We start from the raw sequence: 52,872 nt of genomic DNA, 5'->3' as shown, positions 1-52,872 counted from the left end.
ACCCCCTGACACACCACATACAAATTAAACATTCTGGTTATTTAAAAAACAAAGGATACAATACACATAAACTATTCATTAAATAATACACATAGTATAAGAGTACTCAAAATTAAAGACATTATTTGTCAACAATAAAAACTCTTAAAGCAATAACATTTCTTAAACTAATAGTAGTAAATTAAAAAGAAAAATTAAATTTTCAGTAGATTAATGTCAGTTGATAAAAAATATACAAACTTAAAAACCTATAAAATTAAAAAATGATGTACTAGCTAAATGCTATAATAAACACAAAAGAAAGAAAAAATGTATACTTGTACTGAGCTGCTTAATACACATAAATCATTCTTACAAAATAATTTTTTTTTTTTCAATATGAAAAGAATAACCTTCATAAATAGCAACCCTTTTTTAATTATATAGAAGGTGTTTGATACCTGATGAATGATAAATCTTTTCTTAACAATTCGCATTCAAAAATCATGTTAGATACTGGAATTTTTTTTAAATCCAAAATATTTTATATAAATCAGTTTTTTTTTTTTTTTTTTAAGATACAACTTTTCTTTAATAGACGAACAAGAACAATATAACAAGAATTTTCTCTTAATAAGTTAACTTTTGTAAAGATAAATGATACTGGAAACACTGTTAAAAATCAATTTTAAGCTATGTTACAGCACTAAAAATGTTTAATTATTGACCACTGAAAAACAAGTCTTTATCCCTGCAAAAATAGCAAAAAATTAACTGTCTCTTTTCAAATGTTAATAAAAAAAAATCAATACTCAATCACGCATTAGGCTGCACTTTGTGTATAGTCCACACCAATTAATATAATTTTTCTAAAAGAAATTGATTACCACAGATGTCTATTTACAATACATTTAAAACTATGAAAATTATTATGAAATTTTAAAAAATTGAAATAAAAAAAAAGTAAACTTTTTTAAATCAATTATTTTTTTTAAAGAAATCAGCTAATTTAAATCAGCGAATTCGTGACACTAAAGCTTTAATAGTTAAAAGCCAAAAGTACTTTTTAAAGAATAAAACCTTATGTATAAAACAGAAAAATTAAATATTAGTCATAATAAAAGAGAAATGAAAAAAAAACTTGAATTTTTACTTTTCAGGGGTAATGGTCAATAAACATTTTAATGTTGCTTTGCTACTTACTTTCTTTTTCTTTATTATTACAAATTTAATACAATCAACCCTTGATAATAAGTAGCAACACACAAATTTAATATAATCTAGATTTTTTTCATTTTTGGAAAAAAATAACAAATATTACACTTTGATATTAAAATTGTATCAGTACATATAAAACTTATTATCTGTAATTTAATTAAATATAATACATTATTGATAACAACAATTGAACTTAATGTTACATTGCGAGAAGTACAATACCAATATTTAAAAGAATAAATTATGCCCACCAAAAAAAAAAACAAGTTTCAGGACAAGCCTAAACAGTCCAAGGCGATTTGTATAACACATATCAACAGAAATATTTACATTTATGCAGAAAAATTATTACTTATTATCAAAAATATTTACATTTATGCAGAAAAAAACTTCAAAAGAAGGGAGATATTTTACAATCCATATTTCACTGGCTATGAACAGATAACTGAGAAAAAAAAATAACTTAGGCAGTTCTTTAAAACACAGACAAAAAAAAAATTTAAGTTTATTAAAAGAAGGCAAAATAAGTTCATTAGCAGGGACTATGTCGGAAACTCCTCATTAATGGCACCAAGAGGCTAGGCGCGCCTGCTTGCATCAAGAAAGGGTGTTGCAACAATTCGCAGGCTGTTGCTCTCTGGGATGGATCACGAACCAGCATTTTCTCCAGAAAACCTTGCAGTCGAGGAGAAACCTGAAATAGCCCACAACAAAATTGATACAGGGTGCGCAGCCAAATCTTTCAACAAAAAATAAGTACCTTTTAAGTACTCAAAAAATATTTTGAAGCACTATATACTTTAACAAAATGCAAAATAATTTTCAATGATTTTATATGATCATAATAAAATAACTAGTTTCTGACAAAGAACTCTTTTCATATTCTACTTGATCATATTAGCCATTATAAAATGATCGAGAGATTTTTCGATTCGATATAAGAGGGTGGAAAATGAAGTCTGAAATAGAGAATATCTTGCAAATTGCGGTAGAGTTGCACAAGAGAGTGCAATAATCTCATCGAACACTGCTCAGTAGATGCACACGCGGACTACCAAGTATTTCATCAAACATGTAAAATGATTGACGCTTTCATACACTATGGACCGACGGTAAGCCAAAATAGATTATGGTTGAATGAATTGTGAAAACATTGAACAATGTGAAAAGCACGCTTTTGCGTAATACGCGGCGGAAATCGACATGGTAAAACAAAAAAATCTCGTTTTGGAAAAGGGAAAATTAAGTGCTTTTTTAAAAATGCTACGCACCGTGTGATATATTGGACATTTGATAAGGTGACTTCCACCGATCAGGCAAAAATGGACATTATATTGTGAATGCAAAAATAAATAAAAAATACTGTAGATATTTATCCCAGGCTTAGGAATTCCAAAAGCCTGAGACTTTTTAAAACTACCACACAATGTAATAAGTAAAACAATAAATATTTAAAAAAAATAATTATCTAATTCACTCATTAAATTAAATATATAAAATTATCTTTTCTACAATGAAAAACTACAAAATCACTCAATCTAATTTTTCAAAACAGATTGAATGACTGATTTAGCATTTTTTTTAAACACATTATATATGTATTTTCTGTCTCCTGATTTGCTTTCTCAATCAATCGATTCACCAATTTCGACAAAGAAAGAAACAAAATCCAGATTTTTGTTACGTGACTTAATATTTTCAAACAAATCACATTTTTGCGAAAAATGGTTAATACCACCTGGTATTAATTTTCATACTATGACTTTGCATCAATATCCTATCAAAAGAACGAAGAACTTTTGCTCTGAAATGTCTTCACAGTATGAAAGAACAAAATTTAGTTCCTGGAATATCAAGAATCCAAGCAATGTCAAAATTTTCTTAAACCTTTTGCAAACACAAAAAAAAAAAAAAATTTTTTTTTTTTAACTAGGTGCTCAAAGTAATAACTGAAATATTACTCAAAGTAGCTATTTCAGCATACTATCATATGTAAATGCAATGCTTTGTAAATGCTTACTTAAAAACAGTGTTAAACCTATTTAAGACCTTTATCAGACATTTTAAAAAAGGTTCTGAAAATGATGAATGATTCACTATATACACTTGAAGTATAAAAACACTAATTAGAGGAATGTTTTTTTAAGGGCTATGAGCAAATTATGTGCATGTCCTCCGATTCTTGAGATAGAACACGAAAATCCGAGACTCCTGCCAAAAGCCATAGAGTTAGGTGGTTCGCAATATATAAACAAAATAGTTAACAGTTTTTATTAAATTAGTGGAAAAAATTAAATACAATCAAAATTTATTAAAAAATTACATAATTATTAATAATTCATTGCATATAACATGCAATAACTTGTACAAAAATTTTATATTAAAGCTAATGTCTTTTCGTCCTTTCTTTCTATAAAAAAATTTAAAGAAAGAATTGACTGCGATTTTTGTTTTACTTCAATCAATTCCAATCAGTTAAATCAAAGTATTTTTAGGAGAAAAATAATAATTTTTATAATAACATAATGTCATTGGTTAAAATTCAGTAATTGAAAATAACAGTCATAATGTCAGCAACATGCCAGGCAAATATTCAGGGTTGCAGGTCCGAATAAGAAATGAAATTTTTTTTAGCTACATTTGAGTCCTGTGCAGCACATTATTTGAATTTAGTTGTTTTAGTGGCAGTAGAGTTTTGTGCAAAAGTTATTTTATTTTTTAGTTTGATTCAACAGTTGTTTAATTTTTTTTTCCATTATCAATTCATAGATGGGGTGTGTTAACTTGTAAACTAAAAAGTGTCCCTGGTGAGACTTTTACTCTAGAATCTTTGTCTGGGACAAGATGGTGTGCTTGTGCTGATGCTACAAAAATGTTAAGAAAAGGCTTGAAACAAGTAAAAGAAGCTTCGAAAAGCTGACAACGAATAGAAAACTACTGCTTGTCATGAAGCAAGTTCCTTACTTTTAAAATTGGAAAAACTGGAGACTGCAATTTTAATAGTTGTGTGGGATATCGATTTGCAAAGAACTAACAAAGCAAATAAAACTTTGCATGCACCAAATTGTTCACCTGCTGTGATTGTACCTTTGTACGATTCATTGCAGCCATGCAAAATAATTTCAGAAAGTAGGAATCTGAAGGAAAGCAACTTGTTGGAGCATGTCGAGGGAGAGAAAAACAACAAGAAGCAAAATGCTCGATGAATCGGCAAGTGAAGAAGTCATGTTTAACAGCTGCAACACTTTTGTTTATAATTGCTTCAATGTATTTTGTGACTCTTTGTTAACAAAGTTAACTAAACAAAAGGATGCCTACATCATTTTAGATTTAAAAAGAAAATTTTTTTATACAAAATTTATTAGGAAAGTGCCAGACAAGAATTAGTGCAAGCTGCTTAATAGTTACAAGAGGAGTGAATCTCGACAGCGTTTTTCTAGTAGAATTCATTCAATTCAAGAGCATGCTACCTGAAGTCAGTGAACCTAAAGATCAATTACAAACTTTGAACATACTTTTCCCAATGTGGACACATTTCTCAGAATTTTTTTTAAGTACTCCTATTTCAAATTAATTCGGTATTTTTCTGCTTTAGAAAGGATCAAAACTTATTTAAGGTCAAATTTAAAGAAAGAAAATCGTAATAGCCTACTATTATTATCAGTTGAATCAGATATTGCCACATATTTTGAAAACATCATAAGATTATTTGCTGAAAAAAAAGTGGAGAGAAAAAAAACCTTTTTAAAAAATCCATTAAATTGAGTACCTTTAAATGTAGAATTACGTTTTAAGGAGTATAACTTTTTCATTGAATTTGAATTTTTAAAATGAAATGTTCATATCTAAAAAAATTTCAAATGTGTTTTTCATAAAGTAAACATAAAATAAGTACACATAATAAAGTAGATATATAAGCAGACATAAATTTTGCACTTTTGAGTGTTTTGCATTTGTTGAAATGTGTTTTCCAATAAATAATTATAATCAATAACCTTAATTTTATAGATTTTGAACTTATCTTTAAATCTAAGGAAAGGTTGTGTTAGTTTAACTAATGAATAATTACTGCTTAATGATAAAGCAAAAGTCCATGATAATTCTTGTTTTCGATCACCAAATGTCTAGGACTATTTTTATTTGAACATAACTTTGCTTTGTTTTTTCATATTCTGCTTTTATATTGATTTAGTAATACTTAAGATCAAATTTTAAAGCAGTAAGAAACTATTATGTTATAAGTTGAATCCAATATTACTACAGAATAGGATTTTTAAATTCTCATAAAATTATTTGCTAAAAAAAGTGTAAAAAAATAAAAAACCTTTTTAAAAAGTCTTTTCTATTGAATATTTTTAAATGTATTAATATTTTGAGTGTAACTATTTCATTGAATATGAATTTTAACTTTTTTTAAAGTGTTGTATCTCAATAAATTATTTAAATGTGTCCTTAATTTTCTAAGAGTAGCTGTAATGTTGGCTCTTTTGGATATTCTTGGGTATTTCAATGTATTTTTTAATAAAAATTATAATTAATAACCTTACTATCCTAATATATATGCTGAACTTATAGTTACATCTAATGAAAAGTCAGCTAGCTTTGTGTTGGTTTAAATACTAAATAAAAGAAATAATAATTACAGCTTACAATAAAAAAAAAATTCAGCTAATCAGTAACTTTTAGCAAAAATCACTGATTTCAATTGTTTGCGGTCACCAAACTATTTTTATTTTCACACAATATTGTTTTGTTGTTTTATATTTTGTTTTAAAAGATAGATGTGCAAACTTTATCTTAGAATAATAATTTTTAATGGTCTGCTTTCAAGATTTCTTAGAATGTTTCTCTTGAATCATGCGGTTTAATAGATTCTTTTTTACTACTACGACTACTCTTCAGAAGAAAAAAAAAGTTTTAAAAAATTTATTGTTTTTCCATGGAATACCGAAAGTTAATGTTCATTCATGGTGATATTTTTGCATGGATTTTTCGGTTGTCATTACTTCTGCAGCATTCAAAATTACTAGAAGAAATGATCCATCCTGGTTCTACTGTACAAACAAATGAAAATATGAATAAAGGAACTGAATTAACCTTGTGAGTATTTTTAAGTTTCGGAGGAGGCATGTCCCTGATCCTACGCATAGCTTGAAGAGGGGGCTCATTGAAGAAGGGTGGTTCACCATCTACCATCTCTATTACCATGATACCCAGAGACCATATGTCAACCTGAAACACACAAGAACAGAAATTAATCAAATGATATATTTATTTGAATACAATTGCAACACTTGTGAAGTTGGTGCAAGAATGGTGGCAATTTTTCTAGAATTTGAGAACTTCTGAACAATCGGTAAAAATATACAGGGTGTGTCAAAATTTCTTGCTGGGTAAACAACTTAACTCTCTGTGATTTTTTTTCACTGTGTCAATAAAATAATGAGCTTACATCAATGATTAGAGGTTCAACGAAGGAACTTAATTATATTTGTTACCATTCATCATTACATGTCGAAGCAAGAGGCAAGAATTCGTTTTAAAGTGTGATGGAAGGTGAATGAAAAGGTGAATCACCATTTATGAAACTATGTACCTCTACCAGGTTAAGTGAAATTTGTCAAAATATTAGTAATATTTTGACTGTCACGAGTCTTCTAACTTCAGAGGTAATTGTGTCCATTATTGAATAAGCTAACATAATATTTCACTTTCTTTAATCACTAAAAAGTTATTAAAGTAAATAATGGAAACTATTATTATTCTGCAAATGTAGCATTTTTCAGAGTACTAATTTAGAATGCATAGGAAATAAATAGTAAGATTCATTAAAAACATATTTTTTTTCTTAAAACATAAATAATGCATGCATTATAAAAACATGTATTCCTGAAATAAATTTTGAGTTAGCTTAATTATTAAAGTACAGTTTCTAAAAGGCATAATAATGCACATTTTTTTTGTCTAATAAGGAGGCTGCTTACAAAAACACTTAAATTGCAAATTTTTATTTTTTCCTTTTTTAAATTTTTTATCCTCTTCTTTCCAAGGGTTTTCATTAAAAAGATTCAAAAAATATTCATACGATTATTTATTCAAAATATTCAAATATTTCAATAAATTTGAGAAAAATATGCTTACTTTACCAAAAGATTAGAGGCAAATTACATACTTATAAGAACTATACATATTAAACATTTGGGGGAAAAAATTATATTTAAATATCGTTAAAAAGAAAATAACTAACATTAAAGTTAAATGTTAAAAAGAAAATAACGCAGATCAATATTTTAGATGCTATAGGGATTTATATGACTATGCATGTCTACAATAAGTTTTTTTTTTTCAAAATTGTAAGATATTATAGTATTTTTCCAACCAAAGAAGTTGTGCTTAGTTTATTATGTTTTGCGTAAGCAAGAAATCAAATAATCAGTTCCATTAAGAATTATCAATCATATTGATCTTATCATTTAGTTATAAAAGTTATTATAAATTTCAACTACAAACTGATAAAAATGAGTTTTGTAAGAAATAATTTACAATGGTTGGTTTAAAAATTGTGACTTTTTTTAAAATTTAATCCAAAATTATTCTGGTAAAGGGAAAAAAATAGTACTTTCTTTAAAGCTCTCAGATATCAGTGGCAATTACCTACACTTTATAATAACTGTGAACATAGTTCTTGCGTGTTTAAAAGGAGACTATTTTTTTCAGCAATTCGAAAAAGAAAAAACTTTTACGTTTGCACAAGTTGCAAGTTTTTTCTCTCTCTGTTTGAGTATCATCATCCTTTTTCTTCAAAACATACTTTGTTTTACTATAATAAATTATTTGCTTTTACTTTTATATCCATACCTGCCAACAATGGAGAAATAAAATAACAGAGATTTTAGTAACTGCCTCAATTTTGGTTTTACGACTACTGATGTTCAACTCCATAGCCTTGTAATTTTGTACCCAATCCAGAAGACAGGAGAACTCCTGGATCTAGTATTGGGACAAATTTGCCTATGTAGAGGACTTTTTTCAATAGAATTAACCAGCATATGTGTTACATGGAGAGGAAAACCACGAAAACCTCCTACAGCAAAGGGAGTCTAACCCATTATCCGTCTACCACTGAGGATATTTCACTTCAGCACTATGGTGCACGGTGCAAACCGGATGTGGAATGCATATCGACCAGTCATCACTGGGATTCGAACCTGAGTTTACCTAATTTGAAGGCGAACGCGCTATCCCCTGAGCCATCACAGCTCGACGTAAGCGCTTAACAATCCACATACTGCAGTACTGGCAATCGCGCCATCTGTTGAGGAATAAAAGAAGTATTTTTGATATCAGTGGATATTTTATCACCATTTTTTCCTTTTTTTTAAAATTTCTTTAACAACTTCAAATGTGAGAAAATACAGGTAAACGGGAGAAATTATTAAAATACGGGAGTCTTCGTTAAGAAACAGGAGACTTGGTAAATACGTATATCACTGTGCCTTTTAGATCAGGCAAATGAAAAGTTTAAATTTTAATTTAAAATGCTAGTTGATGCTTGTTTAAATATTTGATGATGATAATTGATAATGAACTATCTTACTTCAGGTCCATAAGGTAGACGAGAAATGACTTCAGGCGCCATCCAGTAGGGGGTTCCAACCAGTGACTTTCGATTCGGCAACTCGTTTGAGACCTGAGCGCAAAATCCAAAATCAGACAGCTTCACCTGAAAGAATAAGTAGAAAAAATTTAAAAAAAAAAAAAGATTTATTTAATTTGCATTGATTTTGGAACAAAGTTCTCAGACTTCTAAAGCAATTTAAAGAAGAGAGCTTTAATCTTTTGGAGCTATTCAGAGTCAGCAGGAATTGTAGTGAGAAATTTAATTATTTTTAATGTACTTTAAATGCTGCAGAACATTAATTAACGAAAGTAATTTCGTCCAAAACCTCGCAAGAGTATCAAAATATTTAGACTACAGAAGCAAACTTTTTAATCTGCTTTCAGCTATAAACTACTTTGTATAAGACCCTTTATAAAAAAAAATTGTTAAGTTTAACCGCTTCCATTACCAATTTTTTGGGAGAAAAAAAAATCAAAAAATTAGCATTTTTTATTTTATTTTATTAATAAGTACAAGGTACTAAAAAAAAATAAACTCAGTGGCGTGACAGCCCATAGAGGGCCAGGGCCTGCCTACTGTGTCTATCTCAGTATTCTTGACCTTAAGCTCTGGGGTGCAGGAGCAGCTGTTCCGGTCGGGAGGTCAGTCGAACGCTGCACCTCATCTACAGACAGTTGTGTTTCTTACAGTGATGTTTGAAAACAATGAATATCCTCTGTTCTAAGTACCCCCCCCCCCTCAAAATCCTTCACAAGTGTTCACTTACATATTGCATAGCTGCCAACCTTAGGAATCAAAAATTAGGAACACTATATGCAACAAAATTTTATGCACCAATTACAAGAGAAAGACAAAAATTTAACTATTAAATAATAACATTAATAGACATATATTTAAATAGACATATATTTAAATAGACATATATTTAAATAGACATATATTTAAATAGACATATTTTTAATTATAGACACTATCCTTGTGGGAAATTCATAATATTAATATAGTATAATTAGGAATATCTATATAATAGTTTGAAAACAACCATTACCGATTAATATCTAATTATTCTTCTCGAAATTATAAAACACAGGAAAATAATCAGCATCATAAACAAATATTTCTGATGCAAGAGTTTAAATACTACAATAATTTTTTAAAAAAAATAATAGCAGTAATAGTTTAAGATTCAATTTAGTGAAATGAACAAATAAAAAGATACTAAAAATTACTTCTGCACAATGATCACAAGCTGCGATCAGAACTAGGGATTGTTTTAAAGTAAAAATACAGCAATTTTACGAAAATTCGGATTTTTTTAAACAAAAATACAGGATTTTCAGATTTTATTTAAAAATTAGGAACCAGTTCGAAAAACTCTTAACAGTTGGCAGATATGCATATTGCAACTATACGCAACTGTGTTATTATATGTGGATGGCACGGATTCAATTTCACTGCAGTTCTTGCTTAAATGTAATGCCACCTATTGGCGAGAAGTTTATTAAATGTGCAATTTTGTGGGATAAAATGCCTGGTTTCCCAAGCCTCAAACCATACAATTTTATCACATTCCCTTTTCTTTCCCTATTAAATTTTAAAATCCATCAATCATTTTTTGAACACCTGGTAGAAAAAATTAGAGAAGAGTAAGTACAGGATTTTGTTTGCCCATCGACAAAAACAGCAATTACAAGACTGCAAATAACTGCTTTTTGCACTGTTGTAATATAATACAGTAAAACTTCAACAATATTTTAGGGATCAAATAAATATATTGCTGTAGAGGGATAGATTAGTATATCGAGGGCCTGCCTACTTTGGAGACATAAGATTTTTTTCAAAATTTTAATGCTATATATGTGATGTATTAACTATAAATCTATTTATATATCATATAAAAATATAATTTGCTGAGTGTTAATTATGGTTAAATATGAAATCAGTGACTTCTTAAGAGATAAGGGAGGCAATTCTAAAGAATAGAAGGTCTTGGGGTGGTCTATGTACGTCAAGGATGGTGTATTGAAATTTGAATACAAAAGCCATTCACTGTGGTGAAAAGAAATAAGATAAGAACATAATCAGCAGTGAGTCTTCTCGTGTCAGAAAAGACCGGAGAAAAAAGGCAAAATATGATGAAATAAAATTTTTTACATTTGAAAACCAATAATAAATAAGGAAAATAAGGTTTAGATTTGAAAAAAAAATCGTTTTACAGGGGTTTATTGCTTTAGAGAATATCGCAATATTGAGGGGAGGATAACATTAATTCATATGCAAGTTCGTCGGGATCACAAAACATTATCTTAATAGAGGGAATTATTGTTGCATCGGATATCGTAGTAGCGAGAGTTCTCTGCATCAAAGTTATTAATATTGTAATATAATATAAAATTGAAAAGAATAATTGAAAAATGTTGATATTTGTGCAATAAATTCATTTACCCGTCCATCACTAGCCAGTAAAATGGAGTCACTCTTAATATCCCTGTGAATAACACCTTGAGAATGAAGAAAAGCAAGAGCCTTGAGACACTGCTTGCAAACAGTTGCAATCTGCTCCTCGTCCATTCTGGAGTGGGTCACTATGTCGGTCAGAGCTCCACCCTCCAGAAATTCCATGACTACCCATAATTCATCTCCCACTAAGAAGCTGTCAAACATTTCAACAATATTTGGATGGTGATAATCACGCATGATGACAACCTGCAAAAATGAAAGACATCATACTATAAGACAGGGTTTCAACAAAAAAATAAGCACCTTTTAAGCACTCAAAAATTATTATTAATTACTTTCCAAAACAAAATCATAATTAGAATCTTTGTAGTAATAAAAAAAATAAAAAAAATTTTATCGTTTAAGGTTCTTAATTTATAAACATAAAATCACTAAAATTCAAAAACATTTTCAAAAACTCTACATAATCATGATAAAATAACTAGTTTCTGATAAATATTTTTAAAAGAAATAAAATTAAGCACTTTTTACAAACACCGAATAAAAAAAAGCACCTTTAAGAGCTTTTAAAGAATTTAAAATCAAAAATAAGCACATTTAAGCACTTAAAACTCAAAGCATCTCAAAAGTAACAAATCTAAAAAAGTTTTTGTTGGTCTAATCTCGCAAATGCGAATGATTTTACGTCTCGTTACTAATAATCGTATATATACTTACAACCTGAAATTGAAGTGGTTCTTGTTTGTTCTTTCTTTTTTTATTTGTTTATTGAATGATGCTGTGATTATGTGAGATATTTGTAAGCAAGCAATATTTTTTTTTTCGTGCTTTTTACTTATAATACTTGATTTGTTCATACCAAGTTCTGTTTTAAATTAAATCTTCACTTACAGTTTTAATAAGCCCACATTTGACTCTAGAATTATCTTCACAATTATGTCACTTTGAACTAAAAGCACTGTGCAATGGTATAAGAGACACATGCGGCTATAGATATCACAAAAGGCACTAATAATAATCAAATAAACGATTCAGAATTGATTTGCAACGAAATGCCGAGTTGAAAATAAACATTTTATTTTTAAAATGAGTTATTTTGAGACCAAAATTTTGAAGGATATTTTTGACATTCCAATAACTCAAACTAATGAAATAATATATATTTTTTTTTTTACTCTTTGGGTATTTATATTAAGTTTTTATGTCATTTTTTAGATTGATAAGTTCATGTTCTATGGCCACAATGTTATTGGAAATAACAAACATAGCAGTATTTCACAAATTATAGCATTAAATACTCCAGAGAGCCTGTTGCAGTTCAGGTCTTATAAGAGATAAATGGTTTTCTAATGGTTAAATTGATATTTGAGTAATACATATAACTGTCAACATTAGAGAAATAAAATAATGGAGATTTTGCTATCAACATTTTTTGGGCCACAAGTAAAGTCTTGATACATTATGAATAATCATGTAAGTCAAAAAGAGGAATTCAAAATTGGAAAAAATATGAAATAGAAGTAAAAAATATGTATATAAATCTTAATCTAATGAAGACTTTTATAATTGTGATTGTTTATTATAATGATTATTTATAATTACTCAAACTATAAACAAAAAACAGGAGACTTGGCAGGAATGAATGCATTATAACAGAAAAAGTTAATTAAAATTATCTAATATTCTATAATGATTTTTAAAAAAAATATACACAATTACTTCAAGTTGCAGTTTAAATAAAATTAGATTATATAAACACAATGTAAGGTATGAAAACACAAGCCTCATTAAATAGTAATTCTCTTCTTTGCTGCTTGTGGAGATCCATCTTTTTCACGGCAACCTGACGCCCTGTAGATATTTCAGATGCAATGCATACAATGCCAGTGGAGCCTTCACCAATTTTGATGAAGTTTTCCAAGTTGTCTCTAGGATCTCCAGGACTAACAACCATTTGCAATGCAGCTCTGAACTATAACGAAAGAAGAAAAAAAATTGTCATCCTTTGTCAATTACTTTTAAACATTATTGTGGTTTAGAAATTGATGTTATGTTTCTATTTTCTTCCTACTTTATTACCCTTTTAAAAATGTCTACAGGTTTCCTGACTAATTTCATTCATTAAATCAGAATTTTAAAATGTCTCAACATTCCAAAAAAAAAAGTTCAGTATTCTACAATTTTTCATCAAAGGAAATCCCATATGTAATTCTTGTACACAAAGTGAAGTATTTAAAATGATGTATGTATACAAACTAAACATCTGTTTGGATACCACACTGAATAATTTAAACCACATTGCAACGAAATATTTATACGGTGAAAGACCCTCTCAGGGTTCCTACTCAATTTCAGAAAAAAAATTCTGTCTTTTCCAGGTATATCATGTAAAATTCAATTAAAATCCATACCACATTTTATCAATACCGTGCAGTTTTTTTAACAGAAAAACGTTATTTATTTTTTTATTTGTTTTATCAAATAATAGATTTTGTGAGCAAAAACATGTACTAGAATGAGAATGGAAACATGGAAAAGTTTCACTAAAAAGTGAAATTTCATAAAATAATTGTAATAGATGCTAGAATTATTTAATCTCAAATCTTTAGAAAGATTTGAGTTAAATAATTCTAACATCTATTTCAACTCAAAATACGACCAATTTTTGGGAAGCACATAATTATTTCCATAGACTTTGTGTTGAAGAAAACCTTTCGGAGAGACCATTAAAACCTCTCCCAGCAACTGGAAGACTTCTGTACCAAATGCGGTAAAGGTCAATTAAGGACACACCAAAAAATGTCAAAATAAATAATATTAACAAAACAAATAAGTAGATTAAAATGTATACAAAATATTTGTGTGAAACTCTTATTTAAGAGAGCTCTTTTTGACCATCTCTGAAAGAGATCTACAACCTCGTGTTGCAGTCAGAGTGAACTAAAGACGACGCTATCAATGATTTATTTTTAGAGTTGAAAATTACATTAGAAGAAAATGAGCATCTTAAACAAACAAAACTCTTCTAATTTTTTAAAACTAATTTTTATGATATAAAATCAAATGCAAACCTAATCCATAATTGGTCAATTTGTTTTTACACATTATATCAATAGGGATCATTTTTATCGATGCTAAATTTTATTCGTCGATCTGGCTTTCACAACGCCAAGTAGCATTTCCACACCAAAAAAAAAAAAAAAAAAAAATGACACTGCCTAAAATTAAAATAGTTTAGAAAAATTAATTAACTTCAATAACATTTTGAATTCAGGGGAAGTAACCCCTACAAACGACCCACCTCCATTAACGACCATTTTATTGTAGAACAAAGAGTGGTCGCCCCCGAGAGGTTTCACTGTAACACTTGCTGCAGATAATAGATTTATTTACTTTAACTATCATTGACTACTCATTATTAAGGTTACTTCATAGATCAGTCGTTTACAAGCTTTGTTGTAATATTCAGGGGTGGATATTGTAAAAAATAAGTCACTAGTCCAAAGGACCAGTCACTAGAAGATATTACTATAGTCTGTTCAACGAGAACTGATAGTGGAAGTAAACATTAGGGTTGCTGTTTGATCGCCAACGTTTGCCACTTAAACGGTTTCTTCCCCGAATGGGCGATTTCGTTTGAATCGACAGAGCTTTTGCTTTTACGGAAAAACGAAAACGATATTCAGTTTTTGATACCTTAAAATTAGGTAGGAAAGTGCAAAATAAAAATATTTACATGAAAATACATTTCTAATTGTTTCAGTAAGTACATAATTTTATTTTGAGAAAACTTTTAATGCATTTTTTTTAAAGTTAAAATTAAATTAGTTTTAATATATTTTGCATAAATATCTATGCAAAACATAACTTTTATAATGCCATCGTAAAAGTCGTATAGAATTCAAAGAATATGTTAAAAAAATACTCTTTATTTTCATAATAAATTTTTTTTTTAAAATTTATTAAAAGTTAACTAATATTTAAAATAGTTTTATGTTTCATCGATTGATTTAAAAATATATTTGAAGGAACTTCATTTATTTCTATTTTTAAACTGTTATCTTTATTTTTCTAAGGGAAGTATAACTAAAATAATTACACTAAAAGAAACTTAGAACTTTTTTATGTCTCACAAAATCTTTAGTTAAGAAAAATAATCACTTAACCTATAAAAAAAAAAGCAGTTTGTAAACCTCGAATTCAATAGGTTTTTGAAAATGGAATGAAGTAATCAAAATTATTTAATTTTAAGTAGCAATTGAATTTTTGTAATTAATTAGCAACTGTACCGAAAGCAAAAATAGTTATATTAAACTATGCAGAAAGAACAAAATTTTAAGAATTACTGTATTAACGATGGATTAATCATAATTAATCATGGATAATAACGAATAATTATATCATTAAAAAGTAAAACTGAAACTAGGTAGTTTTTTGATGTTTGAAGCCTAATTTTTTTAACAGGAAATAAAATGTCCTTCTTTTAAAGTTTGGTAAATCAGAATCATCGTTCACAGCTTTGAGAACTTTGCTTATTGCCGGAATTCCGTTACGGCGGAAAAAATCATGAACTTTTCTTCTTACAGCATTTTTGTTGAAATCGTCAATGTCATCCAAAAAAAGTTTTAAGTGATTTAGTCCTCTTCAGTGAATGTAATATACCATCCCTTTATATTCTTTAATAATTCTGAAAACAGAAGCTGTGCTAACTCCCGATACAGAAGCCGCATGGTCAGCCACATCAATGATTGGAACATCTGGTTTTGAATGCATTTCTGTTTTATAAATGTTCAATATTATTTCCTTATCAGCTTCACTTATGCAAGATTTCTTCCGCCGTTTTTTTAGGAGGACTTAAAACCATCACTTTATTTTCCATATTGCTCATGAAACACCTGCAAAAAGACACCACGGCGAAGCAAACAACCCTTTAAGACAGTGTTTCCCAAAGTGTGGTACGCGTACCCCCATGGGTAAGGTAGCAGTTTAGCGGGGATACGCGTTCTTATGCAAAATATCTTGCAACAAACAAAAATTTCAAAAAAGTTTATTTAAAAACAAAGCTAGCCATGAAATTGTAAGATTACGTATTTTTCTATTGGATATTTTTTGCAGAGTTAACAGTTAAAAATTAGTAGTGTCAACAGCCAGTTGTATTTTTAACTTTTGTGCAATTTGTTTATAGTAAAAAATAAATTCATTTTTTTATTAATGGTACACAGCGTTACGAAATATTTAGAAAGGGTACACAAAAGACATAAGTTTGGGAAGAAATTTGTAAGAATAACATAAATAAGAAAGAAAATAAATAGAATAAAAGTTTTTAAGAAATAAAAGTATTTGCTCTAAGAAATAAAAATTTTTGCTTGACTGGTAGGCACTATTTGGCATAATTCCGGCGCCAAGCAGACAACGGTATTGCGTCAAATAGCATTCCGCTTTGTTTACTTTCACTATCAGTTCTCGTTGAACAAACTATAGTTAACTCATTTTCGGCCAAAGGTGCGCAAATGCACCGTTTCAATAAATATATTTTTATTAACACTGTGATGAATATTTTTCACTAATTTTATTTTTCTGCTATTGTCAAGAGTTCTGAAGAGATCCATAAATTATTAGTAATTTAATTGGAATAAGCACTTTCTGTTGAGAAATTTGTAAGCTATTCAAGTTTTGTTTTAAAACTTAAAGCCGTTATTGACAAATAAAATTTTTGGAAAATGTATAATTATTCATTTTGAGATTTGTCATACATTTTTAAGATGGATTAAAGTTGCATATCAGTAAATAAAAAAAAATTTTAAATCATAAAAAAACAAGCGTTCAACTAAATAGTTTGTCCATTAATTTAGTGAAGGATGCCTATATGTACCACTTTATTTCTTAAATAAAAAATAATATTTCCTACATGAAGTTTTTTGAGTCTTAATAAATTGTAATGCAAGCATATTTAAATTAAAATAACACCACATTTTATTACATTTCCATGCTTGGCCTAAAATGGGTTAACACAAATTTTTACTGGTTTGTTTACAGGTCTCTTATTTTTTCTCTAAAAAAAAAGTCCCCTGATGAAGGAATGTTCTGCAAACACACAATGATATTTTATTTTTATTTATTTTTATTATTAAGTAATTTTATGTTGTTACTAATTTACTAAAATACAAATTTGGTTATAGCTGCACTGTGCGCTTTTCCAATTTGAATTTATGAAGTAAAATGTTCAATGCTGTTCTGCTATGTAATAAAGTAGTAAAATGTAAGTAAAATGTTCACTGTTGTTCTAAAATGTTCTGCATGTACTGTCCATTTTTCAATATTTATTAGAAATTAGAATTTGTGTTTGAATAAAGAGAGTTTGTAATGTTCACAAATATGGTGAAATATGTTTTGTGACAAAAATGCAGAAAAAAATATGTAAGAGTAAAATCAAACATCCAACACTGCACACCATCTCTCACATAAATTGCTGGTCTGGGGGACCACCGATAGTTACTTTATGGCAAAACTGATTAAAATTTTAGATCAGCATAAATTTCAAGCCGTGATATTTCCTATATTTTCCTTTTTTCTATTATTCTTTTCAAAATCTATTTTCTGTTTACCCACTTTTAACTAATTTCTTTTGAATAAATTAATGAATTAAAGTTACCTGCTCATGTGAGAGTCTCTGCTGTTCTAGATGATTTTGATTTTGGTTTGACTTAGCTGGAGGACGTGTTTCAGATTTAACCGGCTCTTGAGGAGTCTGAAAGAAGAGAATTACAAATTAGCAAATCATACAAGTTCACTGCATGTAAAGGAAAACACATAATTGAATCAGAATAACATAAAAAACTAGGAAATAAAGGTAAATAAAGCTAAAAATTCCTATTTGGAAAATCAAAGTAAAAAAAAATAAACCCTTCTATTTGTGGAAAGCAAAACATCGAATTTCAGAACTCAAGATATTCTATCAAAAAGCTTGAAATGGATTTATAACCAGAATTAGATTAGCAAAAATATCAAGGAATCATTAACTATTTCTAACACCACAGAATTTTTTTTCAAATAATTGAAAACAACATTTATATTTGAGGTATTTTTAGAATCAATTACTCTGAAAAATGACCCCCAGGGCATATTAAAATAATATGAATAAAGAAAAATATTTAAACCAAAAATAGATTTGACAATTGAGTACACTTAAAAATGTACTTATTAGTACACTGCTTTTAGACCACTAAGCACTTTTTTTTTTATCTTCATTTAATTTCTTTTCTCACCTATAATAAAAGTTATAATAAAAATGTTTTCAATTATAGTTAAATAGAGAACAATGCTGACTAAACCAGAACTAAATCAGGGTTCCCACTCTTTTAACAAAGCAAATATTAAGGACTATTAACAATTCCTTTTTAAAAAAAATAAGGAATTTTTTGAAAAATTAAGGACATTAAATATAGTATGAATGTTTATGAATGAATATAAGTGCCAATTAGTTACATTTCTTTTTAAAAAAATCAATACATTTAAAACAAAATTTATTTGTATTAATTAACAGGGCTCACCAAAGTAGGACCAGGCAATCTTTGCAAACCTGGGCCAGGTTTGCTTCAATATTTTTAGATTGTTAAGGTTTAACGACATTTTTGAAACTAATCCAAATTCCATTTTTAATGATTTCATTGAAATTGAATTGTAAAATGAAGTGCAAAAATTGAGATTTGCAATTTTTTTTTCAACAGAATATTTAGTTGAAATGTTAACTGAATGTAATGATTATTAAAATCCAAGTTTGAATTTAATTCTATTAACAAAAAGTTGACGATTTTTAATTAAGAAAATTTAAATTTTTATATAACAATCTGCTTATCCTTATGTAATAAAAATAAAAGGTTAACAATCTAAAACATTTATAAAAAAAATTTACCTTGCAACAAAACAAGCTATAAATAGTTACCAAATATTTTACTTTCTTGTCAGAAGCAAATCATGCATTCTTATTTAGTACCCAGGAATAAAAACTTAAAAACCTAAATTTAACTTAAAAACCTAAGTACTAAAAACCTACATTTACTAAGTAAGGACCTAACTTTTAAAATGAAATACACAATTTTAAGGCACATATTCTACTTAATTGTATATAGGTACATAATAATAATTAATTTATGCATACATTTGCAGTGAAATAAAGAAAAATAACACTAAGATAAGAGTACTAAATTGAAAAAAGACTGAAATTTTAAATTAAAATGATAAAATTAAATTGAATCAATGTACAAGTTTTTGTTTAAATTAGAACTAACCCTTATTGTCTTTTTATTATCCTGTATTTGAAGAACTAAAATTTTTTGCTCGCAGTACTTCAAATTTGAGTTTATGTTCTTTTGTTTTTCTATTAAAAGAGAGAAAATTAAGTTTCAGAATAGTGTATTGGAAATGGGAAAGATGAAATCTCTTTTTGTGTGTGTGTCTTGTTTCGATAAAACCATTTTTGGTTTTTATTTATTAATTTTAGAATTGTCTAAGAAGTAGAGAAAAATTATCGGACTTTAAGTAAAAACAAAATTTTATAATTCTTGGTCGTTAAGGGGAAAAACATATTATTAACAATATATTATAGAAATTCTCAAATAACACTATTTTTATTACTCAGGCCGTAATCTAAACTATGAAATCATAAAAATTACGGATAAATTGTAATCGTTGGCATGTTTGCAGCGCTGAAAAAATTAAGAAAATAAAAAGAATCAGGAGGAAAAAAAAGGGGGAAGAATTACCTTATTTTCTTTATGCTCAACAGGCAGAGGAGGTTGCTCTTTTGGCTGATGAGGTTGAGTAAAAGGTGGCCTGGAAGGTTTACTACTTCGATCTATCTGATTATTGTTTTGGGAGATGTTTTGCTGGTTGTTGATATTCATATCAGGGAAATTCTTTGAATTTGGATGAGAATTGCCATTTGGAACTGGGGGGCGGTGCGAAGGTGGATTGCCAGGCGGTGGATGCCCAGGATGAGGTGAATATTGATTTTGCATCGGAGGCACAGGGGGCATTTTTGATGGAACCTAAAAACAAACAAATATAAGATAAGTTTGATACTGATCATAAAATAAAACTTTAATTTTTATAGGCAATCTAGATGAACTCTTACATAACAGTTAAAAATATTTTATCATTCACAAAGATAAATTATATATCTAATACTTAAAGGTAATCAAAATTAACAAAATACTGATTTCTCCAATAGTTTAATCAGGATTGAAAAAGAAATCAATTTTTAAAAAAAAATAATACTTTTTTTTAGTTTATAGTAATTTTTTTTTTAATCTAGGTCATTTAATAGATTAAAAATAAAAGTTAAATATGAATTAAGCACTGAATTAAAAGTAACAAACATGAAAAGAATTCAATAAAAACCTTTTTTTTTATTAATAATAAATAAACAATTCAGAAATATCCACTTTAGTTCCATAAATATACTAACACAATAAAGCATAATAAGTAAATATTTTATGTTTACACATTAACATGCAATAAATATCTAATATTAAAATATTAGTTAGAGTAATAAATGCCAAAAAGTGAATCGCCCCCCATTTTGTCAGTATAAAGAAAACCTTATACTTCAGAACTATTTACATTAATGACATTATTTACATTATTACATTAGAACTATTTACATTATACAATTTATGAGATCAAATATTTTTACAAAACAAAAATTCTCGTTTGAACTTTTCTTACTATTGTCTGCTGCACAGAAGAAAATAAATAAAATAAAAAACAATTAAAATATTTCAAATAAAATTCTCTTTGTTAAAAAGTTTTTTCTTCTTTTTCAATAAAAAGTGATTTTGAAAATCTTACAATAATTAATTAAAAAGCATTTTAGATACATAGAGTACAAATTTGCTTACACTAGTAGCTAATTTTAAAATTTAAGAGAAAAATTCAACATCAGTATATTGAATTAAAAATAACTTTCTCTTAATGCTATTGAATGTAGTGAGCATAATTAACATTTAACGAGATAAAAAGAAAGTTACAGAAATGTTTGATCTTAACTCATTTTAAAATTAAATTTTTTCATTAATTTTATAAGATAGCAGAACATGAATTTTAGAGACATTAATTATAGCTTAATTTTCAATTTACACAGAATTTATTTTCAACAGATATTTTAAAAGAAATGCAATGATTTGAAATCATCTTGTTGTGTTCCCTTGTGATCATTTAAAGTAATGCAGATTCACATTAGCAATTCAACTGTAAACCATAAAACTTCATATGAGAAAATTTAATATTTCTACTCATCTGCATCAAAATTAAAAGAATTTATTGGAATAATCTAAATTTGTGAAAAGATTTTTTTAAAAAATAAGTTCTGGATTATTTTTTTTAAAATTATTTTATTGCAATGAACTTAGTCTGACTTTAATAAGTGTTTGAATCTTTGATTGTTGAAGTATTTCTTCTAAAATGACTTAAAAAAGTTGAGCACAAAAATGTTTAGTTGTTTAATTATTTATTACTCTTTATTTTCAAAAAGTAAAAAGTTTAGTAAATAAAACTGCAAATATACTTTTTTTTCTTGAAGAACGTTAGATTTTTTATTTTTACAATACTTTCAATCACATTACCAGAATTGTGCACTTTTCACTTTATTGAAATAAATCAAAAAGATTTTAGGGAGATTTTTTTGGAGGTAATACTTTATAACATGATATAACTAGGCAAAATATTATTGAAAAATAGATAAACAAATATTAAAGAGTGAAACATTTGAAAATTTTTAAAATTCAAACGTATAACACAAATTAAATAGACTTTTTGAATTCTACTTTATTGATTTTTTTATTATTGTTGTTTTAAACTGCAACTAAATAGGATTTTACTATTCTCAAATACTACAAAAAGAAAATTTAATTATTTAAAAGAGTATAGGAATTACAGAAAATTATTCATACAACATTGCGTAAAAAAAAATTAAAAATCTAGCTTAATTTGAGTGAATACTATGCCAAATTGAAATAGGAATATTACTTTTTTATTTACCAGAAAATGTGTACAAATTGTACAACAAAAACAATCTGAAAAACTTTTGACTGAATGTTCAGAAACTATTAGATCGATTTATATCAAATTGTATCAATCAAATCTCAAAAAGGCGCAGTTTAACATGGTGTAAAAATTATAATACATTATGTTTCAAAATATTTTCAATATTTTTTAAATGTTCAATATCCAAAGAAAAAATAATTACTAGATTATGATATTGTTCCTCGTGATTCCAATCACCATCTCTGTCGGGAGGTCGGGAATGATCTTCGACGGCATCGAAAGGAGGAGGGCCGACGCCTTTGGGTTCCTGACCGTAAGGAGATGCGTCTCTTCTTCCCTCATTTCTGTATGTGTTGTGATGAACGTGTCTGCGGTTTGGAATTTGTTGTTGATGGTGCATGTTGTGCTGATGCGTATGGTGATGAGGATAATGTCCTTGGTAAACGGGAGGTCCACCGGGGGGTGGGTGAGGTCCGCTGTGCTGGATTTCATCTTCTGGAACAGGAGGGGGTAGCCTGCTTAAGTAGTCTCTGCGGATTTGAGGAGGGCTCTCTTTCCTCAGAGAATTCGATCGTGTGACCGAAACTGGACCGTTGCGATGCATAGTGCTGGTACCATAACTCCCTCTTACTATCGTCTGCAAATTCCAATAATATATATAATATATATACATACAGTACTGGTCAAAAATTTAGACTCAGTTGTATTTAGTTCAAAACTTTCAAAAATGGTTAAATATTTCTGACTTAAACGTATAATTTATCAAATATAAACGCCAACAACCTTAACAATAAAAAAATTGTATGTTGTACAAAAAGTCACAAAATTCTAAGAAATTGTGTCATTATATATATATATAATTGTTTTTCTAATTGAAATTAAAAAGCAGTCAAAATGACTTCTTAGTGTTAATATTTGTAGTGTTAGTCACGCCAAAAAAGGCTCTACAATTTCATAGCCAAATGCATGATTATGGCAATGTGGTCAACATTGCCCACCAACCAAGTTTATTTCTCAAAGAACCGGCTAGCAATCTGAAGCTGATGTATTAGTACAAATGCAAAAAATAAATAAATAATAATCCATGAGTTTATTCAAAAAAAAAAAAAGAGAGAAAATAATCCAAAAGACTTACATGAGATTTTATGTCCATCATTTCGATTGGTGTGATCTGAGACGGATCGATGATTGGCTTTGGCCGGTTTGAGATGGGCTGGATAAGGCTGGCCCACTGAGGAGGAAGACCCACAAATTTACCCTCTTTTCTGTCATAACCAGTGTGGACACGATGTTCAAAGTTCGTTGGCAAAGATATGATTGGCTTCTTTTTCTTCTTTGCAAACATTGTGTGATATCTAACAAACAAAAAATTATATAGGGGTGAGATTAGCTCATTTAAAACTATGTAACACAAATAAATCTAAATATCATAGAACAAATTTATTTGGAGAGAAAAAAAACAAGAGTCTTATAGATAAGTTATTAATAGATAAGTTATTAACATAGAATTTTCTCAAACATTGACATCACTAAAGAATATATCTTTGTGCTGGTGTATGACACAGGGTTTCCGCTACGGTAGCTTTTTTCGCAAAATGCGAAAAGACCCCTCAAAAATGCTAAAATTCAACAAAGCATTTTCGCATTTTTGCTAAAGGATTTGGGGAATTCAGTTATAGCTCTGGATTGCAACTGGCAAGCTCTTGTTAGTGTTTTAATGGAAGACAAACGTCCTGTTGCTCAAGGGTTGTTAAAAAATATAACTACTTTTTTGTTTTTAGCAACCACTGCCATCATGAATGATATCATGTTCAACATTAATAAATTAAGCCTCATATTTCAAAAATCTAATTTAAATTTTGAATATGTTCAATCAAGTGTGAAGGCTTGTATTTCAAGTTTAGAAGAAATAAAAAATGGCACCGGCACTCATTATATGAGTTTTTTAATTGATGTGCCTAAGAAGGAAAGTGAAAAATTTGAGTTTCAGGGCCATATAATTTTAGATGGACTGAAACAGAGGGAAAGATTCCGTAATTTCATGCACAATTTTTTAAACTGTATCGTTGAAAATATTACTGATAGATTGGGAGATTTGGATAAAATCGAAATGTTCAATATATTTATACCTAGCAGGATGCCCCATAGTTCGGAATTAAGTTATTCTTTGTCAGATAACTTACAGTACTTGTTTGATATAAAGTAGTTTTAGAAGCCTAATGGCATTTTAGCATTTTGCTAAAACTTTTTTTCAGATTTTAGCTTTTTTGCTAATGAATTTTTAGACTCAGCTTAAACCCTGGTATGACAAGGTATAAAATAATGAATAATGGACAAATAAATTAGTTTAAGAGCATACCTGCCAACATTGGAGAAATAAAATAACTGAGATTTTACCAGCAACATTTTTTAGGCTACAAGTAAAGTTCTGATACATCATGTAAGTCAAAAAGAGAAATTCAAAATTAATTGGAAATAATATAAGCACTTATATTTAGCGAAGTAAAAAATATGTCGATAATTCTTAACCTAAGGAAGAGTTTTTCAAACCCATTATTAATAATTACATAAACACTCAACATAATGCAGTACTGGCACCATCTGTTAAGTAATAAGAGAAGTATTTTTGCCATCAGCGGATATTTTATCACCAATTTTTTTTTAAAAATCTCTTCAACAAATACAGAGAAATTCGAGAATATATGGGTAAACAGGAGATAGTCGTAAAATACAGGGGTTTTCGTTAAAAAACAGGAGACTTGGTAGGTATGAAAGAGACAGCAAATTACTAAATTAGAATAGTGAACAGAATGTAATGTTAAGAGAAATTAAATAGAAAGCACATAAATATTTCCATTCTGTTTCAGAATTGATGATTAATGGTACTGATAAAAAAAAAGTGAAATTTTTTATTTAGTGATCAGAACATCACATATTTAAGATACAAATTTAAAAGTTTGAAGGATAGATTTTAAAATGCACTGTGTGGACAAAATAAAAAAATTGACCACCCCGTATAACTTTGGATCTACTGATGGGATCTTCATATTCTCGAACTCAATTTTAATGGTTCAAAAGGATATTCAAATATACACTAACTAATTAGTGTAGACAATATTTCAAGTTACGAAATCTGACACAAAATCGCATTTTCTCCGAATAATCATAGAATAAACATAGCCTTTTTTTAAAGATCGATTCGGATTTCTGAACCCTGAAATACAGTGGATAGCCGCAATGTGGGAAATATGGTGTCAAAAGTTTGTTCAGGAGAGCATTCCAATAGTTTGTTCAGGAGAGCAGGTTTGGATCCCTTAATGCTAATTTTACTTTTTGTGTATTTCACCACATCTCGAAAAAGTCATATTTTAAAAAATTTGGTTTCTCAGCAACTATTCGACTGATTTTACTCAAATTTTGTATTTTGCCATTTAAAATTGAATTCCTTAAAATGATGCAAGAAATTGTATGCTTGACAACTCAAAAGTTTTTCGACTAATGTTAAATAAAATAATAAATATTTTCTAAAAGTTATATTTTGCATGGAAAACGAATAATTGAATCAACGAATTTTATAAATGTATGAAAATTTTTTTCAATTCGTTTAAAAAATTAACGAGATATGGCGAAATGACGCAAAAATAAAAGTGACATTAAAAATTTGAACCACTATTGACCAAACTATTGGGACCATTTTTCCCAAATGGCAGCTACCCCCTACATTTGTAGTCATAGGTGGTCAGAAATTCCAATCCGTCAAAGAAAAAAAAGTATGTCTATTCTGAGTAAGTACGTTTTTGTGTCTGTTTTCAGAACTTAGAATATCGTTAGCACTAATTAATCAGCATATTTGAGGTCACCCCTTCAAACCTTTAAGATTGAGTCCTAGAACGAGAAGATCCGATCATTAGAACAAAAGTATTCAGGATGGTTTGTTTTTTACTTTGCTTACTGTATCTACTATTAATCAGTTAGTACTATACATGCTTACTTCACAAAATCAGACTTGAAATAGGTGACATTTTTTTATGTATTCATATCATAAAATTATTTCGTAGTGAAAATATGGTCCAAATAGTTAAAATGGGAGAGAACCCTCTTAAGAACGTTAAAAAATATTTCGAGTAATAAAAGTTTGAAAACGTAACATTAATTATTGAAGCGAAAAAAAAAAAATTAAGAACTTAATTTGTTTTTTAATTTTATGAAAAAGATTTTTTGATTGAATTAATTAATAAATTATTATTAAAATTAGTGAGAAATATTCTTTGGATAAACAAGTTCAAGGGAAATTTTTTTGATCTTGTAAATAGCTCCCCGAAACATAAAAAAATATGTAAAAATAAAATCACGGTATCCTAACTTTTTACCTCCTTTAACAAAACAATATGGATTATCTTTTGCTTCAAATCTATAGGCCTAAAATCATTGGATAAAAAGGGTGTGTGTTTATTCACCAAACATATGTTTTCACGTATGATTTCGTAATTAGAAGATTAAATTAAGTTAACCTTTAAGTTAAGTTAACCATTAAGTTAACCCTTCAAATCATGATTAACGTATCAATCCATTAAAAAATTAGTTTCTTAAATCAACTTATTCAAAGTAAACTCACAGCACATGCTTTTAAATCAAATAAGACTGTTTTCTGCTTTTTTTATTTGTGCATTATATGTTCTATTTTTGAAACTTAATGAGTTTATTGTAAATATGCTTCCAACAAATATTTTTTTTACATTGTATTTATTAAATATAGTAAATTTTTCTTTGTAAATTATTTTTTTAAAAAATCACACATGCTTCATAATTTCTTTAACCATAAAAATGTAAAAGAAACATGTGAAATCTATCAAATACAAACAGTAGATTAGTATATATATATATATATATATATATATTCTTTACCCTTTAATAGTAATTTAAGTAAGATATATTCAGATTTGCACAGTTATTACAGTCTTTAATATGGTTGCTGTTATTTCAAAGTGACTGAATATATTTTATTTTTAACTTCACGGCTTCGAATTTTTGTATTTAAATACTATATTTTTACACCGAGCAGGATTAAAAAAGGATCACGAGGCGAAAATTTTCACCTAATTATGGATTGTTACAACATTGTAAATAAAAACACATCATTGTAAATAAAAACACATTATTTTCCAAACACACATCATTAAATCAAATATAGTGGTGTGAACAAAAAAAGAAATCGCGAGTATGAATGATAAATTTAAAAAAATCTAATTTATAAATATTAATTCATTAGGAAGGAAAAAAAAAAAGACAGGCAGTAGCAAACTTTTAAATTAAAAAGGTTAATGTTTGTAACAAGTTATTTTTTGAAACACACATGTCAGAAAATTACTATGATCAAATGCAGTGGAAACAATAAAAGAAATCATGAGTTGGAATGATAAATTATCGAAATCTTATCTATAAATATTAATGTCTTTTTCTCCAAGAACGAAAACGACGCACAGGGCAAATTTTTAAATTAAAAACTTTAATGGTTCCACAACGTGTTTTCAGAATACTTTAAATACATATACATTGTGTACCCCTGGCACAATCGCAGCGACATAGTCGCAGAATGTTACTGAGTTCTTGCAGAATGATTTTTCTTTTGAAAAATGAAAATAATTACTTTTATTTAGAAGTTTACGCGTAATATTTGAATCATGCCTTTTTTCACTTTTTGAAGCTCTCAATTTAAGCCGATAGTATCGTGAATCGATGTAATGTTCCGATTGTATTTTGGGTAGTTACTGATATTGATTTTCACGCGGATTTCATATATCCCGATATATTTTAAACAATATAGAAAATTCGAATCTTGCATTTGAATATATACTTTTTTAAGGCAATGATTCTATCGAATTTTATACAGTTATTGCTACGATTTCTCCATAGTTTATAAATCCGATATTTTTAAAAAATATTATTTATTACAACAACCTAATCTCGAAACGAAACACGCATTTGAGGAGTCCGATTAGCATGATTTTGAAAACTATCTTTTATTCGGCAATTACTACTATAAATTAGAATTTTTTTTTTTTTTACAGTGATGACAAAATGCGAAGCAAGAAATAATTTGTGCGCCCCCCCCCCAACATAATGCGAGAATATCACCCATAATATTAGAATAAAAAATTTTTATAAGTTCAATTTAAAAAAAAAAAAAAATTTTTTTTCGTAAACACAGCGTTTTTATTATTTTAAATTAGTAACATACATGTTTGTATTATTAAAAGTATCTTGCAGAAAGATATTAGTGCTAGAGAGTTTTGTCACAGATAGCTCGAAAATATTCTGCCACAGGACTGGGTACAATAAAATCGATTTGGGTGAGAAAGATAATTTAACAAAAATCAAGGGTTAGAAATTGAATTTATAAAACTATCGATATTGAAATTTAGAGAAGATTTAAGAACATTGCTATAGTCATTAAGCGCATATTTTTTTCAATTTATAAATCGCATCAATATATTTCATAGTTGTTAATCCTTAATTAACAGAATCCAATGGAACACTATTCGTCATTAAGAAATAAACGTGTAATTTTTTTTTTCCTTCCATTTTTGCCACTTTCTTGGTAAAAATACCAACCCACTTTAAATCTAATTAACAAACTTAAACAGAACCCTCTATGAAAAAAAAAATATAAATAAAACAGGACTGTTGACCTCCATGAGAGGAGATCGATCCGACATTTCCAATCTAGAGAAGAATATTAAGGAGATCGAAACAGTTAAACTACTTGCATTACACGCACCGGTGGAACACTGTTCTGGCTTCAATGACGCGACACGATCGACTTGTCACGCTTTTAACCCCCATTTAATGAAGAACCGGAGAAGAATTGTGTGAACTCGTCGGGTGTTCCATCCTTTCGACCTCCAATAAATTAAGCATCCATAAGCGGGAATGGACAACTGACCGACGAAAAACAATGACACAACTGTGAATGAAAGAAAAACTACATTTCCCCCATCCAAGGGAATTGGTCTAACATTAGTCGATGATAGGTCCTAATAAACACTCAGTAAATATGTTTAGTCTAAATTAGGGGTTTCCAACCTACATGAGGCCGGGGGCCACAATTAATAACACAAATCAAATGGCGGGCCGCAACTTTATCAAAATTTTATGAAGGACTCTTTTATGTTTGAAGGAACATTAAATATTACTGTCAGATTTTTACCAAATTGTACAAAACAAAAGTATTGAATTACAAATTAAAATAAGAAGTAGATTTGTAAAAATATTTAATTGCATATTAAAAAATTCGGGCTACAATAACTTTAATGTGCACCCATGTATTAAACAATTAATGTGCAACAGATATCTAATTATTAAGATATAAAACTTCAAAAAGGTTGGTATTAAAACTTACATAGTAGCACACAAATTGAACTGCAACCACCAGAGAATAGATATTTACATTTTAAATTTACAAATGTGTGTGTAAATATTTTCGTCCAAAATGAGTGGTTTCAAAAAGTTAAATAAGTGAATTTCTTTGAGAAAATTTCTGATACACGCATGCTAAATTATATTCACAAAGTACAAAAAAATGAAATAAAAAAGAGCAACATACACGACTATTTTTGTATTTGAATAAATATTTTCTTGGGTGCAAAACCTGAGAAATAATTTTTTTGCACCGTTGGTATGATAAATTCCACAGAAACGAAGAAATTAGGTTTTTATTAACGAGAAAAGTATTTTAAACCCATACATTTTTTTTACGAAAATTGTCCGCAAAAAAATGACAACTAATATATTTTAGTTCGCGGGTCACAAAAAAAAAGGCTTCGCGGGCCCCGGGGCAAGGTGCGGCCCCCGGGGCTGCCAGTTGGAAACCACTGGTCTAAAATGTTGATCATTAGATTATAACAAGAGATTCGTTTATTCTTCAGAGTTATAAGAACAGGGGTGATTGTGAGCCCAACTCAAAAATCCTGAAATTGTCTCGAGTAAAATCATTAATGACGCATTTCAAAAAAATTAATGTCTTCATCAATTTAAATAATTTATATTTTAAAAACATGAAATTCTAAATTAATTATATGAAGCATAATTTAAATGAATAATTGTGTATAAGTTCACTTTTATCTCTAATCACATTTATTATTCTAAAAAAAAATTATTTACAAAGATTACAAATATTTAAAAATGAAAGTATAAATTCCAGTTCTAATATTTCTAAATAAAATATACAAGAATTTTTTGACATAAATGTGATCAATGATTTCTTGAAACTTCCGGATCGCGGCTAGCGAAAAATCCGGAAATCAGGATTTCTTCCACAGAAAATACCATAGTCGCTAAGCTCGAAGAATTTCAATCCAAGCCCACCCGAGCTGAAATATATAGGATTTTCTTAGAGCCAGAGTCCGATTGAGGAATGCGTCGTGTAATTTTCTGTCCTTAGAATTAGGTTATCTAATCTTTAAAAAATGGAAATTACATAATTGTAGATTAATAATATGTAAAATGCAGGTGATATTAAATTTTAAAAAAAGGGAAAGAAATGTTCTACATTTCCGTTCTAACGTAATTTTACTGACAAGGACAACGATATACTTGAAGGCTCTGCCAAAAGGCGGCCTGCTTCACATCTTTCACAATACATACAATATTACTTATTACGACCAAACTCTCACTGTGTCATTTGATTGCAGAAATTTCACTACGCTTACTATAACAGCATTTGGCTCAAGTCGACCTATCAAGCTACGACGTTAAAAGCCTGCTATATTAACCAACGGAAACTTTAAAATAACTAAAATAAAAAGTTCACAAAAATCAAAATCTTAAGCTAAACATCTTAGGCTTAAGCCTCACAAAACAAATGCGTCGAACACAATGATGTATATAATGGCACAATTTCTTAGAATTTTGTGACTTTTATAATTATTTTTATTGCTAATATTTACTAATAACTTTTTATATAACTGTAGTAAATAAAACAAAAAATATTAAAAAATATTTTTAAAAAAATTTCTTTACACATTAGTTACTCTTTCACAATGTAGTCATTTTGACTGCTTTTGGACAGTATAGGTATGCACTAAGTTTTAGTCTTTCTAGTGTTAACTTAAAATGATCCCATACAATTTTGTTGCAGGTGACACGTAATATCTTACGTCGGTCTTGATTTATAGTGCATTGAAACTTATATTTCTTTATAAATCAGTCTCTATTTCACGTAACGACACTAAAATTCTAAATAAACGATTTTTAACTAATTATTTTTCTAAAGTGTCCACTTTTTCATTAGTAAAACTTTATATTTTCTATAAAAACAAAAGTTCTACAGTTATAAGAATTAATGAAGTTTCATAAACTTTTATAAGTACAAAAACAGTTTATAAGTATAATGAAAATGAAACATATAAAACTATTATTGTACAATTTAGAACCCAAACAAAACAAAAAAAGACTAAAAATTCTTTTTTTTTTCTTTTTTTTTCTGGATAGTTCATTTGTTTTGACAAGCTGTAAAAAAAAAAAAAATAATAAACTTGCAAGTTTTAAATAGTTTGCATTATATTCATTCGATACGTAACTTTGAAAAAAAAAGTAACCATACGTATAAAATTGATTTTGAGTTTTTTGAAAGTTGTTTACCCCCCAGAGATTTTTCTTTTTGGTTTAAAAAACAAATTTAAAGTAAGAAAGACTCCCCTCACCAACTCATCATTGCCCCCCCTCCCCTCCTTTAAATGTCGATTTTTTTTTTTTAATGATCATTTTGATAATTATAATAACTTTATCAAATATACAATTGTTATAATTTAATAAGAAATTTTTTTTTAATATGTACGTTAATTGTAACAAAATGAACAATTACCTGGATTTGAAAAAAATATATATATATAATTAAAAATATTATTTTAACTTAGTAATACAGAACGTGAAATACAATAAAATAAAAAAACAAGGAATGGGAAATAATTTTTCTTGTTAACAATTTATAATGATAGCCTTATATCATATGACAGTCCAAAATGGGAACGGTTTTTGGTCTATCGAGACTTTAAATTTCGACATAAATGTTAAAAAGTATATATGGCAACATGCAATTTTTCACTCTCTTACTTTTTTTTAATTGGTTATTTTTATTGTCATTTTGATATCAAGTCAAGCGAGAGCTTATAAAACAAAGGTCTCGGGAGAGATTTATTTTTCAACAACAATGGAGAAATAACTATTAATTGAAACCAAAAAAGAGTTAGGGAAGAAAAAAAAAAGTTAAAATTTTGATGACTTTGAAAAACTTAGATTTAAAAAACTTTACATTAAGTTTATAACATAAGCTTCAACACGTTAGTTTCAGCACAAAGAGTTTGATAGTTAACAATTTTCGTACAAATTATCGTACGTTATTTTCCATCTTTTTGCGATACACTTTTATGATAACAGCGAAACAGAATGTAAAGTTAAAATAGCGGCAGCGATTATAATTTTTTGATGCAGACAGAAAAAAAAAAACAGTCGAAAATCACCTTTTGAAATACTGAAACACATAACAGGTTTTAAATTCATAAATACTAGACATAATTAAAATAGCAATTAATATACCTTTATCTTGTAAACTGGCATTGATTAGTTATTTTATAAATCTTAGCCATAAAAAGATGCTACACTATCATGCTACATATATTTTTAACTAAAAAAAAGCATAATTTATGTATAAAATTATAGATGCAATTATTATAAAAGTAATTTTAAAAATACATTGCCACATGCATTCTTAAGCTTAATTGCTACTGATTAAAATCCCTTTTGTCATCTGAGTTTTTCGTTTGAAATGCAAACAAAAAGGGATTTCACTGCTTTGTCTAAAAGTTAAGTGGCAGCAAAAATCAATTCTAGGTGATTTCCCCCATAAAATGCGTTAATAAATCTAAAATGTTCTGAAATAGTTTGGGAAATAGAGAAAGTGGATCTAAAAAAAAAAAAAAATCGTTAAATGGAAAATTCACTTCGCTATTTGGAAATTATTTTCAGAAGAAATTCAAAGAAGAATTTTTTATTTTAAGAAGATTATTATTTTAAGAAGAATTGTTCTTGGTTCCTCGAAAAAAAATCACAAAATTGAGAAATTCGCAAAATGGAAGTTCGTTAAAGGGAAGTCTGACTGTATATAAATTACACGTTATATTCGATTATTAAGTACACACCCTGGCCATATTATTAAACGCACTTTACGATTCTATGTAAAATCTTAATTATTAGGTACTATACTATACAGCTTTATTTTTTTTTTTTTTTACGCGACTAAACCGGTTTGCACTTGTTTACGTTCGTGTATAAATTGATTAAATGAGACGATATATAATCTAAATTCGACGATTGAATAAATTAAACGGTATATTATACAAAAATAAAATATTTTTTACATCAAGCATCATGTTAGAATATTATAATAATTAGATTAAATTATTAGACGAAACTGTAGTTTTATAATAATCACGTGATTTGCACGAGTTTACATTCAAACACAGATGTAATGGGTTGAGGGATTTTTTACATACTTCCATTTGGTATTTATTTTTAATGAATTACATTATAATGTTTAACCACTTGATAGACTAACGTAAACAAGTACAAACCCAGTACAAACAATAAAGTTGTATAGTATCACCAGATAATTAAGATTTGACATAAAATCTTAGATTGCGTCTTATAATATGTCTACGGACTGTAGTATTTCTTTCAGTAGGGCAAAATTACAGTGGAACTGTTTCTCCATCAACACTCAACGGTGTTTCCAATCAACTTAGTGTAAATATATCCAGCTGCATTGGAATTCGAAGAAGGAAAAAAACAACTCCAAAACCGCAGAGAAAGAAGAAGCAGACGATATAAAATGTGAAGGTAAACAAACAATTACTCACGAAACACACATCGGCATCCCGCCATCGCTCAGCATCTTCCAAGAGAGGCAACCAGACGAATGAATGGAAAATCCGGAAGGAATGCCGATACCCGAGGATATCCCCAAAAAGGATGAGGAGGGCAGGATATCGGCACCACTCTTTAAGAAAAACTAATCTAACCTGTTATATAGATACGCAAGACTGACTTGTAATGTGCCGTAAACTGGGGCAAAATGGTGTGTTCGAATATTTCAATCTCATTAGGCCGAACATCGATTTGTCATAAATATGCTGGATATGGGGAAAATAAAGAGACATTTGTGAAGCAGGAAAAAAAACATCTTTAATGGGTGGATAGAAGAAAAAAAATATGGTGTTTAAGTCATAAGGGGAAGAAAATATCTAAGAGAGAAAATTTTTTTTTAGCAGTTATGAAAACATACCTTAAAATTTATTATTAGATGTTTTATAATTTCCCCTGTTCACTCTTCCTTTTGATAAATAGTAAAATTGTTTATCTGCTACATTTTAAATTTTTAAATTCATGACTTTGCATGACTCATTTCAAGAACTTTTCATCAATCACTTAACGAAGTGACTATTTTCTCCGACAAAAACACAACAATGAATTTAAAAAAAGCATTATAACAACTTTCATTGAAATGATAGGTATAACCAAAGCTCTGCATCTTCATGTTTAAAGATTTTAAATTTTAAAAAACAGAGTAAAGAAAAAGTTGAAGCGATAAAATAGCTGGAAAAAAATACAAAAGCAAATAATTTTTTTCTTCTTTTTTTTCTGCGGAATTATATTCTAAAGATACTTTTCTTGCTCATCCGAAAGGAAAGAAATACTCCTGATTTTTCTGTTCTCATTTCGGAATAAAAAAAAATTCGCCAATGACTGGGCTTGCTTCAGCTAGAATTTTAAATTGATAAAAAAAAAAAAAAAAAAAAAAAAAAAAAATAGTAATAACAAATATTTTGAAATCACAAATAAATCATAATTCGCTTTAGAAATCATGTTTTTTCTTTTTGAAGAAACACCATAATTTTTATAAAAAAAATTTTTAAAAAAAACAGGATAAAAACATTTTATATTTTAATAAAATATGACTGTGAGTGGGGATTATGATACAAATTTAGATATTCGGAACACCGTGAAATTGGGGGGGTTGGTAAATTTCACAGGTTGCGTAGCCAAATTTTTCAACAAAAAATAAGCACCTTTTAAGCATTTTTCAAGCGCTCAAAAAATATTTTTAAGCACTTTAAAAAAATATAATTAGGTAGGGTTGGAAGGTTTTTGACAATTGACGGTTTTATCTTGTTTTAATCGTATTGTGAAGAAAAAAAATCTTTTAGCATTCTTTTTGACAATTGTCAAAAATCATGAAATTTTGAATCATGTAAAACGAATGACGTTTTTATACGCTACGGACTGACAATACGCCGCAATAGATTGGGGTTGAAATTATTGTGAAAACGATGAATAGAACAATCTGAACTGTATCTTTTTGCATAATTTGAAGCGAAAATCAACATAGCAAAGGAAAAATCTCATTTTGAAAAAGGGAAAATTAAGCACTTTTTAAAAACACACAATGAAAAAAAGCAACTTTAAGGACTTTTAAAAAACGAAAATCAAAAATAAGTACCTTTAAGCACTTTTTAAAAACGCTACGCACCCTGTTTCATTTTAAAAATGAGATTTTTCGGCGATCTAAATCTATGACTTTCCATGATTTTTTTTTTTTTTTTTTTTAAATAGTTAAAATCATGACAAATTTTGTTCACTACTGAAACTCATGACATTCCAGGTGCGCAGATACCCTGTATTTAGAACAAAGTTTTCCATAAAGATCTCTATTTTAGTTATAAAGAATCAAAACAAAACTTTTTAGAGTTTACCAATTCTAGCTGGAAGATTAAGTCTAAATTATTCTGATCATAAGACATTCTTTCTTCGCTTATTTTACAGCATCCGATTTCGCATATCCACTAAAAAAATTTATGATCTAGTTTACACCCAGTGACTTATTATTGTGGGAAATGTTCCAAAAAGTAATAGAGTTCCAGCAATGACGCGATCGATTTGGAGGAAGGGAGGAGTTCCCATGTATTATTAATTCAATACAGTAATTTATTCATTTCTCAACATTCCTTTGAAAATGAGATAAAAAATAGACCCTGATACAAACACAAGATGGGAAAAAACCCAGCAGAAGTTACAAAAGAAAATATATTTGAAGCATTGTAGTGTCATAGCTGACAGCATGAATAGGGGGAAAAAATCCAGTAGATTTTACGAAATCATATAAATTTCATGATAGCTGTTGCCACAACATACTAATATTTTACATATGGGGAATTTCAGAGATTTTGTTAGTCATCAAAATACAAAAGCTTTATCAATCTACTAACTATAAATGGTCTGAAATATTTTCCGTTCATGATCGACATTAAATGAACTTGAATTTGAAATGTTTTTAATTATGTTAACTCATACATTTTAATAATAATAGACAAGAGATTTACTATTGATAGTTGAAAAATTTTAACTTAATTCAAAAAAAAAATAAATTATTTTGTCGCTATAGCGAACTTATACAGTAGCGCAATGATGCGTCATTTCAATAAGATTTAAATGAATAAAATATTTTTATAAATTGAAGAAAGATAGTATATGAAATGAATACCAGCTTTGCATTGTCCGAGTTCGTCACGATAAAGGAATTTCAGGAGGGAGGGAAGACTTTAACCCCTTGTGGGAGTTAAGAAAAAGTAAAGGAATGCGTAGATAAGAAACGGAAGTTTAGAATTATTTTTTTTTTTCTAGGAAAAGGGAAAGAAAAAAAGAAAAGGAGCTGTTTTACTCTTTCACTATACGATATTTATGTTCATTTACACAGGCGCTTCAAATTTATTAACAAAAAGTGTAAATGAGTAAAATAATTAATAATAATAAAAAATACAAGGATATCACATTTTTGACATGCGCAAATCACTAAAATTCTGTCTTTTCTCTCTTTTCCTTCCTGATTTTTCTCTTTTTTACTAAGTACGTGGAGCCCCTCTGAAAACATAGATTTTGAAATATTTATTGTTTGACAGTTTTGATTTCATAGAGTTCGTTTAAAAATTCCTTGAAAAGATGGGAGCTCTAAAAACATTTTTCGTCTGTTTAAAACTATAAATTCGACTTGCAGGGGTCTGTCTAGGTTTTTTTTTAAAGGTACCTACTTTGTGAAAATTTAAAAATAATTTGTGAAAATTAAAACATCAACACAACATGTACACAATATCATTTTAATTAATATTTTACCAAGTACTCGGCACACTTAGCATATTGAGATAACAGTTTACTAAGATAAAATAACAGATTTTTAATATTAACATACTCAGACAAGTTTTGACGCTGTACTCGGTTAATACTGAGTAGTTGTAAAAATTAAATATTTATAAGTATAAATAAAGACGAAGATTTTTAGTAATATATATTCAAACATAAATTTATAGCATGCAATCATTTACTACTGCTAACTCATAAAAAAAGACAATTGTACCACAAAGTTTTACATATAAGTATTTATATGTAATTGACATATTACATTTGTAGAGATTTGTGTATTCATTTAATGTTTTAAATATAATACAAAAAATTTATATGCATTATGATTTCTTAAGTATCGTCCATTGTTTCTGACGATTTTAATCAGTGTTATGCATCAACAACTCAAGCCTATTTTATATATTTCTCTCAAAAAAGCGTGTAAGTTATAACATAAAAGTGAAAAGGACGATGCAATTAATAAAAATTTCAAGGCCAATGGAAGGTGGAGGACAAAATATAATTGCTTTAATTTTATGACATTTGTTTTCTTTTTACAGGACGTCCAAATAAAGCTTAACTTGCCCTCAAAAAAAGATGAATGTTAAGAACAAAATCCATTACAACCTATTACGGCCCTCACTAATATTGTAAGGTAACATGAAGACACTGAGGACCGATGGTTAATTCCTTTTCCAGCACAAAAAAAAAGACACTCATTCATATTGTGGATGTCATTATTTAAATGCGTTGCCACAAGAAAGAAAAAAATCGTCAGCAGCAGCAGTCGTGCGTTTCGACGCATGGTTGAAATTCCGCTATGCACTACAATTAAATGCCTACTACAAAGTGAAGAGGCTTTCGAAATGCAACCTTCGCGAACCAAAAGAAAAGTTCTCTTGTTTTCTTCGAAAGGGGTGGGCGGAATGTCGCGGATTTAAATAGATTTGGAAAAAATATTTCTGTTTCCTTAATTCCAGCCTGAAAGCAAAATCTTCTTTTCAACCTAAAGCGGTTGATGTAAATTAAATAAGATGAAAGGGAAAATGCAAATGAATCAGTTTTCGCAGATTAACTAAGAGAATGGGGAACAAAAAGGATGAGTAAATGCTTTAAAATCTTCAATGATTTTGAGTGTATGCACGTATTAAATAGATGCATTATTCTATTTTTTCAATTTGTGAAGAAAAAAGGGGGAATGAAAACTCCTCAAATCTATCTCTCTCCAAACTTTTGTTAAGTTTGCCTTATTGTTAAAGTTCAAATTAATATTAATAAATATATTAAATCATTAAATATAGTAAATTAATAAATATATTAAATCAATAAATATATGATAAATAAATGTATTGAAGTAATAAATATATTAAAAAATAAGGAAAAAGTTAATTTTTAACTTTCACCTAACTTGACAACGACACACATTATTTTTGTACAATTTATTACCTCTTCAAGTTATAATTATACTAATTACTAAAAAAATACTTTTTTTAGAGAAATATTTTATCATTATTGTTAAAATAAATTGTAAAAATTAATAAGTAATATTTCTTATTGTTTAAATAAAGTTTAAATTGATATTTAATAAGTAAAATGATAATTTTTAACTTTCTCCCAACTTAACCCAATAACATTCACCCAACTGCACAAATTATTTTTGTACTGTTTATTACCTATACAAGCTTTGATTACTATTTTAAAAAAGAAAGTATTGCTTTTTTTAGAGAAGTATTTTATCACCATTAGCATGGGTTAGCACAGCAAGATCAAAAATCAGAGCTGAAATTCAGACATAAATACCATTTCATTTATAGTTACATGAGGAGTAAAATAATCAACATTTATCTTAAGTAATTCTTAACTATCTTGGATTATATATATTATAATTTTCTTGAACTACTAATAATTTTATCATTTATAAAAATCAAGATTAAATGAAATTATTTTCTTAATAGACTTTGCTCTTTTCCGAATGTATAATTATTTATAGGCCTTCAGTTTTGGGATTGATGTTAAACTTTTTTTGAGGTAAAAATAAGTTTAAATAAAATAAAAAATTAACCAATGATATGAGGTTCATTGTAAAAATAAAAATTCGATTATACACAAAATAAGTCGATTATATAATTTTGGCACGCAGCTTTCTAAAATGAAGGTTGAAGTAAAAATAAATAAATATAATTCTTAATAAAACAGTTTTGAGGAGTAGTAGTTAGCTCCTTATTCTTTGTCCTTAGAAAATTCAAAAATTTTCTTAAATATAGCCTTCGAAATTTCATTTTGAATACTGTTTTTAACTCTAATGAGTTAGTCACCATTCAACCCTTAAGTTAACCGATGCCGCCATAAAAGCCGCATTCTGTTACTTACCTTACATGCAGGGTTTGTGATTTTTTTGATTTTTTTTTAAAAAAACAACAAACAAAAAAAACAAATTTTTTTGATTTAAATCAGATTTTTTTATTTTTTTTTATTCAAATACATTATAAGAACTTTAATTTTTGATTCAAAAAACTTTATAAATGTTTAATCAAAAAATTAAATTAATATTAAAACTATATTATAACAATATTTTAGAAACTCTAACTTGCTAAAATAATTTTTCATTATAATACATAGCTTTGAATGCATAGCAACCATTTTGAAACAAATGCATGAATGAAATTTAAAGATTGGATGAAATAGAGAATTTAAAGAATTCCTCAGGGGTCTGTCGAGGTTTTTCTGAGAGGTACATACTTTGTGAAAATTGAAAATTATATTTAAAAATCAACACAAAAATATGGTAAAAATACAAATTTATCGTTTCGTACGAGACTCAAAAATAAAATTTTTTCCTAAATTTGAATTTGTGAAGAGACCGCTAAACGGTAGTAAATTTGGCTTGGACAGATCCCTGGCTTTAACTCCCTGTTCTTTAACAAAGTTTCAATTAGCAAACCATAATTTTAATTTAAAATTGTGATTTTTTTAAATTTTTTCTTCTTGATTTTTAAAATGCCAAAATAAATGTAACAGATATTGTTTATAAATGAAACCTATTCATTTATCAAAAAATAAATATTTAATCTATATATTTTTACATTAAAATATTCATTTTTAATCCTATATCAAAATAGATAAGTTAGGCTAATTAATTTTTAAAAAAAATCTATGTACTCCTTGGAATTTTTTTTTCACAAAATTTCTTTATAGAAAATCTGATAATGTCAAAGATACTGTAAACATATTATGAGAAAAAAATACCAGTTAATAACCCTACTGCTTCAAATAGACTTCGAAAGGGAAGAATGATACTATATCAGGAAAAAGAATATCTAAATTCATCAGCCTTTTTTTCTATTTTTGGCATATGAGGGTAATTTCTTTTTAATATAACCTCAAGCTTCAGAAATATACATTTTCCACCAATAAAATATAATGTAGATTTTAATTCCATGCTTTTTCAATCAAAAGGTAGAATTTTAATTAACATTATTTGCATTTTTTTTTTGAAAATATTTCATGTTTATTAATTACTTTCTACAGTTATGCAAGTCTATATTAAGACTGCATTAAATGTTTACTTCAATCTGTACTTTCAATCTCAAGAATCAAAAGATTTTTAAAATTGTAATTTCAAATGTGTTGAAATTTAACACACATCAAGAAAGAAAGTAATTTCGTTAACTAAAATTATTTAATGCAGCAATTTATTTAAAATAAATTTTAAAACTAAGAAAAGAAAATAATTAAAGTATCAATAATTTAAAACATTGTTTTTCAACTTTTAAAATCAATATATATATATATAAAAATATCAGTTGATTTAAATCAATGATTTTTTAAAATTATCATTTGATTTAAATCATGATTTAAATCGTGATTTAAATCAAGCTGATTTAAATCAACAAACCCTGCTTACATGGCGGAAAAAAGTCTTCATACTCTTATTGTTGTCATATTAACAATAAGTTTCATTACTATAACTAATTATACTCTTATAACTATTTTAATTAATTATTACAATTATACCTAAGTAAGCTAGAAATTCTTCCAGATCGCTAAGGGTTAAATGCGAAATTGACAAGAAATTTACCAATCCACTAAAATTTTCACAATTTTGGATAAATCTATGCATTAAGTATCTCCTACTTTTAGATTTTCTAAGCCATGCCTTTACATGACTAATTCCAAAAAATTTTCATGACTTAACGAAGTTACTATTTTCTCCGACAAAAACACAACAATCAATTTAAAAAAGCATTATGATAATATTAATTGAAATGATTGGTATAACCAAACTGTTATACTCTGCATCTTCATATTTATAGATTTTAAATTTAAAAAAGAGAATAAAGGAAGATATAAAATAGCTGAAAAAATAAAAAAGCAAAAAAAAATTTTTTCTTTCTCTTTTCTACTGCAGAATTATATGTAAAAGATATTTTTCTTGTTCATTGGAAAGGAAAGAAATACTCCGGAGTTCTCATTTCTGAATAAAAATACTAATGATTTTTCTGTTCACATTTAGGGATAAAAATATTTCGCTAATGACAAGAACTGGCTTGCTTCAGCTAGAATTTTAAACTGATAAAATAAAAAAAATAATAATAATCAAAATTCTGAAATCACAGAAGTTTAAAAAATAATTTGCTCTAGAAATGCCGTTTTTTCCTTTCATTTATTGAAAGAGCACCATAATTTTTAAAGAACATGATAAAAACATTTTAAATTTTAATAAAAATATGACTGTGAGAGGGGATTTCGTTACAAATTCAGATATTCGGAATACCATGAAATTGGGAGGAGGGGTTAAATTTAATTCATTTTAAAAATGAGATTTTTCGGCGATCTAAATCAATGATTTTTTTTTTTTAATATAGTTATAATCTTGACAAATTTTGTTCGCTACTGAAATTCAAGACTTTCCATGATTTTTCATGATTTTCCAGGTGCGCAGATACCCTGTAAATATGTTAAAAGCATTCAGCTACTTCAATAATGTAGCAAACAAAGTGATAGCGCAATTCTATGGTAAGTAAAATGTTGCGGGACATTTTGTCCTTGTTTGTGCTTTTTTTTCTTTTCTTTTTTTTTTTTTTTTAAAAAAGAGGGAAAAAGGAGAAAATTTTTTAAAATTTGCTAAAGATTCTTTAAGACCAATTTATAAAAGTAAGTCAAATTGGAATTTTACACAAAGTTTACCTTTTAAAAATTAGAGAAAATAGTCATACGAGGGGACATCAAAATTAAACACTTTCAAAAAACCATACTTCAAATGGAATTTCTGCACTAATTCTAGTTGAATGGTCTTTACATTATTTTTCATTGAATTAACACCATTTAACTACAAAAGAAACTGTGTGCCACAAAACTCCAAAAATTATTTTAATTAACAACTAATCTTAAAAATATTTTTTTACATGCTGAAAAGGGGACTTATAATAGGTAAAATGTTGCGGACAGGACATTTTTGTCTTTGTTTTACTATTTTTTTTTAAAAAAATTAAAATTAATTTTTAAAACATTTTTCAAATTTTTACTAGTAAGATCAATGTATAAAAGTATTTAATCAGAATTATTTTATAAATTTGACAATAAAATATTGATGTAGGAGGGCAGCCAATTGAGAATTTTTGATAATCTATATTTCAAAAGGAAATTCATCTCTTGCATTAATTGAATATTGTTGTTTTAAAAAAAAAATAATAACACTATTTAATTATTTAAAAAAATTTCTAACAAAACTTCAAATATTACAGTTGAACCTGTTTATCTCGAAAGCCTATCTCAAAATTTCTAAAATTCCCTACATTCACTGTCTAAAATCAATGTATCTTCCATGTTAATGTCGGAACTTTTTTTTTTCTTTCCAAAACCTCAGTATTTTGAATTAGACCTAGCCAAATCTTTCAACAAAAAATAAGCACCTTTTAAGTACCTAAGCATTCAAAAAATATTTGCAAGCACTATATACATTAACAAAATGCAAAATAATTTTCAAAGACATTACATGATCATGAAAAAAATTAACTAATTTCTGACAAAAAACTCTTTTTTTGATTATATTAGCCATTATAAAATGATCAAGAGACTTTTCGGTTCAATATCAGATGGGGGGAAATGAAGCCTGAAATTGAGAATATCTTGCTAAATGCAACATAATTACACATGAGAGTGCAACAATCTCAACGAAACCAGCTCGGTAGACGCACATGCGGACTCGCAAGTATTTCATCAAACATGTAAAATGATAGGCGCTTTCATACGCTATGAAACAACAATACGCCAAAATATATCGTTGAATGAATTGGAAAAACGTTGAATTGAACAATGTGAAAAGCACGCTTTGCATGATACGTGACAAAAACCGACATGGTAAAGAAAAAAATCTCATTTTCGAAAAGGGAAAATTAAGCACTTTTTGAAAACACCCAATGAAAAAAGCACCTTTCAAAGCTTTTAAAAAACGAATATTGAAAATAAGCACCTTTAAGCACTTTTTAAAAATGCTACGCACCATGTAATAATGGATCACAAATGTCCAAACAACAAAACTTTCTTTATCAGTAGAACTTGCAGACAGAGATTAATTTCGATCACTATCCCAGCAATTCCTTAATTAGAAAGGAATACAATGATTCTGGCAGTAAGTGAGGGGTTGATGAGTAGGATGGAGTGACTACGAGGGGCTAGCTTTCAATATCAATAAGAAGCTACGAATAGCAATAGCTAGGCTAGGAATTGAAATTCATGTTCACCTCAAAATTGCAACCAATGGATCAAAGGATAATTAGGAGTGTTAAAGTGAACAATAGAAAAAAGTTGGTACACAAACTTGTAGATGCCATTGATGAAAAATGTTATCTTCCAAAGATAAATGTGTTGGATGCTATCAGAATGGCTGTTATGCCTGGAGAAAAATGCGACTCTAAAAAGTATCCAAATTGGTTTTAAAAAGGCTGGTTTTAAGAATGCTGTGAAGATGATGACCAAGAGGTTGAAGACATCAGTAAAGAAGAAACTGTTGACACTTCAAATGCAGTGCCAAATTAGCAAGAATGGAATGCAATAAAATCTGGATTTAATGTTGACATTAATTTTGAAGATTTTTATGAGTATGGCAACATGCGAAAATCATACATAATGTCAAAGGAATATCAGATGAAAAAGCTGAAGATCATATTGATAAACCAAAAGGGAGTGCAAAAGAGGCAGAAAAAGCTGTAAAACTCTTACAAACTTTTCTTGAATCTCAGGGAAATGTTGGTTATGGGGGATTTGCTGCTTTTTCTAACCTTAAAAGAATAATCGTAACAAAGAAGGTACTACAAAAATTCTACTAAAAATAATTAAAGCATTTTTAATTTAATTTCTTAATTAAATTTAATTTTTTAAAGTACCTGTGTAACTCGGAACTTCTATCTCAAATATTTTGCCTTTTTCGTAAAATTCGAGTTAAACAGGTTCGACTGTATTTTAATGAAGAACTTAAGAAAATTTGTTACCACATTGCAGATGGAACTTTGAAAACATTTTCAAAAATAAAAGGGAAACTGCAATATTTATAAATCACATTTTAATTCATTCATGAATGTTGTAAATTTGTTTGGAAAATAAAGGGAATTTTTATAGATTGAAATTCAATACGGAAAAATTATAATTATTAAAAGTGAATTTTTATAGATTTACACATTGTTGAGAAGACTGAATCCTTTCTCTAAAATGAAATGGAAAATGCAACATTTACAAATATTTCAATTTTTCAATAAATGTTGTGCATTCGTTTGGGAAATAAAGTGAATTATAGGTTAAAAAAAACTTCTGGGAACAAAGAGCAACAATACTAGCCTCTTAAAAGACAAACAAAGTAGGGTGACACTGGGTAATTCACGATCACTCTGTTTCTGGGGTAAATAATGATCACCTAAGTTTTATTTTAAAAAAATAATTTTTTTCTAAATTAGAGACATGGAAAAGAATGCTTGTACACTTTACTAAGGTACAGCTACATTTACTTAATAATAGTTTATTGTTTAATCTAACAAAATAAGTATCTTTTAAACTGCTTTCTGTATTTTCCATTTCAAAGATGGGTTTCAAAAAGTGCACATTTCTGTAAAAATATCATCCTCCTACTCTTAGTAAATATTTTGAGTTACTTTCTTTTTCTTTGATATGAAAATAGTGTAAGCTCTTGTTTAATTGTTTCACATCTACTGTAAACATTATTATTGATTATAGGAAACTATATCAAATGTTGCCCCCTACAGATGGGGTAATTATTGATCACTGGGGTAATTCCTGATCATTGTCATTTCGTTTCATAAATAGTATTAAAATAAGCTAAAAATTAGTCTTTTCTTAAGTAATAGTTCATATTTATCAAGTCGAACGACTATAAAATATATTTTACCTCAATTTAATCACAAAATTTGTTTTTAACCGTATGCTAGATAAATGTGTTCCAATTTGTCTTACCTTGCTTCTATCTTAATTTTATGTGTGTACATTGTTAGAATAATTTTTAAGCAGGGTTGGGTTTTTGACATGACAAGGGTATAATACTGGTTTAAACCGTCAAAAACTGAAGTTTGCCAAGAAAATAAATAAACTTCAAAACTACCAACAGTTGCCATGCATTATATTGAAATTTAATTATACTACAGGTAATCAGCAGGTTTTAAAATATTTTTTAATTAAAATTAAGGTAAAATAACAGATTTAAAATCTCAGAAATTTATATTCAAATGCATGTGCAGAAAAATTTTGCACAAAAATTGTTTAAATATTTATATTTTGAAAAAAAAAATTTTTTTTGATACTTAAGAAAATTAAGAGGTTTATTACTATGCCTTTTAACATATAAGGAACATATAACTAATATTTATAAGGAACTTACAAGTTATGTTCCATAAATACAAATTTGATACAAGTGTATAAAAAAAAATTTTTAACGTTATACCGAATATCTTTATTATCCAGTATGTTAATTTGAATTTAAAAGTAGTTATATTTGTGAATAATGATAAATATAATTCATATTGTTTATTATATTTATTTATAATCATTACACTTATTATTTTAAAACAATTTTTATCTCTTAATTTTTTTTTCTCCACTTGTATTAAGAATACAAATAATGCATATCTTGAAAGCAAGAAGTAATTATTGAACAGCTGAATATTTAGATATTCAACAAAACTATATAGTATTCAGCAAAATGAAATTCACAAGTATTTGGATAAACTAAATTTTTAGCATAGTAACTGAATAGGCTGAATATACTGTAAATCGAAACTAACTACTCTGTGTATTTAACAGAAAGCACTTAAATTTGTATTGTTTTATGTTAAAAAGATTATTAAGAAGATTTAAAAGAATATTAAAAAGATTTTTCTTAAAATGTACAAAACTGCTAATGTTTATCTTTAAAAATGTCTAATTTTTAGCATAATACTATACACTAAATTTGGTTATAAATAAATTTCTTAATAATATCACTGCAGATTTTCAATAACACATGAAAATGAATACATAATATTACAAAAGATGTGAGCTTTCAAAAGTACAAGATTTTGGTTACTATTCAAAATATAAGCGTTTCTTCAAAATTTTAAATTTATTTTTTCTAGAACATATTTAGAAACACTATCCTTTATAAAAAATATATAAATTTTATGTATTAATTAAATTTCACATATGAATATAGGTTTTTGACATTTTCGACAGTGAGGTTTTTGACGTGACGGTTTAAACCGTCAAAAACTGTCACATGTCAAAAACCTGGCAACCCTGTTTTTAAGTTTATAAATTAGCCTAATATAAATATGGTGAGAAATTATAAGCCTAAAAAGGATACTAAGCTTCTAGAAAGCAAAATTAGTTCTAGTAATTAAAATTTCTTAATTACTAAATTTCTCTTAATGATAGAAAATGAAAATTTCAATGTGAGAGCTGCTGCCAGAGCTGTTGACATACCTTACTTAACTTTACACTCTCCCTTAATGAAGTTACAAAATCCAGCAAAAGTAACCCATGTGGGAACTCTTTCTTATATTCCAGCAGAACATGAGAATGAGTTGGCTGCTTGCCTAAAATGTATGGCACAATACAAAGATTTTTGAAAAATTTAAAGTGTTAACCTTCATCTTTGCTTTTTAAATAAATCGTTTTATTAGCTGCTGAAACATATATTTTTGGTTTATTTGTTTGAGACCGCCCGGTGGCTGAGCGGTAGCGCTTCGCGCTGTCATGCCACAGGTCCTTGGGCCGGGCAAGGCCGACTCAGCCTTTCATCCCTTCAGTGGGTCGATAAAATGAGTACCAAGCATGCTTGGGAACTAACACTGGGGATTCCGCGTTTGGCTGACCACCTGACCGGAACATATGCTCCTGCACCCCAGAGCCCAAGGTCAAGAAAACTGAGATGGGCACAGTCGACCTTGGCCCTCTTAATGGGCTGTCGCGCCACTGAGTTAGTAAGTTAGTTTTATTTGTTTGATCTTGATGTCTTATTTGTTAATTACCACTGTATAATTATTTTTAAACAGCCCATTTGTGATTAAAACTGGTGATCAGTAATTATCCCAGAAAGGATCAAGAGAAAGGGTAATTCCTGATCACTAAAAATTTTAAATATTTTAAATTCTAATTGGATTTTCAAACAAAACATCATCTCATATAGCCTCAAACCTCCAGTAAATATTATAATTCTATTCTGAATAGTTTTCTTACAAAATAGATCTTTGTTTTTGATCAGGAATTACCCCAGGTCATCCTACCTGTAAAGATTTTCTTAAAAACAGTACTTGAACAGTATCACTAGTACAACATAAAACCTGTCTTCATTTTATAAATTTTTTAATTCTAGTATAACAAAATTACAAATGAAAATTTTATTTTATCATGAATGTTTATTGTTTGATATAACACTGAATGAATCACCCTCAAAAACTAGAGAAAAGATTCCAAGCAAGTTTACTACTTCCCCAACAGAAAGAGTAAAAACGTGACTTTGTAAAAACTCACAATTTATTCTTGATTTCGTGGGATAAATTCATTGCCACTGTCGTTTCAATCTCTAATGTTCTTTATTATTTCCCTCTTCTAAAAATAAACTTTCTACTATTGTTTTCGCAAAACATTTCCTTTGGTTCAAATTTAATGTAGTTTTTAAAATTTAATGTTTTGGTAAAAAATTTAATTTATCATATCAAAAATTTAATGAAAAGTATAAAAAATTGTTAAGGAGGGAACATTTTGATATTTAGTATCATTCATTTTCCAAAAATTATTTCCAATAAATTATAGAATTTAAAAACACTTCTTTAGAACAAGAAAACAGAGATTAAGTAAAATAGTAACTTCGGTAATAATACCAAAAATAAAAAGAAAAACTAACGAACTTTTCTGAAATTACATTAATTAATCTTTAAGGGACTAATATGCATATAAATATTTTTTTCATTCAAAAAAATTTTATTTTTCACTTCAGTTAGGATTTAAAAGCAAATACAGTTAAATGGTCTTGCTGTGCCACTGAGGTATAAAATTATATACTTAATGCATTATTTTAAAAGTGGTATTTGCTACAATTAAAAAAAATAGTAACTAAATTGTTTCTTCCCTCTAAAGGGATGGAGGCTGGAATCAACCTTACCCCTGTCTAAGGATAGAACCCTGAATCTGTGACAGGGAACTCAGCCGCTGCGTATTATTAAACTAGTGGGGAAGATTTTCGTATCGTGACCTGCGGCAGAATAATTGCCAAGTCTTGAAAACTTCTGGGCAGTGGCAAGCGAGAAACTAAAAAAAAAAAAAAAATCACAGAAAGTAGCCAACTCGAAAGGTATAACTCGTAGTCACCCGCAAGCAAACATCTACATGTTCTTTTTAAAAAACATTTGCATGCTTAAAATCTATTTGACCCCTTGGCGATTGTAGTTGGTGCGACAAATCACAATGCAGAAATATCCCCAACTAGTGCTTGAAAACAGAAAATTTATTTTGACACTTTTAATATTAAATTTTTTTTAATAAAAAGCTAATTAAATTTATTTAAAAGATAACTAACTTGTAACTAAAAACCAGGGCAAATAAACTAAATTCTTTGTATAATAGTAAATTCATACTTAAATTCAGTCTTTATTTACACCTAAAATACCAAACTGTCACTTGATTATAAATAAAAATATATATATATAAAGTAGCTATTGACTCTTATTCTAAAACAAATAATTCATAAGTGTGACGTGGTGTAAAATAATATTTATCACTCCGAATATTTTAAGATTGGGTAAAATACTCATTCAATTCTATTACCTATTACTCCAACTCGCAAACTTACACTTATATTATTTGGTAAATTTTTGCTTATTTAAAAATACAAATAATTGAATTACGAATTATTATCTGTCACGCTATGTAACATTATACGATAATACAAAATAAAGTTATTTTTAAATTGATTTGACGATCTTTGTTTACTATGCAGCAATACTATGTATACGAATCATACACACCTGTTGTTGATAAAACATTGAAAGTTTATATTCAAAGTAGAATTATTTCTTCACTCATTTATACTTTAATAAAAAGTTTTTCTGAAGAATAAAAAAAAAAATTTCTGCGATTTGGAAAAGCTAAAATGCGATTTCACCCATGGCATACCTTAGCACCAAATATAAATAATAATAATGAAAAAAAAAAAAAAACTTACCTTTTCCGATTCTAAAATTATTTTAAATAAAAAGACATGTTGAGATTAGAGTATAGTTTCTAATCAATCTCCCATAACCATAGTAACGTAGCACAAACAATATAAATTAAATTATTTTTAATAAATAGCATTGGAATTTCGTAATTATGGAGTTATAATTAATAGTTACGTGAAATTCTTTAACATTTCACACACCCCTGAAACGACAAACATTTGCATGAAGATTATATATATTGCCGCTTTACTGTTTACTCATGTTTCACAAGAGACTGTTTCATTCTCCAATAGGTAGCGCTGTAAAACATTTTTCGTCGAATCAAAAAAATCTTGAAATAAAATTATAATTCGCTAAAAAAAGTTTTTGAAGATTTTTTTATATCATTTATTCTATACTTCATTTCATTATTATTATTTAAATCGTTACCTAAATGCTTTGTATCATGAACGTTTAGCCTCCTCCCAAAGCGAGGAAGATCTTTTGACGCACGCGCAGTAAAGCTGCACCGCTCTCTCTGGATGACTGAATCAAGTGTCAATTCAATGCTTTTAGAGAAGTTTTTATTTATTAATTTCATTAATTATTTTATTAAGCATGACATTTTTATAGTCTGATGTCCTTTCCTGAAAATGTGAGGAATCTTTGAAAATAATATATTTGTATTTCAGTATTTTTTATTAATTTATTTAACTTCTGTTGTTTGAAAAAAATCGATTTTTTTTAAAAAATTTTTTTATTTAAAACTTCACTAATGAAACTCCTGCATTTACTATAAAAATTTCATGTATAAATAACATGTTTTTCATCAACAAATACTCGCAACACTTATTTTTATATATGAGGTAAACAAATTAAAAAATATTTTTAATCATTTTTTTAATATCTAAAATTGTTTTCCTGCTTCTTTGTCTTAAAAATATTCCAAAAGCAAAAAATTATGAAGAAAATTTAATGTACGTATGCACCGACGAGCCATTACTTTATGACCACCCTCCATCTATGACAATCAAGGCCGGATTTCGTATAAGCTAAATAAGCTGTAGCTTGGGCCCCCGAGATGACAAGGGCCACCAGATCCTACTTTCCCCCTTTTTCTTTTTTTTTTAAGTTTAATTCGGAGCTGGGGCCCTCAGAAGCCCAAAATGCATTTTTTTCCCCTTTTTACATTGTCGGACATAATAAATATAAATAAATGACTGAATAAAAGAAAAAACTTCGTTGTCATTAGTAGGGAACATATCATCTTTCAAGCAATTTGAGTATTAATAAATTATTTATAAATAAAAAAATTTTTAGTTTGAAAGGTAAAAAAGTTTTTCTTTTTTTGCCCCATCATTCGATCATCAGACTATTTATTATCTGTTTCTAAGGATCAGGATTCCCTTTTATTTTACTTTAAAATTGTACAAATGATATATTTAATGCTTTCATGTGATATGCAGCAGTTTTAAATAGCATTTTAAAATGTCCAAAAAAGGACAGAAATTGTCAGTTCAAAAAAAAAAAATTATATTTTTAAACTCCTCGAAAATGTAGTAAAAGAGGTAGACAAATTAACTGTCTCAAACAAATTAATATTAATTAAGAACGAAACAAAAATGATATCGAAATATGCTGAATCACTAATGAGATCGGGATGAAAGAAATCGAAACCTATTTGATTGAATAGTATAACTAGAAGGTGTTTCTAAAATTCTGAAATCTATCAGGCTTTAATTTTTTTTTCTGTCACAAACCTTATCAATAATTATAAATAATAAATTCGTTAGATTTCAATATTGGTTCTGTTTTTCCGTTGATTAAATGTTAAACATTAACAGATATATGTCTTTTGAAACATTTCATTCTATAATAAGATACTTATTCTGCAATTGTAATTATCTAAAACTAATTGCTAATTGATATAAAGTTTTAGTGTGCTCCATTGATATGTTGAATGCTCGTTTTGGCTGGATGCCCGGGACAGTTGCTCTTTCACATCCTAGCCACTAAACACGATCAAGAGCAGAGCTGATACTTTAAACCCGTATGACATTTATTCTCTCTGATATTTAATAGACCCTTTAATAAATCCTTAAAAATATAAGCCAAAAATTTACATAAATAATGAAAAAAAAATTTCTTGCACTAAAATTTATCAAATGTACTTAAAATAATTTTAAAAAAAGCAAAAATAGTGGAGAAATATTTTCAATATAAACATCAATTAAATAATATCAACTTACGAAATTTTCCTTTTATTTTTACAAACAGCATTAATATAATGGCCCTCACCTGCTCCAGGGACTGCTGGATTGGGTTCAAAATGACAAGGCTACGGAGTTGAATATTAGTAGTCGTGAACTCGAAATTGGGTCGGCTTTGCAATGACTGTTATAAAATAAACTAATAAATTTCGCCAGGATAGCCTGGCTGATATGGCGTTGGACTCGAGTTCGTGAGAATGGGAGTTTGAGTCCAGCCGGCAGAAGAATACCCATGTATAAAATGGTGACTGGTGCATGTTAAATATGTCGGGGTCACAAAGTCCTCCAACTTCTCATAACAAATAAATACCTCTGGGTACTAATCTAGCAGTTCCCTTGTCTTCTGGATTGGGTTCAAAATGTCAAGGCTACGGAGTTG

The 52,872-nt window shown here is 28.0% G+C and overlaps 1 protein-coding gene across 2 annotated transcripts; it reads right to left on the bottom strand.

Annotated features, from left to right (window-relative positions):
* Positions 1-564: 564 nt before the first annotated feature.
* Positions 565-50,499, bottom strand: mbt (serine/threonine-protein kinase PAK mbt). Of its 2 annotated transcripts, none has more exons than XM_087154151.1 (10): positions 50,250-50,499; positions 23,457-23,676; positions 22,524-22,958; positions 20,041-20,325; positions 17,931-18,026; positions 13,062-13,250; positions 11,264-11,524; positions 8,795-8,920; positions 6,295-6,429; positions 565-1,891 (listed from the first exon to the last, which is right to left on the bottom strand). In XM_087154151.1, exons 2-10 carry the CDS (start codon positions 23,664-23,666, stop codon positions 1,730-1,732), a joined length of 1,899 nt encoding a protein of 632 aa, XP_087010277.1. In that variant the 5' UTR covers positions 23,667-23,676; positions 50,250-50,499; the 3' UTR covers positions 565-1,729. The 2 variants fall into 2 exon arrangements, with proteins under 2 accessions (XP_087010277.1, XP_087010276.1); XM_087154150.1 differs by lacking the exon at positions 50,250-50,499 and adding an exon at positions 34,234-34,291.
* Between the last annotated feature and the right edge of the window lie 2,373 nt (positions 50,500-52,872).

Source organism: Parasteatoda tepidariorum, chromosome 10 (assembly GCF_982258835.1).
Source record: "Parasteatoda tepidariorum strain Cologne lab strain chromosome 10, Ptep-v5.0, whole genome shotgun sequence".
NCBI lineage: Eukaryota > Metazoa > Arthropoda > Arachnida > Araneae > Theridiidae > Parasteatoda > Parasteatoda tepidariorum.
Note: the sequence above shows the minus strand (reverse complement) of the source record. Positions and strands in the feature narration are given on the sequence as shown.

What these genes read in the sequence shown, in the direction of transcription:
- mbt (XM_087154150.1), bottom strand. Translation starts at nt 34,268, where the DNA reads ATGCTGAGCGATGGCGGGATGCCGATGTGTGTTTC. An exon ending in AGGAACAATATCATAATCTA is followed by an intron (nt 20,326 to 22,523) that starts GTAATTATTTTT and finishes GTTTGTTTTTAG; the next exon opens with GTTCCATCAAAAATGCCCCC. An exon ending in AGAGACTCTCACATGAGCAG is followed by an intron (nt 13,251 to 17,930) that starts GTAACTTTAATT and finishes CTTTCGTTATAG; the next exon opens with TTCAGAGCTGCATTGCAAAT.